The sequence below is a fragment of the Bombina bombina genome, chromosome 4 (genome assembly GCF_027579735.1).
Source record: "Bombina bombina isolate aBomBom1 chromosome 4, aBomBom1.pri, whole genome shotgun sequence".
In the NCBI taxonomy this organism is placed as follows: domain Eukaryota; kingdom Metazoa; phylum Chordata; class Amphibia; order Anura; family Bombinatoridae; genus Bombina; species Bombina bombina.
The window spans coordinates 710822487-710894575 of NC_069502.1; positions in this window are offsets into that span (position 1 = coordinate 710822487).

Consider the following 72089-nt stretch of genomic DNA (forward strand, 5'->3'; position numbering starts at 1 on the left):
CACTATAAACGTTTTGAGTTGGAAGTGAAGCAATCTGAATCAAGCAAGCACTAGCAGCAGTACTTTACTTACCAGCACTGACTATAACTTATTTGGGGATGCAGACCCGCCTCACCTGTGTGACTCGCAACCCCCACAGCTCTACCACACATGTAAACACAGCTATGCTGCTGCAGTGCCGCTTCAAACAGCGCACTCGCAGTCAAAATTTTGTGCACAGCACGGGGGTCGGTGAAGCAGGAGGCTAAGCTATCTGGTGACACAGGGTGATCATTAATATGTGGACCAGAGTCATCCACACCCGGTCCACATATTTCAGGTGCAGGGGCTCCCATCTGCCTATATGCCAGGCCAGGACTTTTCTTGTCACTTTCCGGCTGAGTGCTCCTTCCTTCCACAGTTTAACGATGCTTATTAGTCGATGACCCATTGAGAGTGCCCTCCCCCGCATCTTCCGCCATTACCAACAATATTTTTGGGTACCCCCAACCGGTCTGCCAAGTACCCCCAGGGGTACGCGTACCCCAGGTTGGGAACCACTGATCCAGAAGAATGATCTCTTCATCAGGACGTGTTCGTTCAATTAGTTCTGAGGTGGGGACTTCCAGAAATAGATCTGGCATCCAAATTGAACTACAAACTTCTGGTTTATGGCGTCAGGCCAAGAGATCCAAGAGTTTGCATGATAGATACTACACAATTTGGATGCGGTCAGAGCCTTACAATGTTATCTTAAGGCTACTAAAGATTTTAGCCTTCTAATTTATTTGCCCAAATTTGTGGTCCTAGAAAAGGTAAAAAGGCTACGGAAGTGGCCTTAGCATCATGGCTAAAACAGACTATTCATAAGGCTTTCTTGGTTGTAGGAAAATTGGCCCCAAAAACAGTAACTGCTCATTTTACTAGATCTGTATCTACTTACTGGGCCTTCAAGAATGACGCTTCCTTAAAAACAGATTTGCAAGGCAGCTACCTGGTCTTCTCTTAATACCTTTTCTAAATTTTTATAATTTAGATTTATATATTTTCTATGAAACTGCTTTTAGCAGGAAAGTCTGCAGTGTCCAGCAAATAGGAACTTCCATCTTTTGTTTCACCCGTCCTTAATATGTATCCCACATGTTATGGAGACCTATGGACTCATCATCTTACGAAAGAAAACAGAATTTATAGTTACCGATACATTTCTTTCTTTCAGGATGATGAAAGTCCATAGGACCCACCCAGATATTTGCTATATGGGTGACAGTTTTTATTTGCATCTTTTAACCCTGCTTTCTGTCTTTCCTACCTTTTCTGTCTATCTCCTCTGCTCGACTATATGTAAACTGAGTTGGAGAGGAGGTGGAAGGGATTAATGAGGAGGGCGGAGCTCTAATGAGGAGGGCGGAGCGTGCGGGCGTACCGAATGGCCGCACCAACCTAGAGCTCCTGCAGTGGCATTGACGGGGCTCTCCCTAAGGCTCCTTAAAACTCAGTGGAGTGCATGACGCTGGCACCTAACTGCAAGGTAAAGGTCTGGAGATCCCGTAACTGCCTTCCCAGCGCTGTAACTAACACAGGGATGTTACTATACTGAAAGCAGCAGAGGCCGCAGTTGAAGCCTACTTTTATTTTGGCCCGCGCTTAGCGTGGTGAAGATGCGTGCTGGGACACTGTGACCGGAGGTTAAATATAGCCTCTTGTATTAAAGCAGACAACTTCTAAGCAGCAAAGCGGTCCTGACAAAGTTATCTACGAAGGTCCGGTAAGCTGTCCACCAATGTGAAGCACTTAACATAACCGCCATCTTTACCACATGCTCATAAGAGCCAATACTCTCTTTATGTCTTAAAAGGATAACCAAGCCAACAGATTCCCAAATACCTTACATTAGCTTCAAGATTGCTCACTTTGGGAGCACTATATGGATACCATGATATTGCGCTTCACAGTGCATAACTTTTACTAAATGATTAGCTCCTCCACATTCCTAACTCAGTTATATTAATCACATTGGGGTGAGTGGTATCAGACCTGCTGCTGAGGGGACAATATCAAGACTTATATATACAAAATCTTTTATCATCTTGTCATTGCCAATATGGCACAGCGCAGAACCAATAAGACCGATAAGAACTTAAAACCTCACATAGCGACTAACTCTCTTAACGCCTTTTTTAAAAGCGCGGATAATAAGAAAAAGAAAATTGATCCTCCACAAGCTGGTAGCGAGGATGAGGACCTGTCAGATAACCCTGATACCATACAGCCAACTACTTCCCCTCTTAGCCCGCATTCACGCTCAGATGACGGCCCAGTGACACTAAAGGCTATGGAGGCTCTTATTAACCAGGTTAAATCTTGTATTAAAACCGAGTGCGCTGAGCTGAAAAAAGATTTCAATGAGCTGGGATATAGGGTTGAAACCCTAGAAGATAACAGGTATGAGATTCTCAAAGAAATATCTCTAACCAATGAGTGATTGATCCTATACCCCTCGCAAGAGCTCACAGATCCCTGCGGCCCAAGCCCAGTGAAAATCAACCCCCAAGGGACATTATAATATGCTTCTCAAGCTACAGAGACAGGGAGAAAATATTCCAGATGACACGAACACAACCCAACTTCCCATACCTGGGTGCAAAAATCCAAATCTATCAAGATCTTTCCGCCAGAACGCTTCTACTCAGAAAAGAATTTGCCCCTTTTACCACCCACCTTCGATCCCTCAAAATCCCATATAGGTGGGGTTTCCCTGTGTTCCTACAAATCATTAAGAATGGAAAGCGCTTTGAATGCACATCCCCAGAGAAGATAAACGACTTCTGTCAACTCTTGGACATTCTTGCTCCAGAAGCTATAATCCCCGTTTCTCCTAAAATCGTAGCACCCCATCCAAAACCTCAGATGAGACTTTGGTTTGAAGTCATCAGTAAGCAGAACAGAAAGAAAATTTGCACCAATCCTGTCATTCCGGTGGACTCCACTGGAAAAGTGATGACTTGATTTTGTACCCTGTGAAGTCGTGAGCATATGGTTCCACACACCCACTTTGGGACAGTATTTAGTACTCATTTGTACTGACTTTCACCACTACTGAACATTGTCACCAACCATCCAGAGACTCCCACTTTTAAATAGCCAGACCCCTGGCTCTTTTCAATGAGTTTCTGTCTTAACTGAGAGACAATGTCATGTTAAGTTACATTATATAATATGTTATCCACTTAGCCCTTTGTTGTGGGCTTATAATTACTTGCTCCCGGCCTTGCTCTCTTACTTAGTCTTAACTCTTCTGGAATTCAGAGGGACTAAACTGATCTTACTACCCTCTTTCCACTCTATTTCTACCTCCCTCTCTCTCTTTTTTCCTATTTCTTTCTCCACAATAGTTTAAATTGTGAGTGATATCTCTTTTTGTTTATTTGTTTAAAGTTTAAAGTGTATTTTGGTTTTCCTTTTCTTTTTGTTTTTGTTCTATTTGTGCGTTTCCTTATATACAGGGCACAATAAGGTTATTCCGCAGTAACGGCTAGATTTAGAGTTTTGTCGGTAACGACCCGCGTATCTAACGCTGGCTTTTTTCTGGCCGCACCATAAAAATAACTCTGGTATTGAGAGTCCACATAAAGGCTGCGTTAGGCTCCAAAAAAGGAGCGTAGAGCATATTTAACGCAACTTCAACTCTCGATACCAGAGTTGCTTACGGACGCGGCCAGCCTCAAAAACGTGCTTGTGCACGATTCCCCCATAGGAAACAATGGGGCTGTTTGAGCTGAAAAAAAACCTAACACCTGCAAAAAAGCCATTGTTTATTGGCTATGCGGAAACACTTCCTACGTCTGCACCTAACACTCTAACATGTACCCCGAGTCTAAACACCCCTAACCTTTCACTTATTAACCCCTAATCTGCCGCCCCCGCTATCGCTGACCCCTGCATATTATTATTAACTCCTAATCTGCCGCTCCGTAAACTGTCGCTACTTACATTATCGATATGTACCCCTAATCTGCTGTCCCTAACACCGCCGACCCCTATATTATATTTATTAACCCCTAATCTGCCCCCCACAACGTCGCCTCCACCTGCCTACACTTATTAACCCCTAATCTGCCGAGCGGACCGCACCGCTATTATAATAAAGTTATTAACCCCTAATCCGCCTCACTAACCCTATAATAAATAGTATTAACCCCTAATCTGCCCTCCCTAACATCGCCGACACCTAACTTCAATTATTAACCCCTAATCTGCCGACTGGAGCTCACCGCTATTCTAATAAATGTATTAACCCCTAAAGCTAAGTCTAACCCTAACACTAACACCCCCCTAAGTTAAATATAATTTACATCTAACGAAATTAATTATCTCTTATTAAATAAATTATTCCTATTTAAAGCTAAATACTTACCTGTAAAATAAACCCTAATATAGCTACACTATAAATTATAATTATATTATAGCTATTTTAGGATTAATATTTAATTTACAGGTAACTTTGTAATTATTTTAACCAGGTACAATAGCTATTAAATAGTTAATAACTATTTAATAGCTAAAATAGTTAAAATAATAACAAAATTACCTGTAAAATAAATCCTAACTTAAGTTACAATTAAACCTAACACTACACTATCATTAAATTAATTAAATAAAATATCTACAATTAACTACAATTAAACCTAACACTACACTATCAATACATTAATTAAATACAATATCTACAAATAACTACAATGAAATAAACTACCTAAAGTACAAAAAATAAAAAAGAACTAAGTTACAAAAAATAAAAAAATATTTACAAACATAAGGAAAATCTTACAACAATTTTAAACTAATTACACCTACTCTAAGCCCCCTAATAAAATAACAAAGCCCCCCAAAATAAAAAATGCCCTACCCTATTCTAAATTACTAAAACTTCAAAGCTCTTTTACCTTACCAGCCCTGAACAGGGCCCTTTGCGGGGCATGCCCCAAGAAGTTCAGCTCTTTTGCCTGTAAAAAAAAACATACAATACCCCCCCCCCAACATTACAACCCACAACCCACATACCCCTAATCTAACCCAAACCCCCCTTAAATAAACCTAACACTAAGCCCCTGAAGATCATCCTACCTTGTCTTCACCTCACCGGGTATCACCGATCGGTCCTGGCTCCAAAATCTTCATCCAACACAAGCGGGGGCTGGCAATCCATCATCCGGTGGCTGAAGAGGTCTAGAAGAGGCTCCAAAGTCTTCATCCTATCCGGGAAGAAGAGTATATCCGGACCGGCAACCATCATCTTCCAAGCGGCATCTTCTATCTTCATCCGATGAGGACCGGCTCCATCCTGAAGACCTCCACCGTGGACCCATCTTCATCCGGCGACGTCCAACTGAAGAATGACGGTTCCTTTAAGGGACGTCATCCAAGATGGCGTCCCTCGAATTCCGATTGGCTGATAGGATTCTATCAGCCAATCGGAATTAAGGTAGGAATATTCTGATTGGCTGATGGAATCAGCCAATCAGAATCAAATTCAATCCGATTGGCTGATCCAATCAGCCAATCAGATTGAGCTTGCATTCTATTGGCTGTTCCGATCAGCCAATAGAATGCGAGCTCAATCTGATAGGGAGGGCAGAATAGGGGTTAATACTATTTATTATAGGGTTAGTGAGGCGGATTAGTGGTTAATAACTTTATTATAGTAGCGGTGCGGTCCGCTCGGCAAATTAGGGGTTAATAAGTGTAGGCAGGTGGAGGCGACGTTGAGGGGGGCAGATTAGGGGTTAATAAATATAATATAGGGGTTGGCGGTGTTAGGGGCAGCAGATTAGGGGTACATAAGGATAATTTAAGTAGCGGCGCTTTGCGGTCGGCAGATTAGGGGTTAATTATTGTAGGTTGCTGGCGGCGACGTTGTGGGGGGCAGGTTAGGGGTTAATAAATATAATACAGGGGTCGGCGGTATTAGGGGCAGCAGATTAGGGGTACATAAGTATAACGTAGGTGGCGGTCGGCAGATTAGGGGATAAAAAAATTTAATCGAGTGGTGGCGATGTGGGGGGACCTCGGTTTAGGGGTACATAGGTAGTTTATGGGTGTTAGTGTACTTTAGAGCACAGTAGTTAAGAGCTTTATGAACCGACGTTAGCCCAGAAAGCTCTTAACTCCTGCCTTTTTTCTGCAGCTGGAGTTTTGTTGTTAGATTTCTAACGCTCACTTCAGCCACGACTCTAAATACTGGAGTTAGAAGATCCCATTGAAAAGATAGGATACGCAATTGACGTAAGGGGATCTGCGGTATGGAAAAGTCGCGGCTGAAAAGTGAGCGTTAGACCCTTTTTTGAGTGACTCCAAATACCGGAGGTAGCCTAAAACCAGCGTTAGGAGCCTCTAACGCTGGTTTTCATGGCTACCGCCAAACTCCAAATCTAGGCCTAAGTTAATTTAGCCTCACCAACCTATTCTCATTAGAATATCGACACTTACAGCAAAATGTCTAAACACAACCATCCCAGCCAGTTTAGACTGTCTACACAAAATGTTAAGGGCTTCCTTTCCCCACAAAGCGCTCTATAGCATTCCACAATTTTTATAAAAGGAAAAATGATATCATCATGTTCCAAGAGACCCATTTCAAAAAAACTATTGAACCCTCACTCTCAAAACTCTATCATGACCAACACTTCCTAAGCTCTGGCCTCATTTGTACTACTTAATAAATATTCAGATATAGAGGGTCGCTTTTTAATTTTAACGGGACTGTACTTTGGCAGACCAATTACATTGGTCAACATTTATGCACCTATCCGCCCCAAGCCTTCTTTTTTTCGTAAAGTTATCAATCAGATTTTAGATATATCAAAAGGTCCTGTGTTCCTGGGTGGTGACTTTAACTTTCCACTCAATCCATCACTTGACACATCCTCGGGTAAGTCCTACATCCAACACTCACAGATAAAGGCCAATTGGCAGGCCATGTGCATTATTCCTTTTTTTGATACCTGGAGAGCCACCCACCCAGTCACCAGGGGCTCTACCTTTTTCTCAAATCCCCAACGCTCATACACACGGTTAGATTATATTCTATGCGAGCAACACATGCTTACCTCACTCACAGACTCCAGGCTATATCATACCACTTGGTCGGATCATAGCATGGTCTGCACCACTTTCCTGTGGTCCGCTAAACCTAGATACCAACAACGTTGGAGATTAAATGACCACATATTCCTTGACCCCTTAATAAACACGGATTTAGCAGAAAGACATCTGCATTTTTTTCTTTCAATGACCCTTTAGCAACTTCTGCAACTAACAACTGGGAGGCATATAAGTGTTACATGAGGGGGGTGATTATGGGACATACACATAAGCAATGTAAACAGAGAGCAGCCCAATTTATCTCACTAACCTCAGACTTTAATAACTGCGAAGACGAACTAAAACGTAATCCTCAATCTACACTGCTCCTGCAGAAGTCCAAACAAGCTAGAGAAGCATTAAACCAATACCTAATCAAGAATGCCCATATGAGGGCTCTCACATCCAAGTAAATTTTTTTTATTGAAAGTAATAAGGCTGGGCGCCTCTTGGCCAGATCTTTGAAGAAGAAAAGATATAAAACTTACATAGCTAAAATTACAGATTCCAGCGGAACAATCTATACAAATAATGCTGATATTGTTAACCAATTTGCACAGTATTATTCCTCTTTATACAACCTACCTACCCCAGATTTAGACACTAAGCTTAATCGAATAAACAACTACCTGAACCATGTTAAGCTCCTCTAAAATAGAATGCAAAGCATTGGATGAATAATTCTCCACCCAGGAAATCCTTTCTGCCATCAAACACCTCCTCCAAGGTAAAGCCCCGGGCCCCAATGGGTTTACCCCTAAATTTTATCATATGTTCAAATCCCTCCTATCCCCCCATCTACTGAACATGTACAATTCTATCGACCAAAACTGTCAATTGCCACCAACTCTGCTTGAAGCCACAATATCCGTAATTCCTAAACTGGATAAGTCCCCTGATACGGTCTCTAACTACCGCCCCATCTCTTTAATAAACATTGATATTAAATGATACGCCAAACTGTTAGCTGTGAGAATAAATAAGCTCCTTCCCTCACTCATACATACTGATCAGGTCGGATTTATCCCGGGGAGGGAGGCTAAAGAGAATACTATCTGAGTTCTTCACACTTTAATCTCTTCCTCTAAAATGCCCTTAGCTCTTCTTTCTACAGATGCCGAAAAGGCCTTCGACAGGGTGGACTGGTATTTCCTTTGGTCCACTTTATCGAAGTTTGGGTTCTCTCAGGTGCTGATCTCCCATATAAAAGCTCTCTATCATAACCCTACAGCACACATTAATGCTAATAATACACTTTCACAGAATATCTATATTAGAAATGGCACGCGTCGGGGTGCCCTCTCTCGCCATTGTTGTTTGCTCTGGTGGTGGAGACTTTGGCCGCTCGGGGAAGGAGCAATCACCTTATACAAGGTGTCCCCTTTGGCGAGATTCATCAAAAATGTCTGCTGTATGCAGATGACATCATTTTTACACTACGCTCCCCACTCACCTCTCTTCCCACTCTCCTTGAAGAGTTGGAGGAGTATAAGCTTGCCTCAAACTTCTCCGTTAATATGGAGAAGTCGATGCTGCTACCAGCGCATATTACTGCAGATTAACTATTAACTACTGAACATGTACAATTCTATCAACCAAAACTGTCAATTGCCACCAACTCTGCTTGAAGCCACAATATCCGTCATTCCTAAACCGTATAAGTCCCCTGATACGGTCTCTAACTACCGCCCCATCTCTTTAATAAACATTGATATTAAATTATACACCAAACTGTTAGCTATGAGAATAAATAAGCTCCTTCCCTCACTCATACATACTGATCAGGTCGGATTTATCCCGGGGAGGGAGGCTAAAGAGAATACTACCCGAGTTCTACACACTTTAATCTCTTCCTCTACCTCTAAAATGCCCTTAGCTCTTCTTTCTACAGATGCCGAAAAGGTCTTTGACAGGGTGGACTGGTATTTCCTTTGGTCCACTTTGTCGAAGTTTGGGTTCTCTCAGGTGCTGATCTCCTGTATAAAAGTTCTCTATCATAACCCTACAGCACACATTAATGCTAATAATACACTTTCACAGAATATCTATATTAGAAATGGCATGCGTCAGGGGTGCCCTCTCTCGCCATTGTTGTTTGCTCTGGTGGTGGAGACTTTGGCCGCTCGGGGAAGGAGCAATCACCTTATACAAGGTGTCCCCTTTGGCGAGATTCATCAAAAATGTCTGCTGTATGCAGATGACATCATATTTACACTACGCTCCCCACTCACCTCTCTTCCCACTCTCCTTGAAGAGTTGGAGGAGTATAAGTTTGCCTCAAACTTCTCCGTTAATATGGAGAAGTCGATGCTGCTACCAGCGCATATTACTGCAGATTAACTATTATACCTCACAACGCATACATCCTTTCAGATCACTGAGAAAATTCACTATTTGGGGATAGATATATCTCTTAGCCAGACAGAATTATTTAATCTTAACTATGTCCCCCTCCAAATGGAAACTACTAAATTCCTTGAACTCTGGCATAAGCAGGGGCATCTTTCTTGGCATGAACGCATCAATGCAATAAAAATGAATATTCTCCCTAAATACCTTTATTTATTCCAAGTCCTTCCCCTGGACCTCCCCATGCACTACTTATTGAAGCAACAAAAATGATTTGACTCATTTATTTGGTCGTATAAAAGAACCAGAGTGAATAGGAACACTTTGTTCCTAAACAGAGAAGATGGAGGCTTGGGGTCCCCAAATTTGATAAACTATTACAAGTCGGCCTATTTGGCGCGTATAGTTGCCTGGAAGCACACTCCACTAGAAAAACCCTGGGTACAGATGGAGACCTTTTTGGCGAGTGGCTTAAACCTAGGAGATCAGTGTTGGATGCCACAAAGATGTAGACCCCCTGTAGTCTGGGTCAACTATTATATAGCTGCCACATTACGAACATGGGACAAATCTTTAGTGACAGATAAATCGATATCAAGTCAAATATCTCTTCTTTCCCCACTACTAAACAACCCCCTTTTGTTGCAGTCCCATACCATTCAAATACCTTTAATTGCGGGTATACCCTCTAACATACCAGCATACATATTACTACAGAAAGGACTTATGCGCCCCCGAGCGGAAATATCCCAGCTGCTAGGCCCACCATTTCATCAATGGTTTCCCTATCTACAAATTAGACATGCCATAATCAATAGCCCATATAAAGCGGACCCCTTACTCCCTTTGAAACTTTATGCACGACCCCTTCAGTAACCAAATCTCACATATCCATAATATATAAGCTTCTAAGAGGGTCTTTTCCTGATAGGAGTCCTGCATTTATTATAAAATGGGAAAAAGAGCTGAATATTGAGTTAACTGACACTCAGTGGCACCACATTTTCATAGAAACCAAAAAATCATCTGTATCTTTAATCTTAGCAGAAACAAATTTTAAATTACTTTCAAGATGGTATTTATCCCCTCTGGGCCTAGATAGTATCTTCCCCAGCTCCTCCTCATTGTGTTGGAGACACTGTGGAGATACGGGCACCCTTTCCCACATCTGGTGGTTTTGTCCCCTTCTCCGAACATACTGGGACAGTATAAATAAACATGTTGCTGTGACTTTAGGGAGCCCCATTGAATTCACTCCAACTATTGTTCTTCTGAACGATATCCCAAATGTCACTTGTATTTCTAGGAGGAAACTACTCCATTGTATGCTTAACTGTGCCAGACGCTTGATAACCAGGTTCTGGAAGAAAGTAGTTATCCCCACATACTCTATGTGGGTTAGGGAGGTAAACCATGTACTTGAATTAGAAAGAATACACTACACGTTTATTGGTAAACAAGACTTTATTGCTGATGTTATATTTATCTGGGAACAAGATATATAGATTCATTATAAGGATAGAGTGTTCAATCAATTTTTTTATGTTTAATGTATAATGATTGTAGGCTAAAACATATTAGGATTCTGAAAGCATCTGCGCTACTGAAAAACTCTCTGGGAAAGGAATCACTAAATTGTATAAAAGGGTCTTGATGTTGGTATAACTGATTTGTTTATGGTTGATGTTGGTATCTGTACAATTATGCCGCTGTATTTTTGTAATCTTGTTTGGAAAACAATAAAAATTATTTAATGGAAAAAAAAAAAGCTCTAATGAGGGTTCTTGACCTCCTCCTGGTGGTAGGAAGTATATCCCACATGTTATGGACACCTACAGACTGTCATCATCCCGAAAGAAAGAAATTTATCGTTAAGTATAAATTCTGTTTTTGAGAGCTAAAAGTAGTCAGTAGTCAAAAGTAGAACTAAACATGTTTCACGTGCAGTGGCAAAGGGTCAGTTCATACGCTTTAGGCACAATTGTTCACAGATATCTCTTTTTGAGAAAAAAGCCACCAGTTTGACCCAACTTTTGAGAGGTGGAGGCTACTCTAATTATATTATTTATAAAGCTAGAAGGGAGGTTGTTAATTTATCGAGGGATGAATTGTTATTGGATTGTTAACAGGAATTGGGGATTGACATCTCCAAAAAATGTACACTTGATTAGCACTCTAATTCCCTAATGTGGAAATATTTGCTGAGTTTCAGGAATGCGGATCAGTGAATTAAATTAAAACATAACTTTTATTGGACTATATATTAAAATTAAATGGAACAAACAATACTTTAAAAACCCAGGAATGAGTCAACTTTGATAGGAGTATGAAGTAGAGCTTTAATAAACCAATTTGGTAGTAGCTATAAGATAAATCTTAATATATATTGCGACTAGAATACTGCCAACTATCTGAGTTATCCGTTTCTAATACAGGTAGGGGTTAGCCTAAAAGATTTTTGGAACAATCATGGTTCTAGTTTATTTACTGACACATAATGCCAGATTATGTAGAGTAGTGATTATGGTATCTTGTGGTATACCATGTACTTAAATATAAGATTCGGTGTATTTGGGTTGCTTTTCCAATGTTAACCACTTCTGAAGAGTGATAAGCACCCTATTACGAATATCAAATTGTCACTAGTAGTACATAACTGTTATTGCACTATCAGCCTAGTATCAGAATCTCACTAGGAGTGCATATATATTTGTTCTTTTAAAATATTTGTATTGGATAACTTTCTTCAGCTAGCGAATAGATAACACTGGATGAGTGTATTCGTAGTATATTTATAAACACCTTTGTATGGGTCTCATCAGTGTGTTTGTCATATAGTCTAGGTATTCTAGGTTCAGACTTTTATCAAGATTTACTACAGTATATTGTCTGATTTATTGGCTCTTTAAATTATTTATAATGTAGGTAAACCTGTGGATTTTAGCTGCAGCTGTCGTAACATAGTATAATGTGTTGCTGATATGGCTTGTTTATAAAGCTCTAAGTGGTATACAAGGTTAATCACCAGAGTTCTGATAGTACTCTAAATTTTAAGGAGCTGAATATAGATCGAGTAACTTTCAATCATTTGTTTGTTATATAGTATCGAAACCTCTTACTGCAGCATAATTCTCGCGCTGCAAATGTATATCGATCTATCAGCAGTGACTTAGCACCATTAACGTTATAGTTTTTATAGTTATTGACCACTTGGTTGCTCTAAAGTTATTAATATCAGCGTGTCACTAAGGACACCTAGTGCTTATATTGCAGCCTGATCGTCACCGCTAGTAAGCTGACAGTAGCTGATAGCCAATATTTTGTCTTATGACTGGTAGCGGTACTATTGTAACCACCTTATAAAATGATTTTGCCAGATTCAGTTTCCCACATTAATACTAAGTGTCGGTATATATGTATGCAGAGATACCTGCCGTTATAAATACTGGGTATAAGCCATTAAATATGACTTCAATTTTAAGTATTAGCTGTATCCCTAAATAAAGTACCGAGACAATACCGATATCGCTGCAGTTTGTTATTAAAGTTGGTTACCAATTATAACCCTAAATCAAAGTTTTTCCTGATATTAAAACACATAAAAAAATTTCTATAAGGAGCCCATTTTAACTCCCAACCTCCCCTGACATGTTTCGCCGAGCAATTCGGCTTTCTCAAAGGGTTTTACGGAGGTGAAAACTTGGCGGGTATTTAAACCCACTGACTCCGCCTATCATGAGCATGTCATGAGTTGTTTAGCGAATCACAAGTGGGGGTGTGTATGTTTACCTTTGCCCACGTCTGCGTAAGATATGAGATTACACATGTTTCATTCTTTTTTAGTCATTATTTAGCAATCTAATCTTGCGTATTTGATACATTTTTGGGTAAGAGTATGTACTAATATATTTGTTTCTAAAGAGGAGTATAGTTCTATTAATATATTAGTGTATTTTTGTAGCACTTATAATAAAGAATTCTATTGTTACGGTTCTTGTTTGGCATAATGTAGGTCACCGATATATGTGTTTTTTACTCGCCTTGAAGTAAGTTGACTGAGGAAAGTGCTGTAATTTATCTATATAAATAAATGAGCTAATGTATAAGAGACTAATGTTGAAGTTCTGGTTGCCTCTAGCAAAGTTATTATTTCTGCTTTTTTATACTCATGACACTATTTCAAGTGTCACTAGAGCTATAATGCGCACCTCAATTATATTAACAAAACTAGGTTGTAAGTATGTGGGTGATATAAAACGTATTATAGTGTCATATAGATGCTAACAGATTTGACTATGGGTTTCTTAGCCATTGCATATATCTAGTGCTTAGTATTTACCTAGAAAGTGTTTACTTAAAGTGAGTGTACTTGTTAACAAGAGAAAGTGTCAATGTTTAATAATTAGTGTTAAGGTACTGATGTTTGGTAGTATTACCTAAAATAAGATTGTTATAAAATCAAAACTAAATAATAATGATGATAGTGATGTGAGAAATAAAGTAAAAAAGTTTTTTTGAAAAAATATATTATTTTGTGTATTAATAAATGTTTTTCTAAAAACGTGAAAAAGAAAAAGAAAAGAGGGGATTTTTTTCTGTTTTTTATTTTTTTTAAAAAAGTGCACTAATAGATTGTGAACATATTTACATCCGTATAGTTCGGTTAAGATGTGTAGTAACTGGGAGTACCTCCTTCCTGGATTCATCATCCCATATATTCCAGCAAGGGTCTTAATAATTATCTGTGTAACTGTACTTATACATAAAAACTGATTATTTCTGTAATTATAAGTATGTAAAATAATTATTGTGCTCATTAAGTCCTTGAGGTTGGACTGAGTTCATTAAAAAAATCCATCTACTTTCATGTTGTAGAAGATTTTTTGATAAATCACCTCCTCTTATACCCAAACTTATCTTCTGGATTCCTGCACAGGTAAGTGAGGTGTTTTTCCCTTTATGGTACTTTAGAAAATGATAGGCCACTGACGTGAGGTTTTTCCTGTCCTGTAGGTCTTTCGCTGCATTTTTTATATTCCGAAGATGTTCTTGTAAGCGGGTTCGTAACTTACGTGTCGTCATGCCTATGTATATTTTAGGGCATCCACATTTGATCATGTAAATGACCCCTGAAGAGTTGCAACTGATATATGCTTTTATATCATGAGATTTACCAAATCTGTCTTTTATTCTGTGGGTTTTTTTCATGTGTTTGCAACTACTGCATGTACCACAAGGGTATGAGCCTTGTACAGTAGTTTTCTTGATAGTTTTCCTTTTTTCCAGAAAATGACTTGGGCTTATCATATCTTTCAGATTTTTGCTTCTTCTGTAGCTCACATCCACTCTATTCCCCAAATGTTGTTTTAATATGGGGTCTGATTGCAAAATCTTCCAGTGTTTGTTTATCACATCAATGACTTGTTTGCTGTTTGAGTTATAAGTCATAATAAGTCTTGTTTTGCCGTCAGATTTTTTTCTTTTTGATTGTAGTAATTCATTTCTATCGGTTGAGCGTGCTCTTTTTTTGGCCTTTCTGATAGATGTCTTACTGTAACCTCGTTTTTGTAGTCTTTCATCCAGCTCTTGTGCTCTTTTTTTGAACAAAGATTCATCTGAGCAATTTCTTTTAGTTCTCAGGAACTCTCCGATTGGAAGTGATTTGATGGTATTTGGTGCATGATCACTTGTGCTGAATAGTAATGTATTTGTTGCTGTGGATTTTCTGTAAAGATCTGTCCCTATCTGGCCATTAGGGTTTTTGAATATTAATAGATCTAAAAAGGGCACTTCCTTTTGACTTGTATGATATGTTAATTTTATATTGAGTTGATTAATATTTAGTTCCATCAGGAACTCATCAAGTTTCTCTTTGGGGCCCTCCCAGATAAATAGAATGTCGTCTATAAATCTAAGCCAACAGGGGATGAATTGTGTATACTTGTCATATTTGTCAGAGAATACTGTTGTTTGTTCCCACCAACCTAGGAATAAATTCGCATAGGTTGGTGCGCATGCTGTACCCATTGCTGTTCCTTGGGTTTGGAGGTAGTACCTATTATTGAAAACAAAGAAGTTTTTAGTCAGTACAAATTCGAGTAATTTCAAAATAAATTGATTATGATTTGGATTTTCTTCAGCGGACATGTCTAAGTAGTATTTAACTGCTTTGAGACCAAGTTTGTGGCTTATGCTGGTGTATAAGGCCTCTACATCGGCTGTCACTAGCCATGTGTTGTCATCTAACCAAATATCCTGTAACTGTTGCAGAGCTTCTGTGGTGTCTTTAATATATGAGGAAATTTGTGTTAGAAATTCTCTTAGTCTGCTGTCAACATATTTGCTGGCTTTTTCCGTGAGATTGTCATTGGATTGTGACCACAAGAGACATAAATAACATGATTTTCATGGTGTGACATTCGTTACTTATTTCAGTGCACAGTATTCAGATGTGTGTAATATAGTTTGCAAACAATTTGCAATGCTGACGTCTGATGATGACCTTATAGGGGTTGTTGAAAAAGGACTTAGTAGTTCATTTAGGAAAGCTAAGACAATAGCTAATTATGTATCACCATCACATTGCCCCTTTCCCAGTGGCCTTCCTGGTGTACGTTAGATAGCCCATAACTCCGACCCCCAGCCATGGATCAAGGCGCTTTTTGAACTGAAGCAGCTGGAGGCCAAGGGCTTTCCAGGGACACCCTGGAAGGGCTGCCTCTCCCCCAGGATCACCCTGAATACACCATCCTTATGCCACTAGACACTGGGGAACAATGGACGCAATGGAGGTGCCAGCCTGTCTGGAGGGGTGGGAATGGCGGGAGATGTGAAGGTCAGATAAGGCTTGTTATCAAGATTAGTTCGAGTATAAATGTTGTGTGTCTTTCTCAATAAAGGGAACTTCGTGTTTTCACCTGAATACTAGTCTGTCTAGTTATTTGGGTGGGCTTCTGCTAGAATTACTTTCTCAACTACATAGCGGCAGGTTCTAGGTATCGGGAGGATCCTTTGGCGGAGCTACCCAGTCGGAGTAGCCGGAATCCGTCACAAGAGTCATAGACAATTTTTCCTCTATGATTACTCAGGACACTTTTACTTTCAATAATTGCCTTAACTGTACCTCGGACTATGTGGTGTATTTAATAAACTGTGATTCTTGCCACCTTCAATACGTGGGACTTACCACACGAGATGGTAACTCTAGGATTAGAGAGCATCTCTGTAGCATTCACATAGTTCAGGCAAAAACAACCTTAGTACAGAATTTTTCAAGAACTCATGCCAAAAAAGTTGACATTCTGTCATGTTATGGTATTGAAAGAGTGTTAAAATCAACAAGAGGGGTAGTAGACAAAAGGTATTGGCTAGACAAGAAATGTACTTGATTTTTAGATTACAAACAAGGGGCCCTTATGGTTTAAAGTCACAATATGATCTCATTAACTACTGGCAATAAATTTAATCACACCTTGTAGTTCTGTAATGTATTAATATGTATATAGGTTTGATTATTTTAGACACAATTTTTCTTTATGACATCTTTAGCTATGTCTAATTTTTGTATAATTCTTGTAATATTTTTGTATATTTAAGTTATATTTCTATTCTGGATTCATAAAACACTCCACACCTGGTGTTATTGTGCTGAATCACATTCATGAGATACTGAAACTTGTTTAACTCTGAGGGACACCATATGTATATTGGATGGCAATGTAACTGTCATGTCCCCATGGGGTCTTGAACTTTGGTCTCTCATGTTGTATCCCAGTGACTTTTCACTAAACCACCAGAGGGCTTTAGTTGTTGTAATTGTAAATGTACAATTCCCAACAGACTATTTAAACCTGCCTGGCTATCTTTGCCCTGACATAGAGTCTCTCAGTCTGTGCTTTTGTTTGTAAAGAAGAATCCTTTTGCCTTGAAGCCTGATTTTGGACTGACCTGCTGGATTTTCTATCTTGCCTGTTTTCTAACCTCTGCTGCCTGGACTTCCAAGGCCGGTGCTTAACCTCTGCCTTCCTGGACTTCCAAGGCCTGTGCTTCACCTTTGCCTGCCTGGACTGCCAAAGTCTGTGTTTAACCTTTGCCTGCCTGAACTGCCAAGGCCTGTGTTTAACCTTTGCCTGCCTTAACTGCCAAGGCATGTGTTTAACCTTTGCATGCCTTAACTGCCAAGGTCTGTGTTTAACCTTTGCTTGCCTGAACTTCCAAGGTCTGTGTTTAACCTTTGCCTGCCTTGGAAAACCTCCCTTTAGCCACTATTATGGGAGATATTACTTATCTGTGGCAAAACTGTAAGATCAGAGACATTCATTTGGTCAGAGACATCAAAACTGGAGAATTTCAAGGCCAATGCTTTGTGGTTTTGCAAGATCAAAGATCTCTACAGGAGGCATTAACTATTTCTTGCCTGAACTGCCAAGGCCTGTGTTTAACCTTTGCCTGCTTGAACTGCCAATGCCTGTGTTTAACCTTTGCCTGCTTGAACTGCCAATGCCTGTGTTTAACCTTTGCCTGCCTTAACTGCCAAGGCCTGTGTTTAACCTTTGCATGCCTTAACTGCCAAGGTCTGTGTTTAACCTTTGCTTGCCTGAACTTCCAAGGTCTGTGTTTAACCTTTGCCTGCCTTAACTGCCAAGGCCTGTGTTTAACCTTTGCCTGCCTTAACTGCCAAGGCCTGTGTTTAACTTTTGCCTGCCTGAACTGCCAAGACCTGTGTTTAACTTTTGCTTGCCTGAACTGCCAAGGCCTGTGTTTAACCTTTGCCTGCATGAACTGCCAAGGCCTGTGTTTAACCTTTGCCTGCCTGAACAACCAAGGCCTGTTTCAACGTATGCTCAATCTTGTTCCTGAAACCACATTCCCTTGCTGTGATACTGGCACATGCTCAGCTTGGTCCTAAAACCATGTTTCCTTGCTGTGATACTGGCATATGCTCAGTCTGTTCCTGAAACCACATTCCCTTGCTGTGATACTGGCGTATGCTCAGCTTGGTCCTGAAACCACGTTTCCTTGCTGTGATACTGACATATGCTCAGTCTGTTCCTGAAACCACGTTCCCTTGCTGTGATACTGGCGTATGCTCAGCTTGTTCCTGAAACCACGTTCCCTTGCTGTGATACTGGCATATGCTCAGCTTGTTCCTGAAACCACGTTCCCTTGCTGTGAAACTGGCATATGCTCAGCTTGTTCCTGAAACCAAGTTCCCTTGCTGTGATACTGGTGTATGTTCGGCTTGTTCCTGAAACCATGTTCCCTGCTGTGACCTGCCATCGCTCAGCCTCTGCTGTGTTCGAGTTATCCTTATACTTGGCCTTGCAAGTATTCTGCCTCTGATACCAGCTCCTGTATTTCTAATCTGTCATTATGCCTAAAAGTAAGAAGGCTACATTAGCCCCATACAATAAACTAGAGCCTGTAACCAAATTTGCCTCTGCAAATGAGCTTTATTCTGCAGACCCAACACCAAGTGTGACAGTATGTCAGGATCAAACATCGGAGCTAGCAGAGGTGGTCCGGTACCTGTCTTGTCAGACCAAGTGACCACAATGACTAAGGTAATCCAAGAACTCTCTCAAGTATATGTAAAACTTCCTGACCAGATTTGTTCTTTTGTGAAACCTTTGGTCAACACAGTAATAAAGATATTTTTCAAAAGTTACTACAATTTATGCTGTCTGAGCCTAACACCCTATCAGGACCAACTCCATCTTCATCAGTTAAAACTTCCTCACACAGCAGTGATCCTCCTTAGGCATCCCTTCCTGTTAGTGAAAAGATAAGAAGGAGGACTCAAGGACTTTGTTTTTATTATGGGTCTGCTAATCATGTAATTTCATTTTGTCCAGTTAGACCCACTACACCTGCCAGCTCTGAGAAACAATCCTCTTCTGATACATTATCATCTCCTCTTAGAAGAATTTCTAAGACAAAACCATCTCAACTGAAAGCTGTTAGCACTACTCAGGGTATTAAGGGAAGTGCTACCAGACTCACTGTCCTAAAATCTATGGTACCTGAGCAGAGCTTTTCAGCACCAAGATCCAAAACTAATTTTCATGAACCCAGTAAAAATACAGAGATTACTTTGGTATCAGTATACCTTGCACCAGATGCTTCAGCCTCTTGTCCTTCTGATGCTAGCTCTGATTTGGGGTACAGAATAAAGACTACTTCAAACTATGCCTGATAGAATGAAGCAAGGTACTGAGTACAGTGATATCTGCATTCCTGATTTAGAACATGCAGTCCCTAAGTAGAGAGTATCCACAGTTACTTTGCTGCCTTCTCAGAGAAGTATTGAAAAGGTTATTTCCAAAGCCCCCTCAACCTGTTCTCTAAATGATCTCAACGCATCTAGCCCTTTGTCACATTCTGCTGCCTCAGATTTGAAGTCAAATGCTCCAGAATATCCTGTTTCTGGTCCTCAGTCATTGGAGAATAATGCTGACGCCATCACGTCTGACTCTGATGCCTACTCCACCATTGAGGAGTTCTCTAAACCAGAACAAATAACTTCTCAAACTGCTATATGGAGAAGGGGTCCATCTAAAGCTTGTAATTTCCCTTTGTCAAAATCTTTTTATGGAGATTAAACTCAAGTCAGGGGACAAGTAATTGCAGCTGTTGCTAAGAATGCTAAAAATCTTGCTACACAGATAGCTGTTGGGAATTCTCTTCCCTCAGAAACTCCTATTATTCTACCATTCTGCACTACTAAAGAAATGTCTGATGGATATTCTACACCTGATAAAGCATAAAACCAGGAGGAGAATACCTTGGAATATACCAGTAAGCCACAGACTTATCTTGCTGCTATCAGAAGATCTAATTATCCCAAAGTTTATCAACATACTTTGTCTGGCTTTGTGTAGGTAACTCCAGTTCAGACACGTACACCCTCACTAAATGATGTGCTTCCTTCACCTCGCCTGGGAATATCCATTCTCTGCAGTTTAGAAATGGTAGAAGCTAACAAACAAGCATCTTTCCCTTCCGGTTCTGTTTGCAGCCTGACCACTAGAGGCATAGGAGAAACCTCTGTTATTTCAGCTTTTTAACAGCCAGCACATAACTTTTTTGTTTGCATGGAAAACCTCCCTTTAGCCACTATTATGGGAGATATTACTTATCTGTGGCAAAACTGTAAGATCAGAGACATTCATTTGGTCAGAGACATCAAAACTGGAGAATTTCAAGGCCAATGCTTTGTGGTTTTGCAAGATCAAAGATCTCTACAGGAGGCATTAACTATTGCTTGCCTGAACTGCCAAGGCCTGTGTTTAACCTTTGCCTGCTTGAACTGCCAATGCCTGTGTTTAACCTTTGCCTGCCTGAACTGCCAAGGTCTGTGTTTAACCTTTGCCTGCCTGAAATGCCAAGGTCTGTGTTTAACCTTTGCCTGCCTGAACTGCCAAGGTCTGTGTTTAACCTTTGCCTGCCTGAACTGTGAAGGCCTGTGTTTAACCTTTGCCTGCCTAAACTGCCAAGGTCTGTGTTTAACCTTTGCCTGTCTGAACTGCCAATGCCTGTGTTTAACCTTTGCCTGCCTGAACTGCCAAGGTCTGTGTTTAACCTTTGCCTGCTTGAACTGCCAATGCCTGTGTTTAACCTTTGCCTGCCTAAACTGCCAAGGTCTGTGTTTAACCTTTGCCTGTCTGAACTGCCAATGCCTGTGTTTAACCTTTGCCTGCCTGAACTGCCAAGGCCTGTTGTTACGGTTGCCTCCAGGCTGGCTGGAAGTTGGACCGTAGAAAAGGATGCTCCTAGCGCTCACCAAAGGAGCAGCAGCACCGTGGTCACTCTATAACTACTGCGTAGCCACCATCAGTAATGCAGACTATATGAACCACCGCTGCTGGGCTGGTATCTCGCCGTCTGCTCTGCGCCCTAGACCTACGACCAGGCTCCAGTAGGTGAACCTCTTCCTTCTGTAGCAATCCCTGTAGCTAAGGGAGTATGAAAAGCATAGCAATCCCTGTAGTGATTATAAGCTGTCTCCTACAAACATGAGTCAAAGCTGCAAGTTAGAGGGTCAAAAATAGGTCTCATGTGCTGGAGCACACAGCCTGCTTTTATTCAGGTTACATGCAAACAGGACACTCTCAGGGGGAGGCATAAAATCCCCCATCACACATTTGATATTAGATAGAGAGACACTCCCTTTGACAGGCCGCAACATTTACTTCAGCAGATAACATTACACACAATAAAACAATGCAGTCCACCTTATCAATACTAGTCTGATTAGACAATGGGAAAGTTGATCACTAAACCTAATTAGAGCTGATCCCAGCAAACTTGTATTTAGAATAGGTTTCTTGAAGCAGAACAAAATTTAACTCTTAATGGCACACAATGAAACTGAACCAAGTGGGAGAAAGCCAGGGACAAGTCATTTCACAGGTCTGGGGACATAGTCTTAAAGGGGCATTGTTCATCAAAGTCACAATATGTCCCCAGATGGTTCTTAAAGGGCCACACACACCCAACAAAAGTCAATATGTCCTCAGGGGCACAATCTTCCAGGGGCCATAGTCATGTGGAAGGAGGCTGGCAAATAGGCTTCTCCAAAATCCAGGGAAGCAGGGCAATTTTTCATTTAAAGGGCCAGTTACAAACAGCAGTTTGTAACATATCTCCCCTTTTGGAGGGAGACTAACCAGGCACCTGACCTTCTGCCGGTCAGTGCCCAAGTTAGTCTCGCAACCCACCCACAAATAATCGCTAGCAGCAAAGTAGCCCCCCCACAATACGTAGTACTGGCCTGTAAGTTCCAGGTTGCAGGATGAAAGTGCAGCATCCTCGGCCTTCCTGGCGCAGCTGGGCAAATAGCTGATGGTACTTGGGGGGCAGAGGCCAGCGGCACTCTGCCCTGGTGCCAGCGCTTCTGCTGGGGTGAGGGGTTTGCAGGCCAGTCCTGTAACAAGGGGGTCTGTAGGGCAGAGGCCAGCAGCGCTCTGTCCTGATGCCAGCTCTTCTGCTGGGGGAATTGGGGCATAGTCCTGCCCTGTGGCAAAGGGAACGTGGGGGTCAGAGGGGGTTAACATCTCCACTGTTAACCCTGGGCCCAAGTTAGGAGTTAGCTGGGGAGGGGGAGATTGGCTTACCTCCTCCTCCTGATACTCCGGTGGCCGTTGGGAAGGGAGGTCGATGCTCTCCGCTTCCTGTGGAACATGCTGCGGCTGGGGAGAGAGACCGGTTGTCTCCTCTCCCTGGAAGGCACACTCCGGCTGGGGAGGGAGGTCGATGCTCTCCCCTCCCTGTAGCTGGGTCTGTCGCTGGGGATCTGGGCCGCCTGCCCAGCATCCCTGTAGGGCCGGTAGAGAGACTGCGGTCCCATCTCCACCTGCCTGCTGGGGGTCCTCCAAGGACCAGTCTATGAGGCCTGCTGCCTCTGGTATCTCTGGTTGGGGAAGGAGACTGGTTGTCTCTTCCCTCTGCACAGTATACTGCCGCTGGGGAGGGAGGTCGCTGCTCTCCTCTCCCTGTGGAACATGCTGCGGCTGGGGAGAGAGACCAGGTGTCCATACCCTCAAACTCCACAGTTGGCGCTCAAAGGCTCGTGCTGCTTCGTTCTCAGTAGCCAATTCCCGGATGAGGCGACTGACTACCTCCTGCGCAGGGTCTGGACCATATCGGACTAGCCGCCTCTTTACCTCTGGAACGAAATCCGCGCCCTCATAGCGACGGATCAGGTTAAGGTGCTCTTCACAGGGTTCTGACCAGTATCTTGTCAGCTCCATGCTGCTGTAGGTAGGGACGCTTTGCAGTGGCTAGCGTTGCCCTCAATAACTTTCCTACGATACCAGTGCTGTTGTGGTGCTGCTCCTTGCGCTAGGACGCCAATCCCACCGCTGCCGCCAAATGTTACGGTTGCCTCCAGGCTGGCTGGAAGTTGGACCGTAGAAAAGGATGCTCCTAGCGCTCACCAAAGGAGCAGCAGCACCGTGGTCACTCTATAACTACTGCGTAGCCACCATCAGTAATGCAGACTATATGAACCACCGCTGCTGGGCTGGTATCTCGCCGTCTGCTCTGCGCCCTAGACCTACGACCAGGCTCCAGTAGGTGAACCTCTTCCTTCTGTAGCAATCCCTGTAGCTAAGGGAGTATGAAAAGCATAGCAATCCCTGTAGTGATTATAAGCTGTCTCCTACAAACATGAGTCAAAGCTGCAAGTTAGAGGGTCAAAAATAGGTCTCATGTGCTGGAGCACACAGCCTGCTTTTATTCAGGTTACATGCAAACAGGACACTCTCAGGGGGAGGCATAAAATCCCCCATCACACATTTGATATTAGATAGAGAGACACTCCCTTTGACAGGCCGCAACATTTACTTCAGCAGATAACATTACACACAATAAAACAATGCAGTCCACCTTATCAATACTAGTCTGATTAGACAATGGGAAAGTTGATCACTAAACCTAATTAGAGCTGATCCCAGCAAACTTGTATTTAGAATAGGTTTCTTGAAGCAGAACAAAATTTAACTCTTAATGGCACACAATGAAACTGAACCAAGTCGGAGAAAGCCAGGGACAAGTCATTTCACAGGTCTGGGGACATAGTCTTAAAGGGGCATTGTTCATCAAAGTCACAATATGTCCCCAGATGGTTCTTAAAGGGCCACACACACCCAACAAAAGTCAATATGTCCTCAGGGGCACAATCTTCCAGGGGCCATAGTCATGTGGAAGGAGGCTGGCAAATAGGCTTCTCCAAAATCCAGGGAAGCAGGGCAATTTTTCATTTAAAGGGCCAGTTACAAACAGCAGTTTGTAACACCTGTGTTTAACCTTTGCCTGCTTGAACTGCCAATGCCTGTGTTTAACCTTTGCCTGCCTGAACTGCCAAGGTCTGTGTTTAACCTTTGCCTGCCTGAACTGCCAAGGTCTGTGTTTAACCTTTGCCTGCCTGAACTGCCAAGGTCTGTGTTTAACCTTTGCCTGCCTGAACTGTGAAGGCCTGTGTTTAACCTTTGCCTGCCTAAACTGCCAAGGTCTGTGTTTAACCTTTGCCTGTCTGAACTGCCAATGCCTGTGTTTAACCTTTGCCTGCCTGAACTGCCAAGGTCTGTGTTTAACCTTTGCCTGCCTGAACTGCCAAGGTCTGTGTTTAACCTTTGCCTGCCTGAACTGCCAAGGTCTGTGTTTAACCTTTGCCTGCCTGAACTGTGAAGGCCTGTGTTTAACCTTTGCCTGCCTAAACTGCCAAGGCCTGTGTTTAACGTATGCTCATCCTGTTCCTGAAACCACGTTCCCTTGCTGTGATACTGGTGTATGCTCAGCTTGGTCCTGAAACCATGTTTCCTTGCTGTGAAACTCGCGTATGCTCAGCTTGTTCCTGAAACCACGTTCCCTTGCTGTGATACTGGTGTATGTTCAGCCTGTTACTGAAACCATGTTCCTTGCTGTGATACTGGCGTATGTTCAGCCTGTTCCTGAAACCATGTTTCTTGCTGTGACCTGCCATCGCTCAGCCTCTGCTGTGTTCAAGCTATCCTTATACTTGGCCTTGCAAGTATTCTGCCTCTGATACCAGCTTCTGTATTTCTGATCTGTCATTATGCCTAAAATTAAGAAGGCTACACTAGCCCCATTCAATGAACTAGCGCCTGTAACCAAATTTGCCTCTGCAAATGAGCTTTATTCTCCAGACCCGACACCAAGTGTGACAGTAACAGGCAACTATGTCGTTTTCAATGTATAATGAGCAGTATTGTAGTAGTTCCACCTTAAGTGTTGTTGAAGGGTGTTACTTATTAATTTGGTTTTAGCCAATCACCTGATAGATTTGTTTGTAAGTAGCATCTACATGCCAGATAAGTTAGGCTATGAGTACGACTTATGGCAAAAAGCGTAAGCCCATCTAACATGTAGCACCCTTCATGCTGCATTCTATTAAATTTTGTGTCAAACTTTTATGCATCAATAAATATTACAATTTATTGTTTGACTTGGTAAGATATAGTGTTAAAACAATATCCCAGTCTCATTCCACAAACAGCACAAATAGTGAATGCACAAGGAGAGTTATAGCATATCAAATTTACTCCCAGGAATGTCCACTCCATTATACTTGGGCTCTTGACTGTAAATAATTTAAATGGCTTGGAAAGAAGTCACTGCTTGCTGGTTTGATAAACGTCCAGAAAGGGCAAAACAGTCAAAGAGAATGTATATTCAAAGCATCCATAAATCACAGAGGTTGAACAGGGTGTTGTGATAAGAGTAGTTTTCTATAAATGGGGAACAATTTTAACAAAATATTCATTCTAAAGTTAACCCACCAAACGCTTAATGCTACTACATATACATCATGGAATAAAGAAAAAAAGCATCTTATATGAGCACTAACTTACAAGATCACCATTTATCAGTTAAACACCCTAAACTTGAACACAACTAACGTAAAAATTTGACTTTTAATATGCATTTTAAATATCCACAGGACATATACAGTATATGGTGATCTTGTGAGTGCTCATATAAGATGCTTTTTTACACCTTAATGTTGTGATAAAAGACAGTTCGTTCACCAGCTCTGCAGTGTAGACAAAGTAGCCTGGCATCCTAGGCTCATAACAAAGTCTTTTTTTTTTCTGCCGAACTAGAAAAATTGCATTGGCACTTCGAGCTTATTCTACAATCCTACTCCTTTCTCCTCAACTACCGTTTAAGATCTAATGTAAACTCCCACCACACTTTACCACCTGCTACTTAGCACAACCTTTGCAATCCACTTCACAATAAATAATATATATATAAACGTATTAAAACATTTTGTGATTTAGCCTGTGTACCATACTATATCACAACAAAGCTTTGAAATCTTCACTCCTCCATCAGTACATTCCTTTAGCACCATTTTGGTAAGTGAAGTATTGCACTGGCTTGAAGTCTGCATTGGATTTCCAGCATCTTTCCTGGGGCATCAGTATCACAATTGTTTTGGCTTCTGTGATACAATCTGAAAAGAGATTGGGGCTGAGTGTGGCTTCCGTATAGTGTAGTAATTGTTACTATTATTATTTAAAGTATTGTATTAATATGCATTTTACTTTGCTTTATTGAAGTATATATTTTTGTATTATCTTCACACCTTACTAGATGTCTCCTTAAAGGGACAGTAAAGTTCAAATTAAACTTCCATGATTTAGATAGGACATGTAACTTTAAAGAACTTTCCAATTTACTTTTATCATCAAATTAGCTTTTTTGTCTTAGTATTTTTTGCTAAAGGCTAAACCTAGCTAGGCTCATAGGCTGATTTCTAAGACTATGCAGCCCGACTCTTATTTCACTGCCTGACTCTGAATAGTCACACCTTCCTTAAAGGGACAGTTTACTCAAAGTGTTCTCCCTTTTAATTTGTTCCCAATGATCCACTTTACGTGCTGGAGTGTATTCAATTGTTTACAAGTATTTCCTTTACCTTTATATTGATTTAGCCTGTGGAATCCCCACCTATTTTGAAAGTTTCTGCCCTTTGGTCTAAGCTATAGGTAAGCTGTGTAAACACAATCAGCAGATTAAATTACACTCCCCGTGGGGTATAGAAAAGCTAAGGTAATAAAATGTTACATTTTTTTTTCCCTCCCCATTGTTGGTTTTTGGTTTACAGACAGATATAAGATAAAGAAGCATGTGTATGTACACAATGTGATAAAGTAATGAGATCTGATTATACCTACAAGCTCAACCCATTTTAATAGGTTGAGGTTTCAAAACACAAAAAAAGCTATTTCATATACACAAATAAACCTTAAAAAGCTAATTTGCATACATTTTATACTCTGCAGTTGGTAAAAAATTAATTGAAATCACATTAAGGGAAAACTATTTTACAGTATACTGTCCCTTTAATAAACACAGTCTCCTTTAACGACTATCACCTTTTCTCTCTATTTATCCTGGCCTCAACTAGAGATGTTTGCATAAAAAGTTATCAGAATTTCTCACATCATATTCTCAGTTTGACTCTATGCAGTTTGCCTTTCATTCCCAATCTTCATTTAAAATATTGTTTATTGTGGATTGTGCAACAATAATAATTGTAACTATAATTAACTAAATATTCTGCTGAAAGCATTGTTTAAAGGGACAGTCAGAAATTATATGCAAATAAAATCGTAGTATAGTTTTAAAACTCTTATTTTCTAATGTACTTCATTTATTAAATATGTACCCTTTTGTACCCATATTTTGATTGGTTCAGCCAATCGGATTTTTCTACCTTAATTCCGCTTGGCTGATAGAATCCTATCAGCCAATCGGAATTCGAGTGACGCCATCTTGGATGACGTCACTTAAAGATACCGTCATTCGTCGTTAGTCGTCGGGAAGAAGAGGATGGATCCGCGTAGGCTCCTCTGAAGATGGCTCCGCTCTGCTCAGGATGGATGAAGATTGAAGACGCCGCCTGGATTTAGACTTCTATCGGATGGAAGATTTCTTCAGCGCCGCCTGCATGATGACTTCATCGGATGGAAGATTTCTTCAGCGCCCCTTGGATGATGACTTCTGCCGCTCCTGATCTCCTCTTCGGTTCCATCGGTGGTCGGCTGGCTGAACATGACTCAAGGTAGGATGATCTTCAGGGGGGTAGTGTTAGGTTTATTTAAGGGGGGTTTGGGTTAGATTAGTGGTATGTGGGTGGTGGGTTTTAATGTTGGGGGGGGGGCTGTATTTTTCTTTTACAGGCAAAAGAGCAGTTTTCTTTGGGGCATGCTCCGCAAAAGGCCCTTTTAAGGGCTGGTAAGGTAAAAGAGCTTTGAACTTTTTTAATGTAGAATAGGGTAGGGCATTTTTTTATTTTGGGGGGCTTTGTTATTTTATTAGGGGGCTTAGATTAGGTGTAAGTAGCTTAAAATTGTTGTAATATTTGTTAAATGTTTGTAACTTATTTTTTTATTTTTTGTAACTTAGCTTTTTTTATTTTTTGTACTTTAGTTAGTTTATTTAATTGAATTTAATTTTAGTTATTTGTAGGTAATTAATTTAATTAATTTAATGATAGTGTAGTGTTAGGTTTAATTGTAACTTAGGTTAAAATTTATTTTACAGCTAATTTTGTATTTCTTTTAGCTAGGTAGTTATTAAATAGTTAATAACTATTTAATAACTATTCTAACTCGCTAAAATAAATACAAAGTTACCTGTAAAATAAATATAAATCCTAATATAGCTACAATGTAATTATTAATTACATTGTAGCTATCGTAGGGTTTATTTTACAGGTAAGTATTTAGTTTTAAATAGGATTCATTTATTAAAGTATAGTGTAGTGTTAGGTGTAATTGTAACTTAGGTTAGGATTTATTTTACAGGTAAATTTCTCTTTATTTTAGCTAGGTAAGCTATTAAATAGTTAATAACTATTTAATAGCTATTGTACCTAGTTAAAATAAATTGAAAGTTGCCTGTAAAATAAAAATAAATCCTAAGATAGCTGCAATATAATTATTATTTATATTGTAGCTATATTAGGGTTTATTTTAAAGGTAAGTATTTAGTTTTAAATAGAATTCATTTAGCTAATAAGAGTTACATTTATTTAGATGTATTTAATTAATATTTAAGTTAGGGGGGTGTTAGGGTTAGTGTTAGACTTAGGTTTAGGGGTTAATCATTTTATTACAGTGGCGGCGGTGTAGGGGGGGCAGGATAGGGGTTAATACATTTATTATAGGTGGCGACGGTGTAGGGGGGGGACAGATTAGGGGTTAATATGTATAATGTAGCTTGTGGTGGGCTCCGGGAGCGGCGGTACAGGGGTTAACATATTTATTATAGTGGCGGTGGGCTCCGGGAGCGGCGGTTTAGGGAGTGATACATTTATTTAGTTGCGGCAGTATAGGGGGGGCAGGATAGGGGTTACTAGGTATAATGTAGGTGGTGGTGGGCTCCGGGAGCGGCGGTTTAGGGGTCAATACATTTATAAGAGTTGCGGTGGGGTCTAGGAGCGGCGGTTTAGGGGTTAGTAACTTTATTTAGTTGCGGGGGGCTCTGGGGGCGCCGGTATAGGGGGTAGAACAGTGTAGTATAGTGTGGGTGCTTAGTGACAGCTTGTTTACATATAAACTGAACAAAAAAAGTTACTGCTTTAGTTCTTTTTAATTGTAAACAGCCGTACAATATTTAGCTAGATATAAGACGTGTCAATGTTATCTAATACGTAGAAAGTCTGGATAACCGATTCAATAGATTTTCCCTCCAATGCGCAAGCGTAAAACTAACAGATGTGGGTAACTTCGGCTTCTACAATTACAAATGCGCATGCGCGATTTAGCTGAATTGACACGCAGGCTTATTAGGAAGGGTTATGCTGGTAATGATATGCATAGGAGCGAAATGTTATTGGTCAATCATTTCATATACACACTATGCCGAAAACGATGGGCTGGGAAAGGTGACGTCATGGCCGGGTAATATTTCGTTAAAATATAAGGTTTGTAAGCTTCGTTTTATACAAAATATAGGTTAGTAGCTTTTAATAGATGATAATTATACAAAATATGGGACTATTGAGTAACGAAAAAAGTAAAAAACAATAATCCTTTAAGACCTGCTGATTCAAATATATGGGGCCGATTTACTATGCTGCGAATGCAGCAGTTTTGGGAACATAAGTTAAGAAGTAGCGGTCTTAAGACCGCTGCTCCTTAACTTATCCGTCACCTTTGAGGCGGCAGATAGCAATCATCCCGATCAGATACGACCGGGATGATTGACACCCCCTGCTAGCGGCAAATCACTAGAAATGCTTGTGCAATGTTAAATGTCGGCATTTAGTGATGTCAGCCGCATCATAATAAAATGGCCCCTATGTTTCTATCAGTGGCGTATTTAGGTTTTGTGGTAACCTAGGCAGATTACGAGTTGAGCACAAAATATTGCTTAAAGTAGCATTACGCTCACAAGAGCGCTCTTCCATAAGCTCCAATGGGGGCCTCATTCTGATCCTGTCATACACGGCACAGAACCTAAGCACAGCGAAGGGGTAAGTAGCACAGCCATGTCATTTTAAATATATATGTATATGAATATATACATATACATGTATGTGTTAATATGTGTATATATACATATTAACACATAAATACATATATATGTATATAAGTATATACATTTATATTTACAGGGAACACACAGTTTTCATAGACTCCAATGTAAAGGCACTTTAATGGCTGGTTATTTATCGCGCACCCAAAAACGGGTGAATATGCATGTTTGCAGGTGCATGATAAATCAGTGCTCCAATTGTAATCTGGCCCAATATGTTTTGGTGTGGGTGTATCGTGACTTTTTTTTATGATATTTCCAAATGAAATGTTCATGATCAAGTGTGCGTGTGTGTATATTCATGTATGTGTGTAGTGAGTGTGTGATGTGTTATGTGCATATGTATATATTTTTATGTGTGTAGTGTGAGTGTGTGGTGTGCAGTATGCATGTGTAGTGCAGTGAGTTTGTAGCACTCTGTACATGTATATGTGGGTCAAGTGAGTGTTTGTATGTATAGTGAGACTCAAAAAGTGCTACCCATCCCCAATTCTGCCTCCCTAGGCAAGTGCCTTGTTTGCCTAGGCCAAAATACGGCCCTGGTCTCTATATATAGAGAGTTTACTAGTAAAATGGCTTACCTCTTGATTAAGTGATAACAACCTAATAGAAGCAGGATTTTATACTCATTACATGACTGTGTGTAGGGTATGCAGGGATTATGTTTAGATTCCTGCTATATCTCTCAAGTATTCCTGATAAGACCACCCAGTCTCACACCAAACCGCGAACTCTTAGGTTTTTAAGGAGTCCTGTTATGCTCACAGACTGGGGGATGACAATATAGTCATTTAACCCCTTAATGACACATGTCGTACAGGGTACGTCGCACACAACCTGGTCTTTAAAGACCAGCGACGTACCCTGTACGACATCAAGGTTTAAAGCGGCTGGAAGCGATCCTGATCGCTTCCAGCCGCGTTCAAGGTATTGCTGTGATGCCTCGACATTGAGGCATCACTGCAATACCTTTTTTCCAAAACCGATGCAGAGAGAGCCACTCTGTGGCCCTCTCTGCACCGGTAGCGATGGGCCCGATAGTTGGTGGGTGGGAGCAGCTGCAGGGAGGCGGGTGGGCGGCCCATCGCTACCCGGCATCCGGTTCCTGAATGTGCAATGTGCACGCCGGGTGCCGGGAGCGTGCGGGGGCCTGCAGGGAGCGCGCGTGATCGCGTAACAGCCACTGCCACCAATGAAATTATGAATGGGAGAGAGGGAGAGGGAGGGGGGGAAATAATTTTCAAAAGGATCTGGGAGGGGGAGAGGGAGGAGAGTATTAGGGGGGGCAGCTACACTACAGAAAACATTTAATTACATGCAAAAAAAAACAAAAAAAACATTTTTTGGAGGCAAATTGGGTACTGGCAGACAGCTGCCAGTACCCAAGATGGCAGCAAATAGGATGTGGGCAAGTGTTATAGAGCGGTTTGGGTGGAATCAGAGAGGTTAGGGGCTAAGGGGGGGGGGGGTCCATCACAGCTAAACAGATATTTTTTTTAAAAAAAAAATTCATAAAAAAAAAAAAGCCTTTTATTTTAGTACTGGCAGAGATTCTGCCAGTACTTAAGATGGCGGGACAATTGTGGGGTGGGGGAGGGAAGAGAGATGTTTGGGAGGGATCAGGGGGTGGGATCTCTCAGGTGGGAGGCTGATCTCTACACTAAAGCTAAAATTAACCCTGCAAGCTCCCTACAAGCTATCTAATTAACCCCTGCACTGCTGGGCATAATACATGTGTGATGCGCAGCAGCATTTAGCAGCCTTCTAATTACCAAAAAGCAGCACAAAAGCCATATATGTCTGCTATTTCTGAACAAAGGGGATCCCAGAGAAGCATTTACAACCATTTATGCCTTAATTGCACAAGTTGTTTGTAAATAATTTCAGTGAGAAACCTAAAATTGTAAAAAATTTAACATTTTTTTTTATTTGATCGCATTTAACGGTGACATGGTGGCATGAAATATACCAAGATTGGCCTAGATCAATACTTGGGGTTGTCTACTACACTACACATAAGCTAAAATTAACCCTAGAAGCTCCCTACATTCTCCCTAATTAACCCCTTCACTGCTGGGCATAATACATGTGTGGTGCGCAGTGGCATTTAGCGGCCTTCTAATTACCAAAAAGCAATGCCAAAGCCATATATGTCTGCTATTTATGAACAAAGGGGATCCCAGAGAAGCGTTTACAACCATTTATGCCATAATTGCACAAGTTCTTTGCAAATAATTTCAGTGAGAAACCTAAAGTTTGTGAAAAAAATTATGAAAAAGTGAATTTTTTCTTTATTTGATCTCATTTGGCGGTGAAATGGTGGCATGAAATATACCAAAATGGGCCTAGATCATTACTTTGGGATGTCTTCTAAAAAAATATATATACATGTCAAGGGATATTCAGGGATTCCTGAAAAATATCAGTGTCCCAATGTAACTAGCGCTAATTTTGAAAAAAAGTGGTTTGGAAATAGCAAAGTGCTACTAGTACTTATTGCCCTATAACTTGCGAAAAACGCAAAGAACATGTAAATATTGGGTATTTCTAAACTCAGGACAAAATTTAGAAACTATTTAGCATGGGTGTTTTTTGGTGGTTGTAGATGTGTAACAGATTTTGCGGGTCAAAGTTAGAAAAAGTGTGTTTTTTTCCATTTTTTCCTCATATTTTATAATTTTTTTTATAGTAAATTATAAGATATGATGAAAATAATGGTATCTTTAGAAAGTCCATTTAATGGCGAGAAAAACGGTATATAATATGTGTGGGTACAGTAAATGAGTAAGATGAAAATTACAGCTAAACACAAACACCGCAGAAATGTAAAAATAGCCCTGGTCCTTAAGGGAAAGAAATTGAAAAATGGCCGTGTCCTTAAGGGGTTAAACAGAAATAAAGAGGATATCAGACTTAGAGTTGTTAGAACAAAAGAAATCAGGTCTGCCAATAGGGATGGATCTCAGCAGATACAAGCACTTCTTGATGGTCTCATATATAAATAGGCTAATATCACTTTAAGACTCTGACTGAAACAATAAGTGTAGATAGCTTAGAACTGTGTACTGCAAGTGGGAAATAGCAGACACCCCCCCTCCCCCTTCCTCTGCATATGAAAAGACTCTTTACACAAACAGGTGCAAGGTGGGGTACATATACCTCAGTATTCATCAGTTTGTTAGGAGTATGAAAATCAGAGCAATGTTATTTAAAATATTCAATGTAGGTATTCCAGACAGGGATATGGGTCAGTTTCAAAGGCAACAATATCACAGAAGCATCGATGTGGGTTAAAAAGTCCAACTTTTATTGGTAAATCGTAAAACGTAAAACTTACAATTTCGTAGAGGAGTGTAGGTGAGAAGACACAGCCTACATCATCTGATGCGTTTCACGCCTATTGTTTATCATTTTCTGTTGCTCATGTTTTCCTATTCTTATCCTGCAGTACTTGTTCTCTTTATGCATGATAAGGTTAAGATATACATATGTATGTGGACTTTTTCACTATGCGTAGTTGGTTGCAATATTTTCCCTGATCCCCATGATATTTGTAGCATATATATGTCAAACACTGCTGTCTTCTTTTTCCACTCACCCACTAATTAATAATTCTATGAAATACAGTGGTGTAATATAGAAAGATACATTCTGCCCATTTGAGCAAGTAAATTCTTCCTAAAGCCAATATTTGGATAATGTTTAACATAATGTAACATTTTGATCTAACGAATTTTAGTATCGGTTGTTGTGTTTTTTCTAATAATATAAAATGTTTATTGTATCAAGTGTTTTTCCTACGTAATAACAGTGTGGTGGAGGCAGGTACTAGCTCTGTGAAACTATTGGTCAGCGTCTTGCTAGATCACCCTATGGGGAGTTCCCCAAGTGTTTAAGTATCGCGCCTGACCTGTATCCACTACACTGTCTTTGAGAAAGCACCATCAGGGCGTGAAACGCGTCAGATGACGTAGACTGTGTCCTCTCACCTACACTACTCCGTCTCTGTCCTCTATGAAATTGTAAGTTTTACGTTTTGCGATTTACCAATAAAAATTTGACTTTTTAACCCACATCAATGCTTCGTGATATTGTTGCCTTTGAAACTGACCCATATCCCTTTCTATGCACAGTGAATGGGTTGTATGCCAAAAGTGCACAAGGAGCTCTTACTCTGTGAATATATTATTTAAAAATAAGCAAAACAAAAACAACAAAAAACACCTTTATGGGTTATATAAATGGATCATCTACAAAACATTTATGCAAAGAAACATCTAGTGTATAATGCTCCTTAAAAGTTTAGTTCTCCAATATTTTCTTTCTAATATTTTTAACTGCCACAATAATTAAAGGGTCACCAAAGTCAAAAGTAAAGTGTAATGATTCAGATAAACCATACAATTTAAAAATTAACTTTAATGCACACGTTCTGAGTCTCCAGCTTCTAATGAGCATGTGCAAAAGTGCACAGTATAGTATATGCATTTTGTGATGGCTGTCACATGATACTTGGGGAGAAAAATTGGATTCAATTTGAAATTTGCCAGAAAATATCCCAGTTTTCCTTTCAAGTAGGTACTATTGCATTGTCTTTTTATTTTGTGTCAGTAATTCCACTGTATTTAGTGGTCCTTTAAAATATAAAATAAAACATCTATTTCAAATGTTACCATGGTGGGTTTAGTATTATCTAAATAATCTTTGACTTCTATGTTTAATGTTATTTCTGTATAATATGACAACGCTAAATCCAGCATTGCTTTATTCCAAGTAAGTTCCTCTATCAATTCTGACATGTAAGCTTCGTTAGTGTTTTAAAACATTGTCTCCCTTTGCTGAAATTCTACTTCCATTGATCCAATCTATCGATGGGTAATTCAAATCTTACCTAATTACAAAACAGGCATGCAGCATTTCCTATTTATAAAAGCACTCGTCTTTCATCCCTAATGTAGTGTGACTTTTTGAATGTTCCTAAAAATATTTTTGTACTTCATTTTTCTCCCCATTCTTGTTTTTTAAATTCACAGTGTCTCTACATTGTTATATATCATCCCCCCAGGCTTCATTTAGATTAACAATTTGATCTTCTTCACAGCAAAAAGTTCTAGCTTTCATATGTTGCCTGTCTATGAAAATATTTGCCACCTGATACTCATAATCATCATTATCTCTAATAAGTTTCTTATTTTTGGTGTTTATAATTTCTTGCTCATGTTTGTGTGTTCTTTCTAGTATCTTGGTACATAATCATTTAGTTACAAGGAACTTGCTGATAGAGAAGTTGAGTGGCAGTGAAGGGCATCAATAATTGTTTCATGTTGCTGAGTCCTTGATACACATGGTTTTATAGCATAATAGCCTACAGCAGCTGGTGTTCCAAAGTGGTCTCCCATTTAGATACTGAACAGGCCTGGTCCTGCTTAACTTCCGAAATGAGACGGGACCAGGTGCGTTCTGGACAGTATGGCGGTAGACATAGCATTACAGCCAGCTGTGAATTGTACAAACCATTCCACTGGCAACCTGCGCAGGAAATGGATTATGTTAAAGGAATTATGTAATCATATAATAGAGAGAAAAGGATACAGCAAAATCCTGTTAATAACAAAAATAGAGATAATACAAGATCATCTGGTAATACAGAGTCTCTTATTCCAAAACCATCTGATAACACTGCACCTGAATGGACTGTAGTGTCTTATCACAAATGAAGGAATTTAAATCACACTAGATATAATTGTAATCAATATAGCAATCATCAGAATGTGAATAACCATAATGCCAACAGAGCATAAAATATTTGGAGGAAAACTAGCTCCACATATTATCCCCCACAAACAACTTATAATGGGAGATCTAGACAATGCAACAATGAACAACGAGAAACAACACAGAATACATACCAAAGACAACAAAATGGGAATACACAATCTAATCGAAATACCTTTTCTAATAGATAGGATATTCTAAGAGACAATGGATCAGATATTTTTTTTACATGATTCCCAGTCTCCCTCCACATCCCACAATGATGGTCACCACCAAAATCAACATAATAATTTTTTAGAGAACCTCCAAAAACCGAGATACCATCAACAAAAATTTTTTAGAACCCCTCACCACAAATACACCAAGTCCAACAGGGAAAGGGGCCCATGCCGACATGGAAAAAGAGGGAAAAAATCAACTCTCAAAGTGGATAGACTACAGAAACTAGGAACAGGTATTTTTAACTTATCAACTCATGAACTATCTACTGATGAGATTACGGTATTGGGGAAAGGATTGTCTTTCAGTCCATCTAATTCCCACAACATGTTTGACCTTTATGTTGACGTCAATCGGTTCATACGCAAATTATCCCTGCAAAAATATTTTCCAGATAAAAAGTAAAAAATGTCTGAAGCTTGCCCAATTTTAACTGATTAAGACAAATATTATATATAGTGATCCGCAGAGTCTAACATATCACTTATTGGATGACTATTTACAGTATCTCACAAAAGTGAGTATACCCCTCACATTTTTGTAAATATTTTATTATGTCTTTTCATGTGACAACACTGAAGAAATGACTCTTTGCTGCAATGTAAAGTAGTGAGTGTAAAGCTTGCATAACAGTGTAAATGTGCTGTCCCCTCAAAAGAACTCAACACACAGCCATTAATGTCCAAACCATTGGCAACAAAAGTGAGTACACCCTTAAGTGGAAATGTCCAAATTGGGGCCAAAGTGTCAATAGTTTGTGTGGCCACCATTATTTTCCAGTACTGCCTTAACCCTCTTGGGCATGGAGTTCACCAGAGCTTCACAGGTTGCCACTGGAGTCCTCTTCCACTCCTCCATGACGACATTACGGAGCTGGTGGATGTTAGAGACCTTGCGCTCCCCCACCTTCCATTTGAGGATGCCCCACAGATTCTCAATAGGGTTTAGGTCCGGAGACATGCTTGGCCAGTCCATCACCTTTACCCTCAGCTTTTTTAGCAAAGCAGTGGTCGTCTTGGAGGTGTGTTTGGGGTCGGTATAATGTTGGAATACTGCCCTGCGGCCCAGTATCCGAAGGAAGGGGATCATGCTCTGCTTCAGTATGTCACAGTAAATGTTGGCATTCATGGTTCCCTCAATGAACTGACCATGGCACTCCCACCACCATGCTTGACTCTAGGCAAGACACACTTGTCTTTTCATTCCTCACCTGGTTGCCGCCACACATGCTTGACACCATCTGAACAAAATAAGTTTATCTTGGTCTCATCGGACCACAGGACATGGTTCTAGTAATTCATGTCCTTAGTCTGCTTGTCTTCAGCAAACTGTTTGCAGGCTTTCTTGTGCATCATCTTTAGAAGAGGCTTCCTTCTGGGACGACAGCCATGCAGACCAATTTGATGCAGTGTGCGGTGTATGGTCTGAGCACTAACAGGCTGAACCCCACCCCTTCAACCTCTGCAGCAATGCTGGCAGCACTCATATGTCTATTTCCCAAAGATAACCTCTGGATATTACGCTGAGCACGTGCACTCAACTTCTTTGGTTGACCATGGCGAGGACTGTTCTGGGTGCAACCTGTCCTGTGAAAACACTGTATGATCTTGCCCACCGTGCTGCAGCTCAGTTTTAGGGTCTTGGCAATCTTCTTATAGCCTAGGCCATCTTTCTGTAGAACAATAATTCTTTTTTCCAGATCTTCAGAGAGTTCTTTGCCATGAGGTGCCACGTTAAACTTCCAGTGACCAGTATGAGAGAGTGTGAAAGCAATAACACCAAATTTAACACACCTGCTCCCCATTCACACCTGAGACCTTGTAACACTAACGAGTCACATGACACCGGAGAGGGAAAATGGCTAAATGGGCCCAATTTGGACATTTCCACATAGGGGTGTACTCACTTTTGTTGCCAATGGTTTAGACATTAATGGCTGTGTGTTGAGTTGTTTTGAGGGGCAGCAAATTCACACTCTTATACAGGCTGTACACTCACTACTTTACATTGTATCAAAGTGTCATTTCTTCAGTGTTGTCACATGAAAAGATATAATAAAATATTTACAAAAAGGTGCGGGGTGTACTCACTTTTGTGAGATACTGTACATACCGTTTTGAACCTAAGTCTAATTTTTCCCCCTATCTGAATAACAATACCCATATCGAGTTATTTAAGGAGCTAATTTTAGAGGATTTAGAAAAAATACCCCAAAGGAAACACCATAGAAAATCGAATTTAAACATAAAATAAAGAATGACCTTGAATAATTTAAAACACAATTCGAATCTAGTGATACGTCAGGCTGACAAGGGTGGAGGAATAATCCTACAAAACCTGTCTGTCTCCTTGAAGCTAACAAAATACTTAATGATAAAAATCATTATAAAAAAACTACATGCAGATCCCACTGACCGTTATTTTAAAAGTCATTGTGGATTTCAAGAGGGGATTATAACAAAATCGGAACGTGAATATTTAATTCCTATAAAACCCAATTGTGCATTTTATTACCATATTCCAAAAATCCACAAAGACAAAAAATGCCCTCCGGGGAGGCCAATCATTGCAGGAATCAGGAGCCTAACAGATAATGTATCAGCCTATGTTGACCATTTCTTACAAAAATATGTTTGCACACTGGAATCATATATAAAAGATTCATCTGATCTTTTGTTTAAATTAGAAAATCTCACATTAAACAATGATGACCTTATTTGGATCTCTTGCGATGTACATTCTTTATACTCTAACATCCCACATAGGTTAGGCTTAAATGCAATTTCTGAACAAATTACATATATATACCACAACTACAAAAAACTGTTTATTCTACAACTAATTGCATTTATATTATAACATAACTATTTTGTTTTCCAGGACAATTTTTTTCTTTAAACTAGGGAAACTGTCATGGAGACCAGATTGGACCCAAGCTTTGCTAACCTCTATATGGGGCTTTTTGAACATTGATATATCTATGGATCTAGCTTTGGGGTCAATCTGTTCCACTATGGCAGATATATTGACAATATACTTCTCCTTTGGAGAGGAGATATCACATCAGCAACCATTTTGTCAAACACATCAATTCCAACGATATGGGATTACAATTTTCCAGTAATGTGCAAAAAGATTCTATTTTTATTTTAAATTTATGTTTGTCATTTTCAGATAATAAAAAATTATATCTGTGACTCACTTTTAAACAGTTGACTGTGTCCGGGCAGCAGCCATGTTAAGCCGCAAATTTTAGAGCTCTCTGACATCTAAACAATCGATTGATTATTTTTATAAAAATGAGACATCATGACAACTAACTGCAAGATATATTTTTAGAAGAGAACACTGCTGCAGGAAAAGCTAAAACTTGGCTGCGTTTTTAGGAAGACGCTTAGCTACAGGCCATTTAAAGTTTCTGGCTGTGGCCTTCCATCTATCTACATCACACGCCAGAGCTACAATTCATTCAGTCAAAGCTCTCTACCATTTCACTTATCACCAACCACCTTATTTATTAGGGTGTAACAGATACCCCAGAAAACAGTGGTAGTGAATCTGGCATAATAGCAGCTATGGAAGAGTGGAATCAAAATATGCAGGAGCAGCTAGCTCTACATCTTCGAGACCTCCAGAGAGGCCTTGGTGCAATTTTAACCCTTTTATACTCAAACCCAAAGCGACCAGAAAATTCTAGCCAAAAACAGTGTGAAAAGCTCAATCCCAAAGCTACAACTCTCATATATAATGATCTCTCACCTGTACAACTGGATTTGGCGCCCATGGAAGGTCTGGGACTGCGACAGATGTTGTTGGGTGATAGCCCACCTCAAGAGCCCCTTGTGCACACAGCTAGCATGGTGACCTACATCACTACAAGTTCTACCCTGCCGCGGGCGGAGGCCTCATGTGTAATGCTGATTTTTCACCCTGCTGATGGAGGAAGGTCCCTTGTCTGTGAACAGCAGCAACTCAGCAGTGTAAGCATTTCCCCTGGGTTAGATATCTTACCGGACTAAGAAAATCTAAGTCCTTACAAAATCATTAACACAAGATGGTCAATTTCTTCATCGGTCGCTGAGAACCGACACAGCTGACAGCGGACAATTAGGACTTGTGATTATGGACCTTTGTATGTTGCCCCTCAGCATTTTTGACACTCATTATGGCCCCAAAGGTGGTTTATTTCTCCTACATAACCAGAGTCACTATGGAGTGGGTTAAATTCCTGAAGCAAATATTGCCTCTAATGTAGAGCCGCTTAACTGCAAGTAAAACATTTTTGGTTTGAGGTTTCTATTTATGTTTTTGTATTTTTCCATATTTGTTAACCTGTTTATTTCCTAAATCTTATTTGTTATTTGTTGCGCCTGGATTGTAAGTTAAGGTTTAATATACTGATATGAAGTGGAAGGCTGCCAGTTAGGGTGTACACAATATTTTTTAAACCACAGTTGTAAAGCATAAGAGAGTGTATAACCAAACCTTTATATCCTGTATTCTTACCCCCAAATATGGACCCAGTTTTATTGAAGATCCCTTGCATTCTTCAATGTCCACTTATATACCACACAAATGTACTTATTTATGCAAGGAGGACATATATTGAACAAACATCTCCATTGATAGCATATCTATGTTAATAATTCCAGTTTCTATTTGTTCTTTTTTTTATATGCCCTTGATTATATTAGTCTATCTTATATTTTCGTCCCCAACGTTGTCCCGCGCCCAACATTTGCATATGTCTGGTACCAGTGGTTCATTATGTACATATCCTTTAATAAAATTTGAGATATCCAAACAATTGTCTAGTGGCCATAGACATAATAGTCGTTATATATTACACCTGAAAGTCGATAACAGATCATCCTCAGAAATGGTTTGCACAATAATATAATTAGTTTACTTATACACTTTTTTAAAAAATAATATTGTCAGTGTTTCTGGGTTTAATATTTCCTACTTTTCTAGGGAACCAAAATTATGTTATAAGTGGCTTAGGGGAGAATAACATAATTACTAGGAGTTTCCTATCTACTAACTTAAAGAAAATTTGCCTGTCAGCCAGCTATAGGGCCCGTACCTGAATGATAGGGTTTAAATATTTAAGATTATGGAAAACTATTCTCCTTTAGTTTACTACTGATATAGTTACAATCATGATCTAAGCTCAAAGACTTTATATCTCTTTATTATTATATGTGCAGCCTTGGTCCATTCATCTTGTAGTGTGATAGCCCCCATGCTAATACGCTCTCTTCCTATTGGAATTAATATTCCAGGTAACTACCCAGATTATTGTATATTATTGCCACATGCTCAGTATCTTGGACATATGTTGATGGTATTTTACACTCTCACCAATCCCAAGATTGTACACGGTGATGTTACTCAACATTTGTTAGCTCTCCTTTTATATTTGCCAATGGCCTTGAAGTGCGTCCAAGAGAAATTCCTATGCTAATGGCCTCCCCGGACATTACCCCCATATGCGGTATCCCTTGAAATTACCGCACTTACTATGAAGCAACATAGAAGGTAATATATCTAGATTGGGTTCCTAATTCCTGAGCCCTCTAACTGTCAGCTATATAATATAACTATACGATTTGAACCTAAAGAGAAATTTATAGGTAAATATATGGATCTATACTTTTAATGCTCTTATACTGCCTACTTATTTACTGGTCTATATGTTATTTGCTTTGACACTAATCAATATTTTTTAAGCAATATGTGGATTTTAGTGTATTATCTCAATGTATCCTACTGGTAGAATATTTTATAAATACAATAAATAAATAAATAAAATAGTGTATTATCCAGTATTTGGCTTTGTTATAACGCCTCATTCAATAATTTTACATAAGGGTCCAAGAGATGCCCGTATTGTCAAAATACCCTCCAATAATAGCAATTTATAATAGAATTGAAATAGAATTGAAAGTCCTAAGTGGCTGTAAAATGCGGAGGTGCAAATTTATATAAAATAAAAAAGAGGTTGCATTTGGGAAGGTGATGAGAGAGGATGTGACCGTATCTAGTTATGATATTGTACATTATATAAGAACTGGATAACATGTAATATGGTCATTGCATTTATTCCTGTTTGTCTCTGTGTAAGGTTTTGAAGCAAATATATTTCTGTACCTTGACCTTGATTTTTTGTTAAACTGCTATTTACACCTCAATAAAAGAATATTTAAAAAAAAAAAAAAAACAGTTGACTGCAATAGCTATTTGAATTACCAAAGCAACCACTACACACCATAGAAAAAATAATGTCCCCTATGGACAATTTAAAAAATACGCAGAAATTGTACTCATCTTAAAGACTTTGAAGAACAAAGTCTGATTCTTAAAGAAAGATTTATAGAAAAAGGATATACCATTAACATAGTTGAAGCAGGGTATTTTCGTGCCAAAACAGATAACAGACATCTTTACTTTAAACCTAAATCACTAAAAACAACTAACAATAACAAACACACTAATAGTCCTATGTTCACAACACAATTCAACGTTAATTATAACAAAATTAAAAGAATTATGAACAAAAATAGGGGTCTTTTACTCAGGGACCCTATTTTGCGGCAGTCCCTGAGCACCAGACCTAAATGCATTTTCTAACGAGCACCAACTCTTAAGAATCATTTAGCCCCAAGTAAGATAGTGGTACATAAAAATAGAGAAAGAAATGATAAATATAATAGCACTTCTCCAAATTCTAATTTGAATAACTTTATATCTAGGAAGGGGATATTCAAATGTCTCCTTAAAAACTGCAATATGTGCAACTATATTAGCCTGGGCTGTGTTCAATTTCAGTCACATACGACCAGTATAAAATACCCTATTTCTCAACATTTGATATGCACAAGTACATTTGCTGTTTACCTATTAACATGCCAACTGTGCGGAATTCAATATGTAGGTCGCACTTGTCGGATAATAAGAAACAGGTGGAACAAACATTATAGGAACATGTGCAGTACTGTATACCCAAACACTGACATCTAGTTCATGATGGTAATCATGATTTATTTTCTGTCCTATAGAGACTATACCAAAATCACATCTCTATAATCATTACAATAGATAAAGACAGAGGGAAATATTTTGAATATATAAACTTAAAACTATGTTTTCCTCAGGTCTCAATATGAATATGGATTTGGAAGCCTTTTAATTTAATATTATTTAATAATATTATTTACTTTTTATTTTTAATTGATAATTTTTCAACTTTAGTTTTGTTCTCTTTTTCCAAATTTGGAAGTTTTTTTATTACTCCTCACGATAGGTATAATCTATCATAATATATATGGTATACATATTATTATTATTATTTTTTTCAACATTATTATCAAACTTTTATTATTAGTGAACATATTCATATAGTACCTTTTTTTGTATGATATGTAACACTTTCCCTATGAGCAATCCATCATTATATGTTTATGGTATGGATATTTTTCTTCAGCTGCTTCTGTTTTTGTAATTGCATTCTGCTGTATATGACTATTGTACAACCAACTTAAGATTGATTGGCCACACCCATATACGCCATCTGTCCTCTGGTTTGCATTCATGGTACTGATTGATTATATATATATTTTTATATATATATATATATATATATATATATATATATATATATATATATATATATATATATATATATATATATATATAAATAAATCAATGTAAATATTTGCATAGGAAATTAGTACATCTAGGCAAGTATCCCCGCTTGCTTTGCCCCAGAAATTCTTAATATGCAATGCTTCCAATGCACAAGAGAATTGTGGGTAAGATATGCAAATTAGGTATGCAAATTCTCAGGTTTTTTTTGCTTTAAAAATACTGTTTTAACACAGCAATCCTTTTAAACAGGAGTATGACAGCAAACCGGAAATCACTCACTAGACAAGCCTGTTTCGTTCTTTTTAGAACTCATCAGTAGGAGATAGATTTCTGGTTGCTGCATTGGAAAAGCTATTTTCATGGTTAAACCGAAATTCATTTAAATTATGGGGGGAAGATAAAAAACTGAAATTAAAATCCTCCATGTCTCAAAATTAAATCAATGTAAATATTTGCATAGGAAATTAGTACATCTAGGCAAGTATCCCCGCTTGCTTTGCCCCAGAAATTCTTAATATGCAATGTTTCCAATGCACAAGAGAATTGTGGGTAAGATATGCAAATATACACACACATATTTTTCTGTCCCAGAATCATCAAATATGTACCTGAGGTATGATTTAAATACCGCTAATATATTATAGCATGATTCTAGTGTCAGATGATGAGACGGGTGTGTTCTGGCACTGAGCAGTATTTTTTGCACATTACAGTGCTTTCCTCCTTGTGAGTAGATTTCTACCTGTCGTTAGTGCTTTCCTGATACTGGCTGGTCTACCCTATGAGGCACTTTCTTTTCTTCTCTCTCTGTTAAATGTACCAAGAATTTATCAAATGTGTGGTCCTTAAAGGGACACTGGACCCAATTTTTTTCTTTTGTGATTCAGATAGAGCATTACATTTTAAGCAACTTTCTAATTTACTCCTATTATCAAATTTTCTTTATTCTCTTGATATCTTTATTTGAAATGCAAGGATGTAAGTTTAGATGCCGGCCCATTTTTTGGTGAACAACCTGGGTTGTCCTTGCTAATTGGTGGATACATTCATCCACCAATAAAAAAGTGCTGTCCAGAGTACTGAACAAAAAAAACAGCTTATGTGCCTTCTTTTTCAAATAAAGATATCAAGAGAACAAATAAAAATTGATAATAGGAGTAAATTAGAAAGTTGCTTAAAATTGCATGTTCTATCTGAATCATGAAAGAAAAAAATTTGGGCTCAGTGTCCCTTTAAGTATTCAATGTTGTTGCTCCTTCTCTGTGGAAATCCATCACCTGAGGCAATTGCTCAGAAAAATATAAAGACTTTTATTCACACCTTCAAATATGTTTAACCCCTTAGTGACCAGACCACTTTTCAATTTGTTGACCATCTGGGACCAAGGCTATTTTTGCATTTCTGCGATGTTTGTATTTAACTGTAATTTTCCTCTTACTCATTTACTGTACCCACACATATTATATACTGTTTTTCTCGCCATTAAATGGACTTTCTAAAGATATGATTATTTTCATCATATCTTATAATTTACTATAAAAAAAAAATATAAAATATGAGGAAAAAATGAAAAAAAATGCACTTTTTCTAACTTTGAGCCCCAAAATCTCTTACACATCTACAACCACCATAAAATAGCAATGCTAAACAGTTTCTAAATTTTGTCCTGAGTTTATAAATACCCAATGTTTACATGTTCTTTGCTTTTTTTGCAAGTTATAGGGCAATAAGTACAAGTAGCACTTTGCTATTTCAAAACCATGTTTTTTCAAAATTGGCGATAGTTACATTGTAACACCAATATCTGTCATGAATCCCTGAATAACCCTTCAAATGTATATATTTTTTAAAAGAAGACAACCTAAGGTATTAAACTTGGGGTATTTTGACTTTTTTCATGCAACCATTTTACCACCAATCTATGCCAAAGTTTGGGGGGGAAAAAAAAATAATTTGATTTTTTGTCAAAATAGCAATTTAAGAATACATTTACTGATAATATTAAGGGTTACTGCCAAATAACACCCTCATATGTCTTCAGCAGCATCTCCTGGGTACAGTGATACCACCCATGTATAGGTGTGTCTGGTTCTCGGGGGGCTAAAAGCTCTTATTTTTAGGGAGCGCATTCCAGTTTTTCAACTTGGAATTTTCACATCGGTCATCATGCACCCATGTCCTATTTGGGACATTTCTGAAGCTGGTCAATGGAATTTACCCCCATCAAACCATATATTTTTGAAAAGTAGACACCCTAGGGTATTTCAAATGCTTGTATTTCAACACTTTCCATGCACTAATTCAACCACCAGTCTTTGTCAAACTTTTGGGTAGTCATTATTTTGTGTTATTTTTCACACACATTGTACTTTAGGCATGGATTCTCAGTTCCTGTTATGTGTTACTACCAAAAAAACCCTCAATATGTGTTCAACAACATCTCCTGAGTACAGTGATACCACCCATGTATAGGTGTGTTGGGTTCTCTGGGGGCTAAAAGGCCTTAATTTTAGGAAGCGCATTCCAGTTTTTCAACTTGGAATTTTCACATCGGTCATCATGCACCCATGTCCTATTTGGGACATTTCTGAAGCTGGTCAATGGAATTTACCCCCATCAAACCATATATTTTTGAAAAGTAGACACCCTAGGGTATTTCAAATGCTTGTATTTTAACACTTTCCATGCACTAATTCAACCACCAGTCTTTGTCAAACTTTTGGGTAGTCATTATTTTGTGTTATTTTTCACACACATTGTACTTTAGGCATGGATTCTCAGTTCCTGTTATGTGTTACTGCCAAAAAAAACCTCAATATGTGTTCAACAACATCTCCTGAGTACAGTGATACCACCCATGTATAGGTGTGTCGGGTTCTCTGGGGGCTAAAAGGCCTTAATTTTAGGAAGCGCATTCCAGTTTTTCAACTTGGAATTTTCACATCGGTCATCATGCACCCATGTCCTATTTGGGACATTTCTGAAGCTGGCCAATGGAATTTACCCCCATCAAACCATATATTTTTGAAAAGTAGACACCCTAGGGTATTTCAAATGCTGGTATTTTAACACTTTCCATGCACTAATTCAACCACCAGTCTTTGTCAAACTTTTGGGTAGTCATTTTTTTGTGTTATTTTTCACACACATTGTATTTTAGGCATGGATTCTCAGTTCCTGTTATGTGTTACTGCCAAAAAGCACCTCAATATGTGTTCAACAACATCTCCTGAGTACAGTGATACCACCTATGTATAGGTGTGTTGGGTTCTCTGGGGGCTAGAACGCCTTATTTTTAGGAAGCGCATTCCAGTTTTTCAACTTGGAATTTTCACATCGGTCATCATGCATCCATGTCCTATTTGGGACATTTCTGAAGCTGGTCAATGGAATTTACCCCCATCAAACCATATATTTTTGAAAAGTAGACACCCTAGGGTATTTCAAATGCTTGTATTTTAACACTTTCCATGCACTAATTCAACCACCAGTCTTTGTCAAACTTTTGGGTAGTCATTATTTTGTGTTATTTTTCACACACATTGTATTTTAGGCATGGATTCTCAGTTCCTGTTATGTATTACTGCCAAAAAAAACCTCAATATGTGTTCAACAACATCTCCTGAGTACAGTGATACCACCCATGTATAGGTGTGTCGGGTTCTCTGGGGGCTAAAAGGCCTTAATTTTAGGAAGCGCATTCCAGTTTTTCAACTTGGAATTTTCACATCGGTCATCATGCACCCATGTCCTATTTGGGACATTTCTGAAGCTGGTCAATGGAATTTACCCCCATCAAACCATATATTTTTGAAAAGTAGACACCCTAGGGTATTTCAAATGCTTGTATTTTAACACTTTCCATGCACTAATTCAACCACCAGTCTTTGTCAAACTTTTGGGTAGTCATTATTTTGTGTTATTTTTCACACACATTGTACTTTAGGCATGGATTCTCAGTTCCTGTTATGTGTTACTGCCAAAAAAAACCTCAATATGTGTTCAACAACATCTCCTGAGTACAGTGATACCACCCATGTATAGGTGTGTCGGGTTCTCTGGGGGCTAAAAGGCCTTAATTTTAGGAAGCGCATTCCAGTTTTTCAACTTGGAATTTTCACATCGGTCATCATGCACCCATGTCCTATTTGGGACATTTCTGAAGCTGGCCAATGGAATTTACCCCCATCAAACCATATATTTTTGAAAAGTAGACACCCTAGGGTATTTCAAATGCTGGTATTTTAACACTTTCCATGCACTAATTCAACCACCAGTCTTTGTCAAACTTTTGGGTAGTCATTTTTTTGTGTTATTTTTCACACACATTGTATTTTAGGCATGGATTCTCAGTTCCTGTTATGTGTTACTGCCAAAAAGCACCTCAATATGTGTTCAACAACATCTCCTGAGTACAGTGATACCACCTATGTATAGGTGTGTTGGGTTCTCTGGGGGCTAGAACGCCTTATTTTTAGGAAGCGCATTCCAGTTTTTCAACTTGGAATTTTCACATCGGTCATCATGCATCCATGTCCTATTTGGGACATTTCTGAAGCTGGTCAATGGAATTTACCCCCATCAAACCATATATTTTTGAAAAGTAGACACCCTAGGGTATTTCAAATGCTTGTATTTTAACACTTTCCATGCACTAATTCAACCACCAGTCTTTGTCAAACTTTTGGGTAGTCATTATTTTGTGTTATTTTTCACACACATTGTATTTTAGGCATGGATTCTCAGTTCCTGTTATGTGTTACTGCCAAAAAAAACCTCAATATGTGTTCAACAACATCTCCTGAGTACAGTGATACCACCCATGTATAGGTGTGTCGGGTTCTCTGGGGGCTAAAAGGCCTTAATTTTAGGAAGCGCATTCCAGTTTTTCAACTTGGAATTTTCACATCGGTCATCATGCACCCATGTCCTATTTGGGACATTTCTGAAGCTGGTCAATGGAATTTACCCCCATCAAACCATATATTTTTGAAAAGTAGACACCCTAGGGTATTTCAAATGCTTGTATTTTAACACTTTCCATGCACTAATTCAACCACCAGTCTTTGTCAAACTTTTGGGTAGTCATTATTTTGTGTTATTTTTCACACACATTGTACTTTAGGCATGGATTCTCAGTTCCTGTTATGTGTTACTGCCAAAAAAAACCTCAATATGTGTTCAACAACATCTCCTGAGTACAGTGATACCACCCATGTATAGGTGTGTCGGGTTCTCTGGGGGCTAAAAGGCCTTAACTTTAGGAAGCGCATTCCAGTTTTTCAACTTGGAATTTTCACATCGGTCATCATGCACCCATGTCCTATTTGGGACATTTCTGAAGCTGGTCAATGGAATTTACCCCCATCAAACCATATATTTTTGAAAAGTAGACACCCTAGGGTATTTCAAATGCTTGTATTTTAACACTTTCCATGCACTAATTCAACCACCAGTCTTTGTCAAACTTTTGGGTAGTCATTATTTTGTGTTATTTTTCACACACATTGTACTTTAGGCATGGATTCTCAGTTCCTGTTATGTGTTACTGCCAAAAAAAACCCTCAATATGTGTTCAACAACATCTCCTGAGTACAGTGATACCACCTATGTATAGGTGTGTTGGGTTCTCTGGGGGCTAGAAGGCCTTATTTTTAGGAAGCGCATTCCAGTTTTTCAACTTGGAATTTTCACATCGGTCATCATGCACCCATGTCCTATTTGGGACATTTCTGAAGCTGGTCAATGGAATTTACCCCCATCAAACCATATATTTTTGAAAAGTAGACACCCTAGGGTATTTCAAATGCTTGTATTTTAACACTTTCCATGCACTAATTCAACCACCAGTCTTTGTCAAACTTTTGGGTAGTCATTATTTTGTGTTATTTTTCACACACATTGTACTTTAGGCATGGATTCTCAGTTCCTGTTATGTGTTACTGCCAAAAAAAAACCTCAATATGTGTTCAACAACATCTCCTGAGTACAGTGATACCACCCATGTATAGGTGTGTCGGGTTCTCTGGGGGCTAAAAGGCCTTAATTTTAGGAAGCGCATTCCAGTTTTTCAACTTGGAATTTTCACATCGGTCATCATGCACCCATGTCCTATTTGGGACATTTCTGAAGCTGGTCAATGGAATTTACCCCCATCAAACCATATATTTTTGAAAAGTAGACACCCTAGGGTATTTCAAATGCTTGTATTTTAACACTTTCCATGCACTAATTCAACCACCAGTCTTTGTCAAACTTTTGGGTAGTCATTATTTTGTGTTATTTTTCACACACATTGTATTTTAGGCATGGATTCTCAGTTCCTGTTATGTGTTACTGCCAAAAAAACCCTCAATATGTGTTCAACAACATCTCCTGAGTACAGTGATACCACCCATGTATAGGTGTGTCGGGTTCTCTGGGGGCTAAAAGGCCTTAATTTTAGGAAGCGCATTCCAGTTTTTCAACTTGGAATTTTCACATCGGTCATCATGCACCCATGTCCTATTTGGGACATTTCTGAAGCTGGTCAATAGAATTTACACCCATCAAACCATATATTTTTGAAAAGTAGACACCCTAGGGTATTTCAAATGCTTGTATTTTAACACTTTCCATGCACTAATTCAACCACCAGTCTTTGTCAAACGTTTGGGTAGTCATTATTTTGTGTTATTTTTCACACACATTGTACTTTAGGCATGGATTCTCAGTTCCTGTTATGTGTTACTGCCAAAAAAAAACTCAATATGTGTTCAACAACATCTCCTGAGTACAGTGATACCACCCATGTATAGGTGTGTTGGGTTCTCTGGGGGCTAGAAGGCCTTATTTTTAGGAAGCGCATTCCAGTTTTTCAGCTTGGAATTTTCACATCGGTCATCATGCACCCATGTCCTATTTGGGACATTTCTGAAGCCGGTCAATGAAATTTACCCCCATAAAACCATATATTTTTGAGAAGTAGACCCCCTAGGGTATTTGAAATGCTGGTATTTTCACACTTTCCATGAACTTATTTAACCACTAGTCTTTGTCAAACTTTTGGGTAGTCATTTTTTTGTGTTATTTTTCACACACATTGTACTTTAGGCATGGATTCTCAGTTCCTGTTATGTGTTTACTGCCAAAAAACACCTCAATATGTGTTCAACAACATCTCCTGAGTACAGTGATACCACCCATGTATAGGTGTGTTGGGTTCTCTGGGGGCTAGAAGGCCTTATTTTTAGGAAGCGCATTCCAGTTTTTCAACTTGGAATTTTCACATCGGTCATCATGCACCCATGTCCTATTTGGGACATTTCTGAAGCCGGTCAATGAAATTTACCCCCATAAAACCATATATTTTTGAGAAGTAGACACCCTAGGGTATTTGAAATGCTGGTATTTTCACACTTTCCATGAACTTATTTAACCACCAGTCTTTGTCAAACTTTTGGGTAGTCATTTTTTTGTTTTATTTTTCACACACATTGTACTTTAGGCATGGATTCTCAGTTCCTGTTATGTGTTACTGCCAAAAAAAACCTCAATATGTGTTCAACAACATCTCCTGAGTACAGTGATACCACCCATGTATAGGTGTGTTGGGTTCTCTGGGGGCTAGAAGGCCTTATTTTTAGGAAGCGCATTCCATTTTTTACACTTCCCATTTTCACATCCCATGCACCCATGTTCTATTTAAGACATTTCTGAAGCCGGCCAATGTAATTTACCCCCATAAAACCATATATTTTTGAAAAGTAGACATCCTAGGGTATTTCAAATGCAGGTGTTTTAACACTTTCCATACACTAATTCAACCACTAGTCTTTGTCAAACTATTGGGCATTCATTTCTTTGTGTTATTTTTCACATACATTGTACTTTAGACATGGATTCACAGCTCCTGTTATGTGTTACTACCAAAGAAGACACCAATATGTGGTCACCAACATCTCCTGAGTTCAGTGATACCACCTATGCATAGGTTTGGTGGCTTGTTTGGGCGGTGCAATGCCAAATGTCTGACATGTGTTTGTGATTTTTTTTCACATTTAACATATTTTCTTTGCCTATTGTCTTTTTTTGGGGGTCTTTTAACATACCCCAATTTATTTGTTTTCCATAAATGTGATTATATTTAAAAATTTGACCCCCCAAGGTATTATACATGGAGTGGTTTGATGACTTTGATGCAACCGTTTTAGCCCAAAAAATTGGAGAAAGTATATGGTGGTAATTTTTCAATTTTCATTGTTACAGACACATTGCTTTTTTACTATGATTTAGGAGAGACTGTTGTAAGTTATTGCAAAAGAATACTTCAGGTTGTTTTCTGCAAGGCACCCTGAGTACACCTATGCCCCCCATGCATAGGTTTGCCAGGATTTTGGGAAGGTTATGTTACATGATTTTAGTTATTAAAAATGAGAGTATTTCTTCTGATAGGCCTATCTTTAGTTTGGGGCCTATCACATACCCCACTTTTATTTATTGCATTCAAAGTGTATATTTTTTAAATGTTGACACCCCAAGGTATTGTATATGGTGTGCTTTGATGCCTTTGAAGCAACCGTTTTAGCCCAAAAAATTGGAGAAAGTATATGGTGGTAATTTTTCAATTTTCATTTTTACAGACACATTGCTTTTTTACTATGATTTAGGAGAGATTGTTGTAAGTTATTGCAAAAGAATACTTCAGGTTGTTTTCTGCAAGGCACCCTGAGTACACCTATGCCCCCCATGCATAGGTTTGCCAGGATTTTGGGAAGGTTATGTTACATGATTTTAGTTATTAAAAATGAGAGTATTTCTTCTGATAGGCCTATCTTTAGTTTGGGGCCTATCACATACCCCACTTTTATTTATTGCATTCAAAGTGTATATTTTTTAAATGTTGACACCCCAAGGTATTGTATATGGTGTGCTTTGATGCCTTTGAAGCAACCGTTTTAGCCCAAAAAATTGGAGAAAGTATATGGTGGTAATTTTTCAATTTTCATTTTTACAGACACATTGCTTTTTGACTATGATTTAGGAGAGATTGTTGTAAGTTATTGCAAAAGAATACTTCAGGTTGTTTTCTGCAAGGCACCCTGAGTACACCTATGCCCCCCATGCATAGGTTTGCCAGGATTTTGGGAAGGTTATGTTACATGATTTTAGTTATTAAAAATGAGAGTATTTCTTCTGATAGGCCTATCTTTAGTTTGGGGCCTATCACATACCCCACTTTTATTTATTGCATTCAAAGTGTATATTTTTTAAATGTTGACACCCCAAGGTATTGTATATGGTGTGCTTTGATGCCTTTGAAGCAACCGTTTTAGCCCAAAAAATTGGAGAAAGTATATGGTGGTAATTTTTCAATTTTCATTTTTACAGACACATTGCTTTTTGACTATGATTTAGGAGAGATTGTTGTAAGTTATTGCAAAAGAATACTTCAGGTTGTTTTCTGCAAGGCACCCTGAGTACACCTATGCCCCCCATGCATAGGTTTGCCAGGATTTTGGGAAGGTTATGTTACAATTTTATGACTTGTGATTTTAGTTATTAAAAATGAGAGTATTTCTTCTGATAGGCCTATCTTTAGATTGGGGCCTATCACATACCCCACTTTTATTTATTGCATTCAAAGTGTATATTTTTTAAATGTTGACACCCCAAGGTATTGTATATGGTGTGCTTTGATGCCTTTGAAGCAACCGTTTTAGCCCAAAAAATTGGAGAAAGTGTATGGTGGTAATTTTTCAATTTTCATTTTTACAGACACATTGCTTTTTGACTATAATTTAGGAGAGACTGTTGTAAGTTATTACAAAAACATACTTCAGGTTGTTTTCTGCAAGGCACCCTGAGAACACCTATGTCCCCCATGCATAGGTTTGACAGGGGTTTTGGTTAAAAAAAAAACAGGCCCAATTTTAGAAAAAAATAGAGTAGTGAAATGTAAAAATCTGGCACAGTAAAAGTAAAAAAAACAAAAAAACATCTAACTGTAAACATAACCAAAAAAAATATATATATATGTAACAGCAAATGTATTTATTTTTTTAAAAATTGACCATTGTATGGTACCGCTTGAAGCAGTCCCCAATGCAGAGTGCAGGCTGTCCAGGGCAATCAGGACAGTAATATATGGTGTCCCTTCTCTTCCCCCTCTTGGTACAGACTCTGCATTTTTTTTGTGGTTTCTGCTTTGTGGCAGTAGGGGGGATTTTAAAAATAAAATGGGTAGCCCCAACTCTGCTCTCTCCCATCACCGCCCGGGGAGCAGGTGCATCATGGTACAAAATCCCCGTAATAATCTGGAGCTGAAACTGTAAAAAAGTCTTTTTAACTCTGGGGTTTGCTTTTTTGAACAACAAAAAAGCGTTGTGGGTTGCAATCTGCATTAGGTAAATTGCAACCTTTTTGTACCAGGCCCTTGTCTTCCGCATAATTAGGTAGGGCTGCAGCAGCTGATCAGCCAGATCAACCCCACCCATATGCCGGTTATAAGACTTGATGCACACTGGCTTCCTTATGATCTCAGCTCTGCCACGTACAGAAACCGCCACCGTCCTCTCTGTGTGGATGGTGGTAAGAAGGTATACATCCTTCTTGTCTCTGTACTTCAGTGCCAACAGCTCCTCTTGGCGCAGAGCTGAGGTCTCCCCCCTTCGTAGCCGGGTGCGTACAAGCTGTCCTGGGAAACCTGCGCGGTTCTTTTTAATTGTACCGCAAGCTACTGTATCAAAGCAATACAGTAGCTTGAACAAAAGGACACTTGTATAAAAATTGTCTAAGTACAAGTGATACCCTTTGTTCATTAGGGGTAATATCAGGTCCCAGACAATCTTGCCAGTGGTTCCCATATGTTCTGGGCAACCTGGAGGGTCAAGGTGGCTATCCTTTCCCTCATACACCCGGAAGGCCTGAGTATACCCAGTCTCGCTGTCACAGAGCTTATACACCTTTACCCCATATCTGGAGCGTTTGGAAGGAATATACTGCTTGAATCCCAGCCTTCCCTTATACTTCATTAGGGATTCATCAACGCATATATTCCTTCCAGGTGTATAAGCCTCTGCAAACCTGGCAGAAAAGTGGGTTATCAGGGGGCGGATTTTATACAGCCTGTCAAATTGGGGATGCTCCCTAGGGGGGCACAGGCTGTTGTCACTGAAGTGCATGAAATGCAGAATCATTTCATACCTCTTCCTCGACATAGTCTGGGAGAAAATGGGGGTAGAGCAGATGGGGCTAGTACTCCAGTAGGAGCGAATGGAGGGTTTCTTTATGATGCCCATCAGCATAGTCAATGCCCAGAATTTTTTGAATTCTGGCACATTGATGGGGGCCCATTGCTGCTTTGCCAAATATGTTCCAGGCTTTGCAGCACGGAACTGATGGGCATATAAATTAGTTTGGGCGACAATGTTCCCCAATATATCATCGCCCAGAAACACTTCCAGAAACTGCTGGGGGCTAAAACCTGCCACATCTATATTTATGCCAGCATTTGCTGTGAAGGGTGGGATATCTGGCCTCTGGAGATGAGGCGTTACCCACTCTTCAGCAGCAATGGCAGCAACACGCCTCCTTCTGGCAGGGGGGCTAGCAGGGGGGCTGGCAGGGGGGCTGGCAGGGGGGCTAGCAGCCACAGATACATCACTATCAGTTGAGACTGCATCTAGTGATGTATCTGAGCACATGGCAGGGTCAAAATTGGGGTCTGAGTCAGAAATAGAGGCATCTGACTCTGACGCAAGGATGGCATACGCCTCCTCAGCACTATATCTTTTCTGTGACATTTTTGTATCTGTCACAGAAAACAATTACTAAAAAAAATTAAATTAACTAAATTAATTAACTAAATTAACTAGCAAAAATGTACAGCTATGCTACTGCCAGTGATTTATAGCGATCACTGGCAAGCTAGAGGTTAATGGCTCTGAAAATTAAATTAAATTAACTAAATGTTTCTGAAAAGAGCCTTTGGGTTTTTAAAAAATTACAACAACAAAATTAACCCCTAAAAAAAATGCACAGACAGCAAAAAAGTACAGCTATGCAACTGCCAGTGATTTATAGCGATCACTGGCAAGCTAGGGGTTAATGGCTCTGAAAATTAAATTAAATTAACTAAATTAATTAACTAAATTAACTAGCAAAAAAGTACAGCTATGCTACTGCCAGTGATTTATAGCGATCACTGGCAAGCTAGGGGTTAATGGCTCTGAAAATTAAATTAAATTAACTAAATGTTTCTGAAAAGAGCCTTTGGGTTTTTAAAAAATTACAACAACAAAATTAACCCCTAAAAAAATGCACAGACAGCAAAATGCAGCAAAAAAAAAGTGCACCTTTGCTACTGCCAGTGATATATAGCGATCACTGGCAAGCTAGGGGTTAATGGCTCTGAAAATTAAATTAAATTAACTAAATGTTTCTGAAAAGAGCCTTTGGGTTTTTAAAAAATTACAACAACAAAATTAACCCCTAAAAAAATGCACAGACAGCAAAAAAGTACAGCTATGCAACTGCCAGTGATTTATAGCGATCACTGGCAAGCTAGGGGTTAATGGCTCTGAAAATTAAATTAAATTAACTAAATGTTTCTGAAAAGAGCCTTTGGGTTTTTAAAAAATTACAACAACAAAATTAACCCCTAAAAAAATGCACAGACAGCAAAATGCAGCAAAAAAAAAAGTGCACCTTTGCTACTGCCAGTGATATATAGCGATCACTGGCAAGCTAGGGGTTAATGGCTCTGAAAATTAAATTAAATTAACTAAATGTTTCTGAAAAGAGCCTTTGGGTTTTTAAAAAATTACAACAACAAAATTAACCCCTCAAAAAACGCACAGACAGCAAAATGCAGCAAAAAAAAGTGCACCTATGTTACTGCCAGTGATATATAGTGATCACTGGCAAGCTAGGGGTTAATGGCTCTGAAAAGAGCCTTTGGTTCTATATTTTTTAACAAATAAAATAAATAAATCTCTCTCTCTGCTAAATACAGGTCTCTCTCTCTCTCCAACAAAATGGCAAGTGAGGAGAGGGAGGGAGATCCACACTGATCATAGTCAATATTTACAAATATTGACATGATCAGACAAATGGGGTATTTTATTATTATTATTTTTTTTAGGGTGGGAGGCTCAGATTGGGTGACCCTAGCTTGCCCCTATGATGATGCAGGCTAGGGACACCCCCAGAGGCCCCATGATGCACTGGGCATCGCCATCTTGGATGCCTAGTGAAGGGGGCTATTTAGTGTTTTTTTTATTTTAATCGTTTTTATTTTTATTTTATTTTTTATTTTAATTTACAACTAACTAAGTGCCTCGACCCACCGAAGCACTTAGCAAACAAGCAGAGCATCGGAAGCATGTCCGATCGCTTCCGATGCTCTGAAACACTGCCGGGCTCCATGTGGAGCGAAACCGGAAGTGATCACTCGTGGGGGAGTGATCAATCCGGTCCCGGCACTCGGGAACAGTATTGCAGGATGCCTAGACCTCAAGGCAAGCCTGCAATACTGTTAGAGCAGCTGGAAGCGATTTCGATCGCTTCCAGTGCTCTGTTAAACCGACGACGTATGCCATACGTCCTCGGTCGTTAAGTGCTTTTTTTTTGAGGACGTATGGCATACGTCGTCGGTCGTTAAGGGGTTAACCTCTATCTCTCATTTATGCATTAGTCCTACTATATACAATATTTTTCAACTCTCAAACCATAGTTTGAATGGAGAGCTTACTATACATGTTATATAAAAGGGACACAAACCCAAAATTTAAACAACTTTCCAATTTACTTCTATTATTCAATTTGCTGAATTCTCTTGGCATCCTTTATTGAAGGAGCTGAAAACATTGATAAGGTAATGACCAGAGGCATATATGTGCAGGCACTAATCAGCAGCTAGCTCCCAGCTCCTGAGCCTACCTAGGTATGCTTTTTAACAAGCATACCAAGAGAACAAAGCAAATTAGATAATAGAAATAAATTGGGAAGTTGCTTAAAATTGTATTCTCTGAGGCATATTTAAGAAATGTCTTGCGGACCTGATCCGACAGTGCGGATCAGGTCCGCAAGACAACGCTGAATGCAAAGAGCAATACGCTCTCCACATTTAACATTGCACCAGCAGCTCACAAGAGCTGCTGGTGCAACGCCACCCCCTGCAGACTCGCGGCCAATGAGCCGCCAGCAGGGGGGTGTTAATCAACCCGATCGTACTCGATCGGGTTGAATTGTTGTGATTCCTGTCCGCCTGCTCAGAGCAGGCGGACAGGGTTATGGAGCAGCGGTCTTTGTGACTCGCCAGAAACACGGTCTGTCAAGCTCCTTTCGGATCTTAATAGATAGGTCCCTCTATCTGAATCATTTTTGGGTTTCATGTCTCTTTTTAATGTGTATATTTTGCAACTTTTAAAGCAATTTTTTTACCCATTTTCCATGAATATTAATGCTGTAAATGTAAACTTAAAAAAATATTTTTATAAAAAAAAAGTAGGTGAATAAACAAACTTGAAAATAATGTCGCCATCAGCTGCGAATTCCGGCCAGAAGATAAGATAGGTGGGTTAGTAAACTTAGTCATAAACTTTTAAGAGTGTTTGTGATCATTTCTGCTGTTTTGAAGTGGCTGTTATGTTGAACCACAGCCTGGGAAATACTGGAGCTATGAGATACTATTCATTTCATGAGGTGGGAGTGCACACAATTTTTATATCCGAATTCCTGACATCAAGGCTTAAGACTGTAATTTTCCATCCAGAATTTCAAAGTAGCAAGAAGACATGTTTAATGCCAGGAAGTAATTATAGGTCAGTGTAACCCAGAAGAACTCCAGTGGGAAGCCGTCTGTCCTTTTTTTCTTTTTTTTTAATTCATTGATTTAGGGATCCCGTCCAAAATAAGGAATCTTATGGTTTGGCATCATTTTCTGTTTATATTATTTAATGTGTTGCTTTCATGTAGCAGGCAGAAAATAGTAAAAATTATCAGTGTTTTAAGCTTGCTATAACAGATAGGGGCTGCAATACATATTAGTAGTATTATGTGCTTGTTCAAATTACTAACATTGCTGCTTTTAAAGGGACAGTAAACACGTTGTAATTACAAACTCTCAGTTGTCTTACTATAAAGTAACATATAAGGCAGTCGAAACATTTGGAAAACAAATCAGCATGTTGGCTGAAAAAAAGTTTTAATAGCCAAACTCCACCCACTACTTGTCATATTTGCAGCAGCCAATCCACACTTGATACTGCAGCAGACAAGGATAGCCATGATCATTATGTTAGCAAAAACAGCATTTTTTTGCAGTTTGTTATAGATTGAAGCCAGTTAGGGATATAAATGTAGCAGGATTAGCTTTGAGACATATGCATTGTGCATTTCCAGTTTCATAGTTAACATCAAAAAAGGGGACAAAATAAATAATTAAAGCATATTACAAAGTTGTTTTACTACACATAACTAAACATTTTATTTCATTTTATTAATTTTTATTCAACAATGCAAAAAACAAAGAGAAAAAGCGAAAAACAAACATACAAAGGAAACACAAAACTATAAGCTGCCTTAATTGCTGAGTTTAATAACAATTTCCTTACTTCAGCAATAGAAGGTATTTTAGGGTAATCCAATTCTTAAAAATAAGTTTCCTAAGAGTTATTATTACAGTAAGAACAAAATTAGCCTTATTACCCCAAGAAATATGACTGGTCAAAAGTTGGACCAATTCCCTTCCTAATTGTACCTTTGTTTCAGGTATATAAGAGAGAAGATATTCAACCTTTGCCCATAATTGTTTCAACCTAGGGCAATCCCACATCAAATGTCCTAAATTCGGATCTTGTAGACAACATTTAGGGCAGACATTAGAGACATTTTTGTTCCATTTGGAAACTCTGTGTGGAATCAAATACAGGTATACCCCACTCATACAGCGGGTTAGGGACCAGAGCCCCGCTGTAAAGTGAAAACCGCCTTAAAGTGAAACAAGGCAGTTTAAGCTTTCTTTTCACTTGCCAGTTTGTTTAAAAACTTGAAAACATGTTTGAGCTAACATATATTAGGGGTGCATTAGTGCTACGTTTAGTTTAACACTAGCACAGTACAGTATTCAATTAGTATTCAATAAATACTGTACCTGTAAATTAGTGACAATTACTGTAGTAAAATGTGCCAGACTATAGCACTGAGACACAGATTGCACTGTAATGATGTAAACAGAGTGAACTGCGCATAACAAAATGGAGCCAGTCACTTTTCTCTCAATCTCACGAAGATTACAGCACTGTTTCAAAATCCTTGGAGGGTGAACTTCAGCTCCACAAAGCGCTGTATTAGCGAAGCGCTGTAAAGTGAAGCGCTGTAAAGTGAGTTATACCTGTAGTCCCTATGTAGCAATCTGAATTTTGTTTCTCTAAAATATGATGATGAAAAAAGACCTTGAGTTTTTTTTAAACTTCTCAGTAATATTAAATCTAGGTCTGCTATGTCTACCATTTTCGTCCAGTAACTCATTTAAAATTAAAGGTTAAAATATCCTATTGGCTGATGCAATCAGCCAATAGGTTTGAGCTTCAATCCTATTGGCTGATCCAATCAGTCAATAGGATTGAGCTCGCATTCTATTGGCTGTTCCAATCAATGATTGCATCAGCCAATAGGATTTTTTCACCTTTAATTCCGATTGGCTGATAGAATTCTATCAGCCAGTCGGAATTCAAGAGACGCCATCTTGGATGACGTCATTTAAAGGAACCTTCAGTGTACAGCTGGGACCGTATGAAGAGGATGCTCCACACCGGATGTTTTGAAGATGGAGCCGCTCCACATCGGAAGGATGAAGATAGAAGATGCCGTCTGGATGAAGACTTCTGCCTACCTGGAGGACCTCTTCTTGCTGCGTGGATGAAGACTTCTCCTGGCTTAGTTGAGGACTTCTGCCCGCGTGGATGAAGACTTCTCCTGGCTTCATTGAGGATGGATGTCCGGTCTTAAAAAACTGTAAGTGGGTCTTCGGGGGTTAGTGTTAGTTTGTTTTAAGGGTTTATTGGTTGGGTTTTATTTTAACTTAGGGTTTTGGGCACAGAAAAAGAGCTAAATGCCCTTTTAAGGGCAATGCCATCCAAATGCCCTTTTCAGGGCAATGGGGAGCTTAGGTTTTTTAGATAGGATTTTATTTAGGGGGTTTGGCTGTGTGGGTGGTGGGTTTTACTGTTGGGGGGTTGTTTGTATTTTTTTTTACAGGTAAAAGAGCTGATTTCTTTGGGGCAATGCCCCGTAAAAGGCCCTTTTAAGGGCTATTGGCAGTTTAGTTTAGGCTAGGGTTTTTTTTATTTGGGGGGGGGGGCTTTAGTTTAAATATTTGTTCATTTCTTTTTTATTTTGTGTAATTTAGTGTTTATTTTTTTTTGTAATTTAGTTAATTGTTTTTAATTAGTGTAATTTATTTAATTTTAGTGTAATGTTAGGTGTTAGTGTAACTCAGGTTAGGTTTTATTTTACGGGTAAATTTGTATTTATTTTTAACTAGGTAGCTAATAGTTAATAACTATTTACTAACTAGTTAAAATAAATACAAACTTGCCTGTGAATAAAAATAAAACCTAAGATAGATACAATGTAACTATTAGTTATATTGTAGCTAGCTTAGGGTTTATTTTATAGGTAAGTATTTAGTTTTAGGAATTATTTAGTTAATGATAGTAATTTTTATCTAAATTTATTTTAATTATATTAAAGTTAGGGGTGTTAGAGTTAGACTTAAGGTTAGGTTTAGAGAGGTTAATAACTTTAGTATAGTGGCGGTGGTGACGTTGGGGCAGCATATTAGGGGTTAATAATATTTAACTAGTGTTTACGATGTGGGGGTGTGGCGGTTTAGGGGTTAATATGTTTATTATAGTGGTGGCGATGTCCGGAGCGGCAGATTAGGGGTTAATACATTTATTATAGTGTTTGCAATGCGGGAGAGCCTCGGTTTAGGGGTTAATAGGTAGTTTATGGGTGTTAGTGTACTTTGTAACACTTTAGTTATGAGTTTTATGTTACAGATTTGTAAAGTAAAACTCATAACTACTGACTTTAGATGGCAGTGCGAATCCTGACGATATAGACTGTACCGCTCACTTTTTTGGCCTCCCAGGCAAAACTCATAATACCAGAGCTATGGAAGTCCCATTGAAAAAGGACTTTTTGAAAGGTGCGGCAGTTACACTGCGTTACGGCCAAAAAAGTGTGCGGTACAGATATACCTGCAAGACTTGTAATAGCAGCGGTAGTGAAAAAGCAGCATTATGAGGCTTTTTCACTCATAACGCAAAACTCGTAATCTAGCCATAAGTGATTAATGCAAAAAGTTATAGTATGTTAAATAATCACTTTATAGGGAGATATTTGGATTAGCAGTGATTGATGGTGAGACTGTATTTGCTGGTTGTCTGCTGCCCCCTAGGAGATTGGAACTGGTATGACAGCTAAATAAATTGTCTATTAGAACACATGCAGAGCAAGTCTGGGAGGCATCTCCCAAAATAATCTATGAGATGTTCAGATCCAGGAGCGAATCACAGACAAGCTTCCGAAGGGCCTATCATATTGTTTCACCAATGATTAAGATAATATAAGCTGAATGCAAGAGGAGAGAGGAGGCTGCTTACTTTTTGCTGAACTGGTGACTGAATAACTGCTGCCAAATTGGGACACAGTCACTTTAAGCAAATTGGGCTACTTTTTATTATCCATATTGCAAATACCCTTATTTCATATGAGGTAAAACAAGTAGTTCTAGAAGCTGAATTATCGATTTGGTTATTTTGGGGAAGTATACGCGATTGATAAATATATATATAATATTTAAATCAAAGGTATTTGATTACTATAACTAAATTGCAGTTAGTAATTTTAAAAGGGCACTTTGTATTTTAGCTTGCATTCATGGTCCTGTGTAGTCTTAACTTGTCACCCTTGTATGCTAAGTAATTAATTTATTTGCTAGATAAATATCCTTTGTGTTGCATATTTTTAAGTCTGACCCATTATTGTAAGTAAATCTCTCTGGTGTGTAATTTATCTTTGCAAATATATATTTAGTTTAGAATTTGTCTTAATTGTAGATAATTAAGAATTTATTTAAACTTAGATAAATTGGCATATAAACTGACTGTTTACAGTAAGAATATATATAATTTCTGGTGTTTTAATTAAAGTTATATAGGATCAATTGTGGGCTAAATAGTTTAAGTATATTTGTCTGGAAGTTAGTGATCCATACTCTGATATTTCATTGTGGAATTTTAATGCAATTAAATTGTGAATAAGGTTAATTCTAAAGGTATATTTGGTTTGTTTTGTAAAGAATATTATAACAGTTTAAACTTGTATAGTTTGATTCATATCTGGTTTTCTATAAATATAATTCAATGTGTCTATACATTTGAACTAATATAAAGAATTTAGGAATTTACATTAATTTTATTGTTTTGTATATGCATTTTATTGGGGGTTTGTTTAAAGAATAATTATTAAATATATTTTATTATAACCCGGCCATATACTGACAAGATGGGTAATAAACTTATCAGACCCCTGTAAATAAACAGACATGGCTTAAGCGTATGCAAGATTTGATTGCCCCTGCGGTGTTGAATCCACAAATTCTAGACGTTATGTCTAGATGAAGATAAGCTAAGCAGAGACACATGTTTTGCATTATAACTTGTACAATCATTTTTTAATTACAAATTATGTTTAAATTTCAAGTAAAATATACCTTAGTATTGTATAAAAAGATATATTTCCATGGATCTGAGAAATGCATTTCAGATTTGAAATAAATCAAATGAATAACTACATTAGTATACATACTGTAAATACTCAAGTTATTTCAAGATAAATACACTTTTCTCTGTTTTCCAGAAATCTAGTGAAAATTACAAGGAAGTACTGATATGAAGATGACATTTCTAAATAAGATGCTATGAATTGACCTAGAGACATGTATTAATAAATAATCTATTATATAAGATGCGGCTAGGAAATGTAATATGTGTCAGTGTATCAAAGGAGCTGATATACAGAATAAGTCAGATAGACATATATATTTCGTTGATTGATACTACTAGTCCCTCAGGAAAAATGCTACTTTTAAAACATATTCTAAAGTATGATGCTAGAAATATACTGATGTTTCATATTAAAATAATCAGAAAAAAATGGCACAATATGATCCCAGGTATATTTAGCATGTGATTTATTAATACTGGAGATTAAAGCATTTGATAAACATTTTCTTTTTAGATAGTTAAACTGCAGCAATATTTGATGGTAAAACTGCATTTCTGGGTGTCTGCTGCACCTATTGATCAGAAATGGTTTTACAGCCAAAAGGCATTTGGCTGCTCAGGGAGGCATTTCCCAAAATAACCTATGAGATGTTCAGATCCAAGGGTGAATCATAGACAAGCTCCGTTAGGGCCAATCCAAAGACAAGCTCTGAGGGCCTATAATACCATTTCACCAATGATTAGAATATAAAAGGGTGGGGCTTATCAAGGTATATAACCTCATGGAAGAGGATAGAAGAGGGCTGGCTGGCTGTTTGCTGAATTTTTGACTAATTTGCTGCCTTGGAACACAGTCACTATAAGCAAAATTGGGCTACCTTTTATTATCCATATGGCAATACCTTTATTCATATGAGGTGAAACAAGAAATTCTGGAAACTGAATTATCGATTTGGTTATTTTTGGTAAAGTATACGTGATTGATAAATATATACAGTATATATATAATATTTAAATCAAAGGTATTTGGTAACTTTAACTAGATTGCTGTTAGTAATTTTAACAGGGCAATTTGTATTTTAAGTTATATCCATAGTCCTGTGTAGTCTTAACTAGTCATTATTACTAAATAATTTATTTACTAGACTGGGTTTTATACTCCAGATTTATAAGTCGGTTATTATAGTGAACTCTTTCAGAACTGTACATAAACTGTTTAGTGTGATTATATCCCTGGTAGTTATTAATTAAGCATAGTAAGTTGGTAATCCATATTGAGCATTGAACTAGAGTTATTGGTTAATAACAGAAGATTATGGTATATTATTGTGGTATTTTAATGCGATTATTGTGAATAAGGTAAATTGTAAAGATATATTTTTATGATCTTTGTAAGGATATTATAACAGCATAAGTGTGTATCATCTGATGCATAATTTGGTTTTCTATAAATATAATTCAATGTGTTTATAACTTTAACTAAGAAAAATAATTTAGGAATTTATATGAATTTTAATTGTTTAGTACATACATTTTAATTGGGGTTTTATTTTAAAGAATAATTAATAAATAAATTGTATTATAACCCGGCTATATACCGACATCTGCAAAATACAAAACAATATCAAATGTACGCACCTAGAACCTCTAGACAGCAGCTGACCTGTGCATTCTGGAAAGACTATTAGCATTTCCATGTTTACTCCCTTCTCTATGATCAATAGAAAAATGATATGGTTGAAAATTCAGGAACCAACCTCTCCTGTTTTTCTCTTTGTTTTCCCTCATCCTTTCCCCCATCTTTTTTGAGAAAGGACCTCTTCAAATCGTACATCTGAAGTATCTGTCTGCAAAATAAACTTCTAGGAAAAATCAGGGGTTTTCTGTACTGGCTGCTCACATATGGCCTCCTTTAGCTGTTTGAAAGCCTGCTCAGCTCATGCCGACCATTTTACTATCACCAATAATTTGTTCACCAATGATGGTACAGAACAAAAAGGGGTGGGGTTATATCACATGATTTAACCCCAAGCATGGAGATAGTCTAGCCTGGTCTTTTTCCTGCTAACTGGTGACTGATAATTGCTGCCTGGAACGTAATCACTATAAGCAAAATTGGGCTACCTTTTCTTATCCACATTGCAAAATACTTATTTTGTTTTTCTGAGGTGAATTGGACTTGATGATAAATTCTGGAAGTTGAAATATTCCTTGGTTACCTGGTAAAGTATATGAGGTTGCTAAATATAGGTAATATTTAAAACAAATATATTCATTGTCGCTGCAGTTAAATTACAACTGATAGATTTAAAGAGCATATTTGTATTTTACACTCAAATTCATAGTCCTGTATAGGGATGGGCGAATGTTTTGCAACATTCGAAAAACGGCACAAATTTTAACACATTCGTTCGTTCGAATCGAATTTGGAATGTATACATAACATTCTAACATTCGATTTTCGAATGTTCAGTTTTCGAATTTTATGATTACATTCGAAAATATTCTTTTTGAAAAATTCGAATTTATATTAGTAATAGTATTTCTAATGCTTTCTTTAAATGTAATATTCAAATTATGCAATATTCTAATTAGAAAAATTCAAATTTATATGTTTGTAATAGTATTTCTAATGCTTTCTTTAAATGTAATATTCGAATTATGCAATATTCTATATAGAAACATTCAAAATGATATATTTGTATCTATTATGTATCAATTTACTAGATTCCCTCCCTACCACATGAACTATTGAACTTCTGAATAGTATTTGTTAAATAGAATGTTAAATTCGAAATTTCGAATGTGGACATTCGATATAATTCTAAACATTCGAATTCGAAAGTGACATTCGAAAACTGTAAATAGCATTCGATTATAGAATTTTTAAGAATATTCGTTCTTATCAACATTTGGATTTAAAATTCAAATTTCGGTAATAACATTCATTCTAAAATTCGAACTTTTACACATTCGCCCATCCCTAGTCCTGTATAGTTTTAAGCTTGCCTTTTGTATGCTAAATAATTTATCTTTGCAAATTTATAAATATATTTTAGAATTTGTCTTAACTGTAGGTAATTAAGAACGTATTATAGCATAGATAAATTGGCATTTAAACTGACTCTTTACATTAAGAATATATATAACTCCTGGTGTTTTAATAAGAGTTAAATAGAATATTTTGTGAGCTAAGTTGACTAAATATATTTGTCTGGAAGTTAAGCAAACCATACCTTGGTATCTCAGTGTGGTATTGTAATGAAATTCAATTGTGAATAAGGTTAATAAATGAGGTAATTTTATGATCTTTGCATAGCATATTATAACAATTTAAACTTGTACAGTATTGATTCCTGTCTGGTTCTCCATAAATATAATTCAATGTGTCTATAAATTTTAACTAATAAAAAAGAACTTAGGAATTTATATTAATTTTATGGTTTTCTATATGCATTTTATTGGGGTTTTATTTTAAAGAATAATTATTAAATATATTGTATTATAACCCGGACATATACTAACAATAACTTTCTCTGTTGTAGGGTAATTATGTATCTCTACATGAATACAGCAATATCTAGCTTGTGTGCATTATCTGTTTGTACATTAGGAAACAATGCTTAGTCTAAGAGAGTAACCATACTCACTGAATCTAGTAGGGCCTTATCACTTTACCTTCTATAGTCACAGTACACCAAGGGTGGCCATTCAAACAAACACTTTTATTTGCAGTTCATACAGACTGAGAATATAGTGAATGCAAATCCCGGCTATTACCCAATATACACTCCATTGCTTCAATATCATTAGGACAGCTTTTCGCTATATGCGGAGACTCTTTCTTGGATAAGGTAATGCAACAGATCTCCTGCTGAAACGTATATTTCCACAAGCTTCACCAGTTGGTCAATGGTTTGGGGATCACTCTGGCTTACCCACTGACAAAGGGCAACTGGTAAGCTCCTCAGAACCAATCCATCATGAGTAGCTCCTCAATAACATTAGCTGAATTGGTCTCTGGTTTCATCAACTTTCTGGCAAGTCAAACATCTGAGACCTGACAGTTTTATCATTTTTGTAATTCCAGTCCTTGGGTTGCTCTGGATCGAAAACATTGTATGCTTTCTGGGGTCTTCATCACTCATGAATGGTGCAAGTGAACTCTCTCAGCCATAGGCTATCCTTCCCTATCAGTGGTTCATTCAAATGCCATCAGGTAAGCCCCTACATCAGCTGTTGCCACCATCTTCTAAAGGTAATTACTCATGCCAAACACTATGGAACTTCTTGGCATTTCTACTGCACTCCCGGACAGCCTCTCAGTGAGACTCTGGACTTCCTGATGTATAGCATGAGTAGCACTTTGCAATGTTTTAGTTCCTATTGGTTTACTTGAAAATACAAATTAGGCAATCCTATAGCATTGTTGTTTCCTGACATTGCATATTTGTGCACATCAGGATAGCCTACTGCTTAATATGCCACTAGACCTTGACATCTTTATTGATGATGAGCAAACTGTTAATTAATAAAATTATATTTATTCTAAAATAAATAAGTGAATTGTTTATTTGTTTTAAATAAAGGAACATAACATCTGTTTCCATAAATAAATAAGGGACATGTTGTGTTTAATAAAATAATAAAAAAAATACAACATGATATTATTGACAATATAATCATGCTATAATCAGGCATCTGATGAAACAGCCAATGCTAAGGCTGAGAAACGCGTTGCATAAGACAGAGCATTTATGTCTTATGATCTCTGTAACGATTGCTTGTTACTAATTTTATTAAACTGTTTTTAATAAACAACTTGTTTTTATACAAGCACTGGTTTAGCACCTTACTTAGTAGCATAGCTACGGTTCCTGATACCCTACCATTGGAAATCCACGATATACTGAGTGGGGCAGTATACACCTGCACTGCTCTTCTTCACCTGGAGAGGGTTAGCTGGTACACCTCAAGTTACCAGTCTGTTTCTACCAGTACATAAGTATACTTGGGCTAAATGTGAGTATCTATTTGGCGTTATCTACTTGACTTTGTCTACATTATTGATATGCTGATATACACATGAGGTGCCCCTCTTCTTCTGTTTCTTCCATGTCCAGCAAGTGAAGTTGTATATGTTGGAAACATGTTGTAGCTTTTGATAAGCCACATAGGAGTAGAAGGGCAAGTTCAGTTAATTGTACTACCAGCAAATGCTAGTCTCAGAATCCGCTCCTGTAAAAATAAAATTTAATCCAGTATCTGCTAGGGCACCAGAATTAGGGAAAGATGAGGGTAATGTCATAAAACAATCTGCATAGGAGTCCATGATAAAAATGTTGTACTGATGTAGGATGGTCAGAAACAACTTAGCACTCAGTTATTATGTTAGTTCAACAAAATTAAATGAGGGCAGATATAAGAGACTATGGGGCCTTTTTAATCAAAGCGTCAACTGAAAATACGATGGAATTCCGCGTTGTATTTGTCACGAGATTGATCCGCCGTAGTTATCAAAGAGTCAAGATTGGCAAATATTGAAATTTGTGACGTAAAATACGATCCAGCGATCTCAATCCGATGCAGATCGATGCGAGTTAAAAACCATGGTATTCGAGCGGAATCGTGTTCATTCACCCTCCTAATCGACATTATTTGAAGCTCTCACAAAGTTATCAAAAATTCTACATTTATGCTCGCATCTTTCAGACTCAGCGTACCTAGTTTTCAATCCGCCACCCTTGAGGTCGCGGATGCCATATAACTCAATGGGAGTCTGAAAACACAGAAAGCTTATGTTCGATGCTGCAAGAGAATGAAGCATATGACATAATAAAAGTAAATTAAAAGCTATATTACATTTGTACACCCTTTCTAACTCAAACAATATTATTGCTCCACATTTGGTTCACTTGTAATTATAGGCATAAAAATGAAAAATACATTACTACTTATGGATTATGTTACAACTTTGTCTCTCATTACAAAGCAAGGGGACAATATTATTTCTACAAATGTGGTGAAAAGTTTTGCCCCAAACTTGTTCGACTGATAGATATAGAGATAAAAATTTAATAAATACACAACATAATATAGCTAACTTCCTTTTTATTTGTTGGAAAAATCCATGTGCACCATGTTTAAAGGGACAGTCAAGTCCAAAAAAACCTGTCATTTTTCAAATAGGGCATGTAATTTTAAACAACTTTCCAATTTACTTTTATCAACAATTTTGCTTTGTTCTCTTGGTATTCTAGTTGAAAGCAAACCTAGGAAGGCAAATATGATAATTTCTAAGCCCTTTAAAGCCACCTCTATTTTATTTACTTTTCACAGCAGGGGAGAGCAAGCTCATGTAGGCCATATAGATAGCATTGTGAGCACGCCCGTGGCTAGTGGCAGACACTGCACTAATTGGCTAAGATGCAAGTCAATAGATAATAACTAAAAGTCATGTGATTAGGGGCGGTCAGAAGATGCTTAGATACAAGTTAGTCACAGAAGTAAAAAGTGTATTAATATAACAGTGTTGGTTTTGCAAAACTGGGGAATGGGTAATAAAGGGATTACCTATCTTTTTAAACAACAAAAATTCTGGTGTTGACTGTCCCTTTAAGCCATGTAATACAAGTCACACTACTCTCCACTTTGCACCATATTTGACTCAACACTTTTAGCGCCAATTATGAAGCAAACTCCTAAACAACCCACACACTAGTGAATTTTTCCACCACTTTTGATTGGAATATAATATTATATATAATCACATGATTTATGAAATCTGCCAATCTGATTCAAATATACATTATAAACCATCACCAACTAATCATTGCTCGATACTTGTGTCATTGATCACTCATCAGAACTTCAAAATGCCATTTGTTACATTGTGTATTATACTTTGAAAGAACGTACAGTATATGTGAAATTAGTATTGAAGATTAACATTGATGTTGACATTAGAACACAAAGTGTAATATTTTAGACAAGGATTTTAAAAATCAAATCAATGTTTGATTCAATAGAATCTTAAGCTGATAGCTAAAAGGGATATCCCACCTAACTTTAAACTGTCATGATTCAGATACAGCAGCAATTTAAATCAACTCTTTACTGGTATTCTATTTTTAGTGTATTTTTGCCTTCGCTTGAATTTCTTTTTCAGTAAGAAATGTCATCTTATATGCCAGCCCATATGATAACACCTGTGAAGGGGTGGTTTTTAAAAATAGATTGCAATCAGGAGGGGTTACACAGGTGCAGAGAGAAACCTGGCCCAGCTCTTAAATGGACAGGAAACCCAAAAATATTATTTCATGATTTGGATAGAACATACAATTTTAAACAACTTTCCAATTTACTTCTATTATCAAATTTGCTTCATTCTCTTGATATCCTTTGCTGAAGGAACAACATTGCACTACTGGCAGCTAGCTGAACACATCTTTTTAGCCAATCACAAGAGACAAATGTGTGCAGGCACCAATTAGCAGCAGCTCCCACTAGTGTAGGCTATGTGCGTATTCTTTTCCAACAAGGGATACCAAGTGAACAAAGCACATTTGAAAATAGAAGTGAATTTTAAAGTGTTTTGAAATTACATGTTCTATCTTGAATCATGCAACTTACATTTTTACTTTCCTATCCCTTTAAAATATCCATTGATTGCACATAAATACATATGATACTCTGATTACATGTTATATTTGCAATTATTCCTGCTCATAATAAAACATTTACAATATATACATATAGTGGTATAAATAAAGCCAGAGATATGACAGGCAACATTGTTTAGAACAAAAAAAGCAACTTAGGGACATGTAAATATGTTTGCAAAATATTTCTGACAGAACATGACTGACAGAATATATATATACACACAAGTATGTGCAAGGATATATGTACAAATTCAAGCATTAATAATAATTTAAAAAAATAAATAAAAAATGACTTCTAGAAATACAAGTACACATTAATTTCTCTGAAAGTATCATATAACAAATCAATATAAAAATAACTTACTATGAGATATTGTTTGTTGAGATATAAATCAATCTATTTCTTGGACATTAACATATGAAAAAATGAAAAATAAAAGATTAACTTTAGAGAAAT